Consider the following 72089-nt stretch of genomic DNA (forward strand, 5'->3'; position numbering starts at 1 on the left):
TTCTCAAGGAAAAAAAATATACATTTGCCTGTGAAAGTACAAGGAATCTGACACCTGAAAGGATCAACTTTTTTCCCTTCAAACAGATAGAGAAACAGGGAGATGGAGAGACACCACCACTACACTAGAGCTCCCCCCTATGCCATTGGTGCCCCTCCCAAGTGGCTTAGCTGGATGCAGCTGGGGTGTTTCTACCATCCGCACCTGGAGATACCAGAGAACTGAGATAAAGAGACAACTGAACCATCATGAGAACCAACAAAGACTCATCCCAGCCCATAAGGAGGGGCTGAGGCTGGAGGAGGCCTTCAGGGTTGTTGAGGGGAAACAGGAACACTACTCACCAACACTCATAAGTGCTGAGTGTCAGGCTGTTCTTGGGGTGGGTTGTAACCTTCTTGGGTGGGTATTTTCTTTCAGCTGAGTCTGTCTCAAAGAGAGATGATAGCTTAGGGCCACCCTTTCAGCAGCCCCAGGAGTGGGTCAACTTGCCCAGGCTGAGTGTGGAATATGGAGACACAAAGGCCCAGAATTGAGACCATCAGGAAGGAGCTCCAACACTGAGTGTGGGGGTGAGAAATCATCCCCCTCCTCAATACCTCTCTCTCTCTCTCTCTCTCTCTCTCTCTCCCTCTCAAGATCTAAAATGAAAATTGGGCTTTGAAGCTGGCTCAATAGTATCATACATGTACAAGGTTCTGGGTTTGATCCCTGGCACTGCATTGAAAGCAAACAAATAAATAATGACAGAGTCTGCTTTACCAATCCTCAAGTGACACTGTTTTATATAATACTGATGAAAAAAAGAGAAGAAAAGAAAACTCTGCTTGGCTAATGTTGGATAAAACAGAATTTGAGATTCTGGTTTCATTACATATAATTTGCTTAAACTCAATGTTTCCAAGAAACTCTCAGCAGTGAAGTGAGAACTTGATATCTAAATTGTATTTGCCTTTAGGATGGAATAAAAACTGAACGAGATAATTCTCAAGAATAATTATTCAGACTCTGAATTTCCTAAGCAGTATAAAGAGAAAAAAGTAAGAAAAAAGCTGCTAGAGGTGAGGAGAGAGAATGTTAGAAGCAGCTGGAGAAACAGGCAGACACCTGGGGATGAAAAATAAAGTTAAAAGACTTGGGAAAATATCTTCAATGTACTGAGAAAAACTGTGTGAACTAGAAGTTATATCCTTGTTTTTAAATGTAATGAACTGAATAGGTGCAATTTCAGACAAATAACAACTCAGAGAGCTCACTCTTGTAGCTCTCAGTGTAGAACATGTTAGAGTGTGAAGTCCAGGCAGAAGGACAGTGATCCATAATAGAGAGTTCGACAGAGCCTGACGGTGGAGCACCTGTTTGAACACACATGTTACAGTGCACAAGGACCCAGTTCAAGCTCCTAGACCTCACCTGCAAGGGGGAAAGCTTCACAAGTGGTGAAACAGTGCTGAAGGTATCACTCTTTTTCTATTCTTCTTTGTTTTCCACTTTCCTCTCAACTCCCCTTTGTCTCCTAAAGGATTTCTCAATTGAAAAATTCATCTTGTACCATTTTAGGGTATTTCCATATCTCCTTATCCACAGAGAATGAATACTAGAAGAATTGACACCAAAAGTAGCCTCTCAGTCTGAGGCATCTCATCTCTCAAGGTAAAAGTGATATACAACACAAGAAGGGAAAAATGAAATAGTACTGCCTCTCTTCTAACTATATTGTAGTATGATTAACGTTAAAGATTCAGTTTTGAATGTCTCCTCCCAATTCATTAAAATGACCTAGTAGTGCTTTTATGAAAATAGTAACAATTTGAAGAGAGTAAAGGATTAGCGATTGACTGACATTTTAGTAGTCAAGAGTGCTTTCTTTCTAACACCTAGGCAAGATCAAAAGTTTAAAAAGTGGGGTACCTAGGATTACTTTGGTCTTAGTGGAGATATGGCCTGGAAAAGGAAAAAAGAGGGCCAGAGTAAGCTGGAGAAGGGAAAACACTTGAAAGGTGTGACTGGAAGCTGGAATTGGGTGTTTGTAGGTTTTCATGATTCAGGATAGAAGCTAAGATTACTAGAAACCTTCCCCCGGCATGGATGATGGCTGTGGTCGAAAGGTTAAGTCCTTGGATGTGAAGCTAGAGGCCTGTGATCGAAGGAGGAGGAGGAGAAGGAGAAGGAGAAAGAGGAGGAAGAGGAGTAAAATCAGAAAATAATAATTTCCTAAAATAATGATACAATATCTAACATCCTCTCTCTCTCTTTCTCTCTCTCTCTCTCTCTCTCTCTCTCTCTCTCTCTCTCCTCAATATGACAAACTAGAACCCAAATCCTGGGTGATAATACCAGTTAAGATGTGAATTGGGAAAGTGATAAGAAGTAAAGGCTTCAAAATTCCTATTAGAAAAAATGTACTGGTTAACTTTTGATATTTATTGACAGGTTTTATTCTATATAAGCAAATAGCCATGGTCCATTGAAAGAATAGAAATATTTGAATCTTCCCAGTTATTTTTTTAAGGGAATGAATGGAAGAAAATGTTCTATTCTCTTCCACTTCTTCTTCCTCCTACTTCCTCCTCCCCCTCTCTTCTTCTTTGCCTCTTTCTCTCCCTTCATCTCCATCTCCCTCACCCGTCCCTTCCCCTCCTTTCCCCATGAAGGTTATTGTTGGTGCTCAGTGTCTGCACTATGACTCTACTGCTCCTGACAGCCATTTTTTTTCATACTTTTTTTTTTTACTTTGATAGAAGGTATGAGAGAGAGACAGGTAAAGGAGACATACCTACACCACTTGTGCAACTTCTCCTCTGTAAGTGGAAACAGGGGTTTTGAACCCAGGTCCTTACATGTAGTAGTATGTATGCTCTACTGGGTATACCACCACCCAGATCTGAAAAATTCAGTTTTTATAAAGGCAAAAAGATGAAGTGAGAAGCAGAGGAGGATTTAGTAAATGGACCAAATAGAGAATAACAAGACAGTAGCAATAAATCCAAAGGATGTACTCATGCATAATAGATTGGAATGGAGTAGACAGTAAAATCAAAAAACCTCAACTGTCAGAATTGTTAAAAAACAAAAACAAAAACAGGCATTTACAAGAGAAACATTCACCATTAATGTAAAGCTGCAGACAGATTGAAAGTTAATAGATGAAAAATATAGACTGGTGGGTATCTATTAATAGTAACCAAAGTAAAATGCTTTCACTGTATTAATATCAGACAAAAAATCAGTATGTAGGCAAAATGTTGAAAATAGCTCAAGAGAGTCACCTTAAAAAGCTAAAAACTTTAGTTAATTAGTAGCACATCCAGTTGAGTGCACATGTTACTATGTGCAAGGACCTGTGTTCAAGTTCCCTTCCCCACCTGTAGGAGGAAGCTTCAGGAGATATGAAGGAGACTTGTATCTCTCTCTCTCTCTTTCCTTAATTTCTTAATTTATATCTGTCCTATCAAATAAAACTATTAATTAAAAAAATCTTAGACTTGTGGGTCCCTGGTAATATGGTCTCAAAGTATATTAATTAGACTGTAGGTAGAAATCAGAAAATCCAGGCATGATGGGAGATTTTGAAACAACTCAGCCTAAATAAAATAAGTAATGAACAGAAAATGTGAAGTCCATGTGATCCAATTGACATTTCTTGAACATTGCATCTAAACTTGCAGGCTTTCTTGGTCTGCTTATTGAAAAATAAAGCCCTGGCAGCCTCAGAGATTAACCTCTATGAATCTCCAAGAACTGAGGCCTCTCACACCACTTTTTATAACAAGAATAATTCAATTTACTTGGAAATCAATAACAAAAACATATCTAGGAAACCCTATATGTTTGAAGACAATGCTTTCTGAAAACTAAGCACTTCAGGGGTCAAAAGGGAAATCATGGTGGGAACTAGAGAATAAATAGAAATGAAAGAAGATGGAAATACAATATGCCAAAACCCATGGAATTCCACTGAAATGGGATTAACAGGAAATGTACATTCTTAGGAAAGAACAAAGGCTGAAGATTTGTGAATTAAGCATTCAGTTTTTAAAGTAATGGAAAAGAGCATCAAATTAAGACTAGAGAAAGTTGAGGGAAAGAAGCAAAGAATGAGCAGAAGTTAATGAAATAGAGTACAAATAAGTAATAGACAAGAGCAGCAAAATTAATTATGGATCCTTTGATATGATTGTAACGTATTTGCCAAAAAAAATGAGTACACATGCAGAATTTCAGCAGGAAAAATAAAACACTGAATAATTTCATGTCAGTAAATTTGAAAGCCTAGACAAAAATGGATAAATCCTGGTAAAATACAAATTAGCAGTTCTTTCTGAAGAGGAAATAGCAAACCTGAATATTATTTATCCTTGAAACAATGACTAATTAAAAATTTTTTGACAAAGACAACCAAGATCCAGCTGCCTTTAAAAATGTTTTCCCAGGGGCCGGGCAGTAGCACAGCAGATTAAGCACACATAGCACAAAGCACACAGACTGGCATAAGGATCCCAGTTGGAGCCCCCAGCTTCCCACCTGCAGGGGAGTCACTTCATGGGCAGTGAAGCAAGTCTGCAGGTGTCTTTCTCTCCCCTCTCTGTCTTCCCATCCTCTCTTGATTTCTCTCTGTCCTATCCAACAACAACTACAACAATAACAATCATAATAACAACAAAGATAAACAACAAGGGCAACAAAAGGGGAAAAGTAGCCTCCAGGAGCAGTGGATTCATAGTGCAGACACTGAGTCCCAGCAACCCTGGCAGAAAAAAAAATTACCAGAGCCGAATAAAAATTACCAGTGACGTACCCGATTGAGCACACATGTTATTACCATTTACAAGGACCTGAATTTGAGCCCAGGTTCCCTATTGCCAGGGGGAATGTTTCACAAGTGGAGAAACAGGTCTGTTGAGGTCTATCTTCTCTCAACTTCTTTCTGTTCTATCTAATAAAATAGAGAGAGAAAAATGTTTTACTATACTCTCAAGCAAACAGATTATTCTATCATTACTGGGATAGAACAGGAAAATACAGAGTATATTTTTGCTCTGCTGAAAATCACAAACATACTCCTATGATTTTAAGAAACAAAAGACTTTCATATTCTTACAGTGCCAGGGCCTCATCCATGCACAGTTCCATCATTACCAGGCTGCTTTTTCAGTATTTTCATGTCAAAGAGAGACACACAGAGAAAGGAGAGATATCATAGCACTGCTCCACCATCTGTGGAGCTCCCCAAAATATCTTAGCACCCCCATAGGATTCTGGGACATGAACCCAGGGCCTTGCACATGGTAAGGCCTGAGGTGTACTAAAGAAGCTGACCCTTAAACCCAGGAAAGAATTCCTTAAGGAACTAAATATGCTACATGATAATGGGGAAAAGTCACTGAAAGTTCATCATTTAGATTAGTGTCATTGCTTTCAAAACTATGATGATGGGTGGGGGTAAATAGCATAATGGTTATCCCAACAGACTCTCATGCCTGAGAGGGTAATAACCAAAATATATAAAGATCTCACCAAACTCGGCAACAGAAAAGCAAATGACCCAATTTAGAAGTGGGGAGTGATATGAACAGAATATTCACTATAGAAGAGATACAAGGGGTTCCCAGAAGATGGCGGACTGAGAAGCTGCTAGTGGCTTGAGCTCTGACCACATCTTCTGGAAATGGTAGGACTTTCTGCCTTTAGTAGGCCAGTCAATAAGGGGTTCTAGCGGTAACACCAAGGAGGTGACTATAATTTAATTTGGGTTAAAAATAGAGTAGAAAAAAAGGGGAAAAATTAATTTCTTTTAAAATTATTAAGCACACCTCCTCCCCTTTCCCTCCCCCCATAACCAGTCCCTGGGGACCAGCTCCTAGCAGGCTCCCCTGCTGAGGTTCTTTCTTTACCAAGATTCCTGTCCCACCAGGGAGTATCATTCATTCTAAGTCTATACCCTTCTGAAACCTCTGGCCTTTTTTCTTTCTAAGTAGCCAACCCCCCCCCACCTCACCCCGCATAGATAATTAATTAAAAATAAATAAATAAATAACTCTTTCCTTTCACCACTCTTTTATGACTGTTCTTTTTCTTATCTTTTTCTTTTGCCTCTCTCTCTTTAATTGTTTTTTTCTTTTTCTCATTCTTGTCATGCTTTCTTCCTTAATCCTACAGCTTCCAAAGCCACAGGCCCCATCCCCCATACCACGAAACAGTGTGCTTTTTTGAATTCACTGATACACATTTGGGAATTATTTTGGGAAGAATTCTGACTCAGAGTAGACTCTCACTGCGAGTATCTCTGCTCAACTTCCCTTCCTCCTTTAGCTACCCCTAGAATATACAGTGGATAGTAGATTTGCATAACTGTCTATTTCAGCTATCTTTGTCTAGTCCTGAGGTTTTATTTTTTTTTTCTCTTTCTTAACAATAGGCTGCCTCTGATAAGGATTGAGGTAATCTGGGACAGGGTTTTATTTACCCTGCTCTATTTTATTATTAATATTAAATAAAGGCATATATCATCCCCCCCTTTAGGTTGATCAGAATTAACTCTTAGGGTATCTTTCATTGCTAGGGTAGTGGGCATCTATCTATTGTGGGAGGAACTTGTCTCATTACTCCTACCTCCTCTACAGACTCTCATCTCCCTCCTCCTCCTAGCTAATTAAAAAAATTAACTTAAATTAAATTAAAAATAGAGTAATAAAAAAAATTCCTTTCACTGCTCTATAATTACAACTCTTTTTCTTATCTTTTTTCTTTTTATCTCTCTTGTCTCTTTTTTCCTTTTTTTTAAATCTTGTCATACACTTCTTCCTTCCTTCTTCTTTGCCTTTCTGAATTTGTTAATTATTTTGGGGAAGAAATCTGACTCAGAGTGGACTCTCCATGTGTATATCTCTGCTCTACTTCCCTTTCTCCTCTTGTTACCCCTAGAATATACAGTGGATAGTAGATTTGCATAACTGTCTATTCTTGCTATCCCTTTTTTCTTTTCTTTTTCTTCTTCACTGGGATTTGGTTACTATTTTTTCACGGACTGGAGAAATTGTTTGGCTAAATGGTAGTGATTAAACTGCTTCAATACTTGCTTCAGTTGTTACTGTAATTCCTGAGGTTGGTGAGTGCAATTGTCATAAAGGTATTTAGTACAGTGTTGCTTGTACTCAAGACACAACAGCTGAGGAACAACGGAGCATAAAAAAAGAAACGCATAAATCAAAAAAATGGGTAGATCAAAAACAAATAAAACTGCTACTCCAATGAATGAAGACAAGAGCCCAGAAGAAACTACATATCAGCCAGAAGTAACCATAGATAAGAAAAGTATGCAAGCAATAATAAACTTATTAATCACAGAAATGAAAACAACATTGGAGGAAAGGAATGGCAGTATTAGGGAAACAACAGTTGAGACCCCCAAGGAAAATACTGATTATCTTGAGGCAATTAGAGAACAGAAAGCTGAAATAGCTGTAATGAAAAAAGAAGCTGAGGCAAGGGAAAGCAGACTAACAGAAGCAGAAAACAGAATTAGGCAGACAGAGGATGAGTTAGAGAAAACTAAGAAAGAGGTGAAAGAGCTTAAAAAGAGATTGAAAGACACTGAAAACAACAACAGAGACATATGGGATGATCTCAAAAGAAGAAACATTAGCATAATTAGCCTGCCAGAGGAAGAAAGAGAGGAAGGGGAAGCAAACATTCTAGAGGAAATAATAAAAGAAAACTCCCCAGACCTGAATAACAGAATGGACATCAAGATTCAAGAGGCCCAGAGAGTACCAAACAGAAACAACCCAGACCTGAAGACACCAAGACACATCATAGTCACAATGAGAAGAAGTAAGGATAAAGAAAGGATCCTAAAGGCTGCAAGAGAAAAAAACAAAAAGTCAAATACAAGGGAAAACCCATAAGATTATCTGCAGACTTCTCCACTCAAACTCTAAAAGCCAGAAGAGAATGGCAAGATATCTATCGAGCCCTGAATGAAAAAGGGTTTCAACCAAGGATAATATATCCTGGTAGACTTTCATTCAAACTAGATGGAGGGATCAAAACCTTCTTAGACAAACAACAGTTAAAGGAGGCAACCATAACCAAACCGGCCCAGAAAGAGGTTCTAAAAGACCTCTTATAAACAAGAACATCACTATAATACTTGCAATATATCAGAGAAAACAAAAAAAAATTTTTTTGAACAATGGCACTACAATACATTAAATCAATAATATCAATAAATGTCAATGGCTTAAACTCACCCATCAAAAGGCACAGAGTGGGGGGATGGATCAGAAAACATAACCCAACCATATGCTGCTTACAAGAATCCCACCTGTCACAACAAGATAAACACAGACTTAAAGTGAAAGGATGGAAAACTGTCATACAGGCTAACGGAACACAAAAAAGGGCAGGAACAGCCATTCTCATCTAAGACATGATATATTTTAAATTAAATAAAGTAATAAAAGATAGGCAATGACATTACATAATGATTAGAGGATCAATCAGCCAAGAAGACTTAACAATCATTAACATCTATGCACCCAATGAGGGACCATCTAAATATGCCAAGCACTTACTGAAAGAATTTCAAAAATACATCAGTAGTAATACAATAATACTGGGAGACTTCAATACACCACTCTCACACTTAGACAGATCAACAAAGCAGAGAACCAACAAAGATACAAGAGAAATGAATGAAGAGATTGACAGACTAGACCTCTTGGACATTTTCAGAGTCCTTCACCCCAAAAAACTGGAATACACCTTCCTTTCAAATCCACATAACACATACTTAAGGATACACCACATGTTAGGCCACAAAGACAGCATCAATAAATTCAAGAACATCGAAATTACCCCAAGTATCTTCTCAGACCACAGTGGAATAAAACTAACATATAACAACAAACAGAAAATTATTAAAAGTCACAGAATTTGGAAACTAAACAACATACTCCTTAAGAACCACTGGGTCAGAGATTCACTCAAGCAGGAAATTCAAATGTTCCTGGAAACAAATGAAAATGAAGACACAAGCTATCAAAATATTTGGAACACAGCTAAAGCAGTAATGAGAGGGAAACTTATAGCCATACAATCACATATTAAACACCAAGAAGGAGCTCAAATGAATGACCTTACTGCACACCTCAAGGACTTAGAAGAAGAGGAACAAAGGAACCCTAAAGCATCCAGAAGGACAGAAATCACTAAACTTAGAGCAGAAATAAACAACAACGAAAATAAAAGAACCATACAAAGATCAATGAAGCCAAATGTTGGTTCTTTGAAAGATTAAACAAAATTGACAAACCCCTAGCCACACTCACCAAACAAAAAAGAGAGAAGACTCAAATTAATAGAATTGTAAACGATGGAGGAGATATCACAACTGACACCACAGAAATCCAGAGAATCCTGCGAAACTTCTATAATGAACTATACGCCACCAAGCTAGAGAATCTGGAAGAAATGGAACAATTCCTAGAAGCATATGCCCTTCCAAAACTGAACCAAGAAGAACTACAAAATCTAAATGCACAGACAAAGAAATGGAAGTCGTTATTAAGAATCTCCCCAACAACAAAAGTCCTGGACCAGATGCCGTCACAAATGAATTTTACAAAACTTTCAGGAAACAGTACCCATACTTCTGAAGCTTTTCCGTAAGATTGAAGAAACAGGAATACTCCCATCCACCTTCTATGAAGCCAACATCACCCTGATACCAAAAGCTGATAGGCACAGAACAAAAAAGGAAAACTACAGACCAATATCTCTGATGAACATAGATGCCAAAATATTAAACAAGATCTTGGCCAACTGGATACAACAACATATAAAAAGATTGTTCATCACAACCAAGTGGGATTCATCCCAGGAACGCAAAGCTGGTTCAGCATCCATAAGTCAATCAATGTCATTCACCACATAAATAAAAGCAAAGCCAAAAACCACATGATTATCTCAATAGATGCAGAGAAAGCCTTTGACAAAATCCAATACCCATTAATGCTCAAAAATCTACAAAAAATGGGAATAGATGGGAAATTCCTCAAGATAGTGGATTCTATATATAGCAAACCTACAGCCAACATCATACTCAATGGACAGAAGCTGAAAGCATTCCCCCTCAGATTGGGGACTAGACAGGGCTGTCCACTGTCACCGTTACTCTTCAACATAGTATTGGAAGTTCTTACCATAGCAATCAGGCAAGAGAAAGAAATCAAAGGAATACAGATTGGAAGGGAAGAAGTCAAACTCTCACTATTTGCAGATGATATGATAGTATACATAGAAAAACCTAAAGAATCCAGCAGAAAACGACTGGAAGTTATTAGGCAATATAGCAAGGTATCAGGCTACAAAATCAGTGTACAAAAATCAGTGGCATTTCTTTATGCAAACACTAAATCTGAAGAAAAAGACATCCATAAATCACTCCCATTTACTGTTTCAGCAAAATCAATCAAATACCTAGGAATAAAGTTGACCAAAGAAGTGAAAGACTTGGATGCTGAAAACGATGAGTCGCTACTCAAGGAAATAGAAACTGATACCAAGAAATGGAAAGATATCCCATGCTCATGGATTGGAAGAATAAATATCATCAAAATGAATATTCTCCCCAGAGCCATATACAAATTTAATGCGATACCCATCAAAGTTCCACCAAGCTTCTTTAAGAGAATAGAACAAACACTACTATCATTTATCTGGAACCTGAAAACACCTAGAATTGCCAAAACCATCTTGAGGAAAAGAAACAGAAATGGAGGCATCACACTCCCAGACCTTAAACTATATTATAAAGCCATCATCATCAAAACAGCATGGTACTGGAACAAAAATAGGCACACAGACCAGTGGAACAGAATTGAAAGCCCAGAAATAAAACCCCACACCTATGGACATCTAATCTTTGATAAGGAGGCCCAAAGGATTAAATGGAAGAAGGAGGCTTTCTTCAATAAATGGTGCCGGGAAAACTGGGTTATAACATGCAGAAGAATGAAATTGAACCACTTTATCTCACCAGAAACAAAAGTCAACTCCAAATGGATCAAAGACCTAGATGTCAGACCAGAAACAATCAAATACTCAGAGGAAAACATTGGTAAAACAGTTTCCCACCTACACCTCAAGGACATCTTTGATGAATCAAACCCAATTGCAAGGAAGACTAAAGCAGAAACAAACCAATGGGACTACATCAAATTGAAAAGCTTCTGCACAGCCAATGAAACTATCACACAAACCCCTCACAGAATGGGAGAAGATCTTCACATGCCTTACATCAGACAAGAAACTAATCACCAAAATATATAAAGAGCTCAGCAAACTTAGCAACAAAATAGCAAATGACCTCATCCAAAAATGGGCAGAGGATATGAACAAAACATTCACTACAGAGGAGATCCAAAAGGCTAACAAACATATGAAAAATTGCTCTAGGTCACTGATTGTCAGAGAAATGCAAATTAAGACAACACTAAGATACCACCTCACTCCTGTAAGAATGGCATACATCAAAAAGGACAGCAGCAACAAATGCTGGAGAGGTTGTGGGGACAGAGGAACCCTTTTACATTGCTGGTGGGAATGTAAATTGGTACAGCCTCTGTGGAGAGCAGTCTGGAAAACTCTCAGAAGGTTAGACATAGACCTTCCATATGACCCAGTAATTCCTCTCCTGGGGTTATAGCCCAAGGACTCCATAACACCCAACCAAAAAGAGGTGTGTACTCCTATGTTCATAGCAGCACAATTCATAATAGCTAAAACCTGGAAGCAACCCAGGTGCCCAACAACAAATGAGTGGCTGAGAAAGCTGTGGTATATATACACAATGGAATACTATGCAGCTATCAAGAACAATGAACCCACCTTCTCTGACCCATCTTGGACAGAGCTAGAAGGAATTATGTTAAGTGAGCTAAGTCAGAAAGATAAAGATGAGCATGGGATGATCCCACTCATCAACAGAAGTTGAGTAAGAAGATCTGAAAGGGAAACTAAAAGCAGGACCTGACCAAATTGGAAGTAGGGCACCAAAGTAAAAACTCTGTGGTGAGGGGTAGACATGCAGCTTCCTGGGCCAGTGTGGGGTGGGAGTGGGTGGGAGGGATGGGTCACAGTCTTTTGGTGGTGGGAATAGTGTTTATGTACACTCCTAGTAAAATGTAGTCATATAAATCATTAGTTAACTAATATGAGAGGGGGAAAATCAATTGTACGTCTCAAAGTTTTTCAAAACACAAACTGAATCTTTTTAATATATAGGCTGTGTAATTGGTATGCAGACTCTCTCAAAAGCCTAGACCAAGTAGATCAGAAGCAACCAATAGCACAGCTATATACAAGATACTGGGTACTGTACAGCAAACCTTAACAAAAGGACTTTTCAAAGTTAACCCAATTACCAAATAATGTGATGATAACATTAATTATCAATTGTCTTTTTGAACCCTAAGACAGCAGGAACCTCACATCTCCACTATAGAGCCTCTACTTCCCCTGGTTCCAGTCCTGCACCCTTGGATAGGGCCCACTTTCCCGTATGCCTCTCCCAATCCATACCAAATAATATTGCATCTGCAGATCACAACCTAACCAACGCAACAATTGCCACCTCAACATGCTTCACTTCAGAATGTGTCTAGAGACTTCACGTGTGGAATGACAACCCTTCAGCTTCATTACTCGGGTGAGACCTTTCCTTTCATAGTATACTCTAATTCCATCTCAGGTGGTTCACTTTCTAACAAAGTCCCAAAACCTAGATATACACCAGTTTCTGTGAGAGAGAGCATATGTTCACACGTATCCATAAACTACTGCAAAATATATACCTGAAAGCAGAAGTACACTAGAGTTTGCAGTGAGTACCTCCCTAACACTTCCTCTCCACTATTCCAAGCTTTGGGTCCATGATTGCTCAACAATTTGTTTGCCTCCGTATGTTAACTCTCTTTTCAGTCACCAGGTTCCAGATGTCATCAGGATGCCGGCCAGGCTTTCCTGGACTGAAGTCCCCACCAATGTGTCCTGGAGCTCAGCTTCCCCAGAGACACACCCTACTAGGGAAAGAGAGAGGCAGACTGGGAGTATGGACCGACCAGTCAACGCCCATGTTCAGCGGGGAAGCAATTACAGAAGCCAGATCTTTTACCTTCTGCAACCCACAATGACCCTGGTTCCATGCTCCCAGAAGGATAGCGAATGGGAAAGCTATCAGGGGAGGGGGTGGGATATGGAGATTGGGTGGTGGGAATTGTGTGGAGTTGTACCCCTCCTACCCTATGGTTTTGTTAATTAATCCTTTCTTAAATAAAAAAGAAAAAAAAAAGAAGAAGAGATACAAAAGGCCAACAGACATATGAAAAAGTGCTCTGAGTCACTGATTGTCATAGAAATTCAAAAACAATGGGATACCACCTCACCCTTATGAGAATGTCATACATGGAACAACAGTAACAACAAATGCTGGAGAGGTTGAGGAGACAAAGTATCCCTCTTACACTGCTGGCGGGAATGTAAACTAGTCCAACCCCTGTGGAAGGAAGTCTGGAGAACCCTCACAAGGCTAGAAATGGGCCTTCCTTAAGACTCAGTAATTCTTCTCCTAGAAATATATCCTAAGGAGTCAAGCACACCCATCCAAAAAGATATGTGTACATTTATGTTCATAGCAGCTCAATTCTTAATAGACAAAACCAGGAAACAATCCAGGTGCCCAGAAACAGATGAATGGCTGAGAAAGTTGTGGCATATATATTCAATGGAATACTACTCAATTAATAATAATGAACCCACTTTCTCTGACCCATCTTGGATGGAACTAGAAGGAGTTATGTTAAATGAGATAAGTCAGAAAGAGAAAGATTAGTATAAGATGTTCCTACTTATAAACAGAAATTGATTAAGAACAGAAAGGGAAATGTAAAACAGAAGTTGACTGAGTTTGGAGTTTTGCACCAAAGTAAAAAACTCTGGGCAGTGGGTGAAGGTAGATTTTCAGCTTCACTATAGGGGGGTGGGAGTAGCGACACAAATCTTTGGTGGTGGTAATGGTGTTAATATATATTCTTATTAAATTATAATCATATAAATCACTATTTAATCAATACGAGGGGGGGAAATAAGTGGAATGTCTTGAACTTTTTGATGCATAGACCCTGGTTCTGAGTATATATTTCTTTAATCTAAACACTTAAGGTTTCAAAATGGTTACTTGATTGAATTTTAACAGTGGGCTTAGATCACTAATACATTTCTAATAATGACTTTTCTATGAAATATTAAATCACCTATAATCTTAGACCAGGGAGACTAGAAGCAACTTTTCTTCTAAGTATACAAGATACAGTTATTTGTAAATAGCATTAAATGACATAAATCATGATAAGGTCTTGTATGACACAATAAATCCTAACCATGCGATTTTCAAAGTAGACCAGATTTCAAAGCGACTTGGATATAACAATAACTATCTATTGTCTTCTTAAACTCTAAAACATCAAGAACCTTCCCCATTCTCTATAAAACTCATAATTCTCCCAGTCCTGGAGTCCATGGCTTGTTTTCCCTCATGCTTCTCTTAGTCTGTACCATTTGGTACTGTATCTGTTGATCTCAACCAAATCAACACAACCGATTATCACCTCAACATATTTCACTTCAGACTGTGTCCAGAGTCTTGACTTGACTGTGGCAAGTCAACCCTTCAGTTCCATTAATGTGGTGAGAACTTTCCTAGCAAATAGGACTCCTTAATTCCATTTGGGGTGGTGCACTTCCAAAGTGCCACAGAACCTAAATATAGACCAGGGTCCATAAGATAGAGCACATGTGCATATGTATCCATAAGTTAGGGGAAAATAAATACCTTAAACAATATTTTGCAGTGACTGAGTAAGTGCAGCAAGCAAATAAAAAGACCTAAAAAAAGACACAATAAAGTTGTGAATCAAATAGTTTCTACTTAGACTTAGATACCCTCCTCACGTACTTGTGTACTTGCTATTTCACTTCCCTCAGTTATTCTAAGGCTAATATTGCCAGACAAAATAGCGACTACAAAAGCTGGATAAGGGCAAGAGACTGGCATAATTCAGTGATGGCTCTTTTGGTCACTACCAGGCCACCCCATTATTTGGTGCTGTAGTTAGGGAACCCTGGGATTCCCATATAGATATATGATGGGCCTAGACCTCTCTCTCTCTACCATCACTGGTCATCTCCATCAGAAACTACATCAAAAGCCCTCTTGTGGGCCTCTACAGGACCTTGGCAACTCTCTGAAGGGAGGTTAGTCAACATACTCTGCCACTCCAGGAAGACAGGTCCTGAAATGTGTACAGCCTAGAATGTTCCTACCTGTGACCACAGAATGCAAGCTCAGACCTACAGGGATGCAGAGGTTACACAGGGTCCTGTGCTGAATATGGGCCCCAGATCAGGTTGATGAGGTTTATAGTTAACGGTATTTATATATTTTTCCCATATTTGGCAGCTACTCTCTGCCCTGATTCAGCTTTCTAGTTCTATTTTTCCAACTATGACACCATCTACTCAGACAATACCTTTAGCCCACCTGCATGTTAGCAGGCAGGCTCAGGCAAAAATTAGTAAAGTCATGGGCCCCTTGGAACATACCTAAAATAGATTTTCTAGCTTTTTCCAGAATGGATACCCCCACATCTTATCTGCTCTATTCTTACCTTTAGGTTCCTGGTCATTGAACATTTTGTTCTGATTTACATCTTAATGCTTTCCAGCCAGCAAGTTGCAGATGCTACCATGATGCCAATCTGACTTCCCTGGACACTAATGTGTCCTAGAACTCCACCTCTCCAGAGCCCTGCACCCCTATGGAAAGATAGAAACAGGCTGGGGGTCAGTCATAGAATCTCTAGGGTGGGGCTCACTTTCCTGCATGATATTACATCCGCTGATCCCAACCTAATCAACACAAAGAGTACCACCTAAGCATGCTTCAGACTGTGTCCAGAGACATCAGGCGTGGAATGTCAATGCTTCACCCTCATTACTCGGGTGAGACCTTTCCTTTCATAGGATTCTCTAATTCCATTCCAGGTAGTTCACTTCCTAACAAAGTCCCAAAACCTAGATATAGACCAGGTCCTATGAGATAGAGCATATGTTCACATGTATCCATAAATTAGGGCAAAATATATACCTGAAAGCAGAAGTACACAATAGTCTGCAATGAGTCAGTATAAAGTTCCTAATGAAATAGTGTCTAGTTAGACTTAGATGCCCTCCTCACCTACTTCCTATTACAGTTCTCTCACTCACTCCAAAGCTAATCTTATCAAAGCAAGGACTGCAAAGTCTGAATAAGGGCAAGAGACTGGCATATTTTTTAAATTTCTTTATTGGGGAATTAATGTTTTACATTCAACAGTAAATACAATAGTTTGTACATGCATAACATTTCCCAGTTTTCCATATAACAATACAACCCCCACTAGGTCCTCTGTCATCCTTCTTGGATCTATATTCTCCCTATCCACCCACACCAGAGTCTTTTACTTTGGTGCAATACACAAATTCCAGTACAGGTTCTACTTGTGTTTTCTTTTCTGATCTTGTTTTTCAACTTCTGCCTGAGAGTGAGATCATCCCATATTTATCCTTCTGTTGCTGACTTATTTCACTTAACATGAATTTTTCAAGGTCCATCCAAGATCGGCTGAAAATAGTGAAGTCACTGTTTTTTACAGCTGAGTAGTATTCCATTGTGTATATATACCACAACTTGCTCAGCCACTCATCTGTTGTTGGACACCTGGGTTGCTCCGAGGTTTTGGCTATTACAAATTGTGCTGCCAAGAACATATGTGTACACAGATCTTTTTGGATGGATATGTTGGGTTCCTTAGGATATATCCCCAGGAGAGAAATTGCAGGATCATAGGGTAGGTCCATTTCTAGCCTTCAGAGAGTTCTCCAGACTGTTCTTCACAGAGGTTGGACTAATGTACATTGACACCAGCAGTGAAGGAGGGTTCCTCTGACCCCACACCCTCTCCAGAATTTGCTGCTGTTACCTTTTCTGATGTATGACATTCTCACAGGAGTGAAGTGGTATCTCATTGTTGTCTTTATTTGCATTTCTCTGACAATCAGAGACTTGGAACATTTTTTCATGTGTTTCTCAGCCTTTTGGATCTCTTCTGTGGTGAATATTCTGTCCATGTCCTCTCCCCACTTTTGGATGGGGTTATTTGTTTTCTTGTTGTTGATATTTGCAAGTTCTTTATATATTCTGGTTATTAGCCTCTTGTCTGATGTATGGCGTGTAAAGATCTTCTCACATTCTGTGAGGGGTCTCTTGGTCTGGGTAGTAGTTTTTTTTAGCTGTGCAGAAGCTTTTTAATTTGATGTAGTCCCATAAGTTTATGCTTGCCTTAGTCTTCTTTGTAACTGGATTTGTTTCATTGAAGATATGAGATTGGCATACTTAAAGGTGACTCTTTAGTCACTATCAGGCCATTTCATCAGCTGGAGCCCTATTTGGGGAGTCTTGAGATTCTCAAACAGACATGATGGGCCTAGACCTCTAATAAATCCCTCTCTCCATTATTACCGGTCATCTCTATCAGAAACAACAAAATAGACCCCTTTGTGGACCTCCATAGGACCTTGCCCTCAATTTGGATCAACAATGGTAGAGAATGTTCCATTCTCCGAAGGGAGGCTGGAAAACATCCTCTATGCTACACCTGAGGAAGATGGGTCCTGATATTGGGGCAGCTTGGAATGTTCCTACTCATGACCACAGAATGTGAGCTCAGATCTATAGGGATGCAGAAGTCACATAGGCTCCTAAGCTGAATATGGGCCCCAGACCACATCAAATCAATGGGGTTTATAATCAACAATATTTATACCCCTTTCCCATATTAGGGAGCTACTCTCTTCCCTGATCCAGCTTTCTGTTCCTTTTCCAGCCATGACATCATCTCCCCAGACAATAACTTGGATCCGCCTGCAAATCAGATATCAGGCTGGGGGGGGGGGGAGGGAGAAGAAAAGAAAAAAACTAGTATAGCCACAGGCCCTTTGGAATATAACTAAAATACGCCTACTAGCTAGATAGTCCTCTACAAAATGGAGGATCCCCCCCCACCCCCCAACTATTCCAGCATTTAGGTTCATGATTGGTCAACAATTTGTTTGGCTTTGTATGTTAACTGTCTTGTCAACCACCAGGTTTCAGATGCTAGCATGATTGCCGACCAGACTTCCCTGGACAGATAACCCCCACCAATGTGTCCTAGAGCTTAGCTTCCCCGGAGCCCCACCCTACTAGGGAAAGAGAGAGGCAGGCTGGGAGTATGGATCAACTTGTCAACGCCCATGTTCAGTGGGGAAGCAATTATAGAAGCTGGACCTTCCACCTTCTGCACCACACAGTGACCTTGGGTCCATACTCCCTGAGGTTCAAAGAATAGGAAAGCTATCAGGGGAGGGAATGGGATGCAGAGTCCTGGTGGTGGGAACTGTGTGGAGTTGTACCCTTCTTATGCTATGGTTTTGTCAATGTTTCCTTTTTATAAATTAGAGAGAGAGAGAGAAAGGGAAAGAAACAGTCTGGGAGTATAGATTGACCTGCCAATGTCCATGTACAGCAGAGAAGCAATTACAGAAGCCAGACCTTCCACCTACTGCACCGCATAATGATCCTGGGTCCATCTTCCCAGAGAGATAAAGAATAGGAAAGCTTTCAGTGGAGGGGATGGGATACAGAACTCTGGTAGTGGGAATTGTATGGAGTTGTACCCTTCTTATCCTATGGTCTTGTCGATCATTATTAAATCAATAAAAAGAAAGAAAGGCCCACCTGCAGGGGAGTCGCTTCACAAGTGGTGAAGCAGGTCTGCAGGTGACTGTCTTTCTCTCCCCCTCTCAGTCTTCCCCTCCTCTTTCCATTTATCTCTGTCCTATTCAACAACAACTACAACAAAAACAACAAGGGCAACAAAAGGGAATAAGTAAATAAATAAATATTTAAAATATAATAAAAAAGAAGGAAGGAAGGAAAGAAAGAGAAAGAAATAAAGGAAGAGAGGATGAAAGAAAGAAAGAAAGAAAGAAAGAAAGAAAGAAAGAAAGAAAGAAAGAAAGAAAAAGAATGCCAGGAATGGAGTCAATATAGACACTAAATCCCAGCAATAACTCTGGTGACAAGAAGAAAAGGCTAAATGCTTACTGATTTCTGCTGCTACCTGAAAGCATGATAAAATTTGATTATATTTTTAGTCTGAGAAAGCTGAAGTTTTTAAAATTCAAATTAATGATAACAACATTTCAAAATCCAAAATAATAACACATTAAATCACACTGAATAAGAAAATGCTCTTTTTTTTTTTTTTAAAGATAGAGTGAAAGAGTTTGTAGCACTGAAGCTTTCTTCAGTGGTATGGGGGCTGAGTCAAACTTGGGTAGCTATTATGACAGCCCATAACATTTGAGTTTCAGATACAAGGGAAAAATTTGGATGTTGTACAAAGCATTAAACAGCTAAAAGTTTTGTACATTCATAACATCATGGGTTTCCCTCATCAGAGCCACAAGGTGTGTGTATTCTCTCATGCTGCCTTCATTAGTGTCCCAGAGTTGTTATTAACAAAATAGCAGATGGCACAGACTGAAAAACAGAATTGGTACAGAGATGGCCTTGTTTCTTGGCATACTCCCCAGTATCTCTACATGAATCCTGCTGCATATGGATACACATGAAGGGTCTCCTCTATTTATTTATTTTTACTCCAGTCACCTCTTTAATGACCCCATACAAAATAGTCACACCGAAGGCACTATGGGTTAGGACTTCATCATGTGACTTGAAAGACAATTCAACCCAGAAGTATGCCCACAGAAAAACAGCAGATTTTAGAAGTGTGAAACTAGAGAGATAGTATAATAGTTATGCAAAAACCTTTTATGTCTAAAAGGCTCCAAACTCTCAGGTTTAATCTCCAGCACCACCATAAGCCAGAGCTGGGCAGTGCTCTGGTAAAAAGAAAAAAATGGACTTGTCAAGAGCATGTGATTCCGTGCTGGGATAAAGATGTGAGTACGTCAACTGTAGTGGTAGTGCCCCAGCCACTTCACCTCTACCAGTAGTTCTTTCAGGTGACCTCTGGGAGATTTTAGAAAAAAAAAATTGACCAGAAGGAAGGCAAAAGGGCAAATTCTAGGAAATGAAATGGTTGGACTGACTCCTCCCAGACTCCCTATAAGGATCTGAACCTTACTTAAGCAAAAGTACTATTTCTGAAAAGGTTAACAGAAACTAGGATCCATTGTCCTCAGCTCCTTTCATGTTTGTTTGTCTGTTTGAGAAGGCAGATATAAGTGGCAGGCTGAGGAGAATGGCACTGCTGGACTCTGAGGAGGGCTATGGGTTGCGATCTGGCTGAGTTCATATGTGGTCCCCTACTTCCCTCTTCTGGTCAGTAGTGGAACTACTTAGGGATTTGCAGGTAGCCCTACTCCAAAGCAGAGCTCTGCCTACAGGAAAGGTGGGGAGAATCTACTGGAAGCAGATTGTGGAGAATGTCACTACCACCTGTCTCCACATGCATATACATATGTGTTTCAAATCACTGGAACTACCAACTTATATGTTTGGCATTCTGAGTGCAGAGATGTTTTAAACCTTGTTTAAGCTGCTTCTATTTTTTTTTAATCTGCATTATCTTCAAGGTCATCAAGGGGTGGGGAATGGGTGGAGATGGTGTGGGACTTAGACATATCATGTCTGATGTGGAAATTATTCCTCTGAAATCTGGTGATTTTGTAAAGCACTATTTATTATAGTGCTATATTCTGCTATATCTGCCACCTTCTCCCAAGTAATGTTTCCTAAGGCACAAATATGAAAATTTGAATGAAAAAGTTTTAATGATTGAGCAAACCACAGATCTGCACATCATTTAATATATTCAAAATGTATACACATATGCAGCAGGAAAAAATTTTAATAATTTAAGCCATGATTTTCTATGCAAGAGCCCAAACATACCAAACTCAGTGACAGTCATGTTCTAAAAGTTAATTTCCATTTTCAAGTGACTTTTTAGTGAATAAAATCAGTATTTTGTGCTTTTTATGACCGTGACTGTTCTCATAAACTTCCTTTAAAACATTTCAAACTGGGGCTGTCAAAATAACTAATTCACTTGGATAGTGCACTGCTTTAACATGTGTGCAGTCCAAGTTCAAGGCCAGCCCACCAAGCCTTGGAGGAACATTTGGTGCTATGATCTCTTTCACCATCTCTGTCTGCCTCAGTCTCTCTTTCCAAGAAGGGAAAAAAAAAAAAAGGTTATCCTGGAACAGTGAAGCCCCAGTGATAAGGGGGAAAAAATTAAGCAAAAAGAAATAGTTTCTGGAAATAGTCCAACATCCAAAGTAGTAAAGGATGCCCTGGACTTTAAGTAAATGCCTAAAGAAACCATTGACCTTGACAAGCACTCCTAGAATTCCAGAGAGCTGTGCTACATGGGTCATGTGGCTGTGGGGACCGCCATGGCACTCAAAATGAATGGACTTCCAGGCTTTCCAGGACTCTGACCTTTATGTGGGCCCCAACCCCTCTTAATGCAATTGCTAATTGTGCTGATCATGCATTGAAAAGGCAAGTCTGATTATGTCACTCTTCTTCTTCGGATGTGGTCCAATGACAGAACTTTGATTTAAGAATAACATATGATTTCCTCCCTAGCTCCCCTATAGCAGGTGATCTGACTCCTACCAGTCCCTCTGCATGCACCCCCTACCCCACTTCCTTCCTCTTAGCTGCTGACATGGTCATCTTTCCAGTTCTTTCTGTGGCTCTAGTGTAATACCCTGTTTAGTTCCTTCAAGGGCACTTGCCACTGTCTGGAATGATTGCAATGATCTGTTACTCATTTCCTGTCTTTGTTGTCAGGTGTCATTCATCAAGTCCTTGTCCACCTTGTTCTCTGCTGTCTCTGCAAATAAATGTCTTAGTGACATGAGCAAAGGCAGGCACTAAGAGGTGAGTGACACCAATGTTTCTCCCTAAAAAATCACAGCACCGATTTCATTCCTTAAGTATAAGGAAGTCCCATCCTTGACCCATGACACAAGGGGGAAAGGGAAAGCAGTGGCTGGGCTCAGCAGGGCAGAGAGAGCTGCCCTTCGATGTGTGACTTACACTCCTCCATCAAGAACACTCTCTCTTTACTTGAAAGATACCAGGGAAGCAGACAGAGCCAATGCCATGAGGCACTATTTGGGGCAACTGTAGGACAACAGGGGGAGTGGGGAGGGAGCACTATGCAAGACTGCTAGCCCACCACATGTATCATATGTCATTATTTCCTAAGTGGTGCAGCTAATGACCCGGAAGGCAAACACCAGCCACAAGAGCAATAAGCAACTCATGCAGATCCCCAGAGGTCCCCCTTTAAAGGGCAGCAGCCTGGATGCACAGTCCCGCTTGCCCCACTTTAGACATGGAAGAAGAGCTCAAGGCTCTTGGGCTGCAGAGCCCCCTGATGGGTATCAGGATGCTGTCTAGCCTTCTGGGAGGTCTTGATTACATCCTGACAACCAGATCCTGAGCAAGGGGAAGATAAATCCAGAACTGTCATCACTTCAGACTCTGGAGCTTGGAGGAACTGGTGGAGAACTATACCCAAGAAAGGAAGCTAGAGAGGCAGAAATGCCTGCTTGGCTAGAGGGAGGCCTGGTCCAGGCCTCTCTAGGCACAGGTTCTCCCTCTTCATGCCCTTGGGTAGATGCCACTTCCTCTGCCACACATGGCTTCTTCCCAGAGCAGAGTCTTAGCATCTCACTGGGACATTCCACAGGGAAGGACTGCTCAAGTGTGAAGTGTCTGAGAGTGAGGAGGTAGGAGCAGCCTCAGGGAAGGCTGATATGGGGGTTCTTCAGGAAGCAGGTCAGCCTCTGGGCCACAGCGTCCAGCTCGGATATACTGACATTCTGTAGGAGGTTGCTGGTGCGCACAAAGTAGTGCTTGAGGAAGTGCTGGCTTACACACTTGTGCAGCTTCCTCACCAGGCGCTGGAATGCTCTGTTGAAGTTCTGCCAGTCCTTGGCATCTGGGTACTTCTCACACGTCCAGAGAAGCACGGTCTGTGGAAAACAGAGGCCACGTCAGATGCCAGTTTGAGAACAGCTTCAGAAATGCTGCTGTGCCCGGGAGGCCTTGGAAGGAGGGGAGCAGCAATTAGCCAGAAACGCTGGTTCTACTCATGATGTCCACTTCTGGGGGCACTTGGCCTTGCTCTGCTGGGCTCCTGAACCACTTTTCTAAGTTATTCTTTCTTTCCCCTCTATTTCCAGTGACCATCATGCCTATTAAAGCTGGAATACTTCATTCTACATGTAGGGTGTGGGGAAAGTGGAAACTTTTGTGCCTGCAAACCAGAAATCTTTTAAAGCTTTTATTTCTCAAGAGACAGAGACAGACACACAGAGAGAGAAGATACTGAGAATTGAACTCCAAACCTCATGTTTGTAAGTCCAGGGCTTTACCAGCTGCACAACTTCCCTGGTTCCCAAAACAGACTGTTCTCCCCACAACAGCACCCTCTCACTCCTTGCCAGCCTCAACCTCCTAGCTGGGGCTCTCATCCTCACTGTCTCTTAAAGCAGTTCATGGAATCCTGCTCTTTCTAGTCCACTCTCTCTCCTGCCCTACTGCCCTTTTCTCTGGGAATCCTAGACACTCCTGAAAATCAACTTACTTTCTTGTTATCTCTTCCTTTCTTCCGAGTCCCTGCCCTTCTCCGTGGCAGTGTGGATTCTACTGCCATCTCTCCTCAACAGCTGTTCTCCTTCAGGTCCAGTGGTCTTCATGGTTTTGAAGCCACCAGGCACCTTTCAACCCTCAACCTTATTGCACCTCTCAGCAGGATCTGATGCTCTGGTTTATACAGCCCCTCCTGGATTTCTCTTCCCTTGGCTTCCAGCACAGTCTCTGGAGTTAATCTGAGTATGGCAGTCATACCATTGCAGGTACTGTGTCTGGCTGGTGGGGTGTCTAGAGATCCTACTCCAGGCGCTTTCCTCTTCATTCTCTTCCTTCCACAATGGTGGTCTGTGTTTCCAAGCTATATGCAGAGAGAGTTGGATTTTTTTTTCCCCCTCCATACATCTCCTAACCTGCAAGCTTTTGGAAATCTGAAAGTTATCTCATGTCAGTCAACACAGCCAAACTGAACTAGTGACCTTCCTTCTCTGTAGCCAGTTAGAAAAGAAGCAAACCTGGAAGGCACCACTCCGATAGCACCTCAATCCAGCTACCATTCCTCCTGCCTCAGCACTTCTCAAATTGTCCTCTATGGGGGTTTTGTGTATTTTGCCTTCTCTGAGTTTTCACTACTCTGAAATGACTTTTTCCCAGATAAAAACACAGAAAGAGAGGGCTGAAGAAACAGCATAATGTTTATACAAAAGACTTTCATGCCTGAGGCTCTGAGGTCCCAGGTTCAATGCCAGCACCACAAGCCAGATCTGAGCAGCACTCTAGTTGGTCTCTCTCTTGTCTGTCTCTCATTCTCTCACCAAACACATAAGGTATATTTGGAAAGGAAGGAAGGAAAGTGAGGGCCAGGAAAAGAGGGAAAGACACCACAGCACCAGTGCATTGGGGTCCAGGCTGGAGCCTGAGTCATGCACATGACAAAAAGCAGGCCCACTCCCAAGTGAGCTGTTTTGCTAGTCCTCAAATCTCCCTCTTACCCCAGGTCTCCAGCAGCAGCAGCAGCAGCATCTCTTATCCCACATCAGCCGGGCCCTGTCCCTGCTGCCTGACAGCCTCCATCTATTCTTGTCACCTTCCACACTGTAGCTTGTGCTCAGTCTCAAATCTAAATTTATTTATTTTTATTTATTGCTGGGGCTCAGTGACCCTACTACGAATCCACTGCTCCTGGGACTCAGTGCCTCCATTACGAATCCACTGCTCCCGGAGGCTATTTTGTTGTTGTTGTTGTTGTTACTGGATAGGACAGAAAAAAAAAAACCCTCCAGTAAAGGGGGGGTGGGGGAAGCACATAGTATTAAGTGCAAGGACCTGCACAGGGATACAAGTTCTTTCCCCTGGTCCCCAAGTTCAAATCTAAATTTACGCTGTTGCTTCTTGTTACAATTACTTCACTGTCTTCATATCTGGATTAATTTAAAATTCAGTCCTGGCACTGGCAAGATAGCTCACCTGGGAGGGACCCAAGTTTGAACCTGGCCCCCTGCTGCACTGGGAGAAACTTCAGTGTTGTGATTATCTTTCCCTCTCTCCCTGTCTCTCTATCTGAAAAAATTGACCCAAAGCAGAGAATTCTCAGCAGTGACAAAAAAAGAAAGAAAGAAAGAAAGAAAGAAAGAAAGAAAGAAAGAAAGAGGAAAAAAGAAGGAGGAGGAGGAGAAAAGAGGGAGGGGAAGAAGGAAGAGGAGGGAGGAAGAGAGAGAGAGAAGGCTTATTCTTTAACTTCTCCTCCAGTTCTCCCATTCTCTCCCTGTGTCTCCAAAGCCCTCCCATTCCTGCTCTCATCCTCCCAACCTGCACAAGCAGACCTCCTTCCCTCTTGGGCCAGGACACTCTGCACCAGATCACATGTCCCCATGACACCCATTCATCGGACCAGTAGTCATCTCCACTGTATTTGTTTCCTACATATCTGTGTGACATCCTATTGACTGTAAATTTCACAAAAGTAGAGGACTGAATCTAACTTTATATTTATGTTATAAATTTTCTTTCATTGTTTGCCACCAGGGATATCACTGAAGATCTGAGACTGTAGGGCTCCTTGGCTCCCAATAGATTTATTCATAATTGTTTGTTTACTTTTTTGGTAGAGAGTGAGATACAAGAAGAGACAGAGGAGGGCAGACCTTCACAGCTTGTGAAGCTTCCTCTATTCAGGTGCTTCCATGTGGTAGCCAGGGCCTCCAACCTGGGTACTCACATGTGGTAAAAAGTATACACTCTATCGGATGAGCTATATCTTATAGGGACCAAAAAAAAAAAAAAATTAGGAGGGGAGGGAAAGATCCAGAGTGAGAGAGGAATAGAGACACATGAAGCATCCCCTCTGCAGGTGGGGACTGAGGACTTAAACCTGGGTCCTTGGTTGTGGTGATATGTGTGTTCTACTGCGTACACGACCACTGGGTCCGCTGAACCTATTTCAATACCCAGTAGAGGACCTGACCCAAGAAAGGCATTCATTCAACCTCTACTGACTGAGTGAAATCAATTCATGTGATCATTTCGATAGGAAGGATTTTTAAAACACAGCCTTTACTACAAAGTAAAAGAGAATTTTTAGGTTCATAGTCATATTTTCACTATGTTTTGATTTAGATTATATTGTTTTAAGCAAATGAGTTGGTGACAATTATGTGCTAGTAAAGATAACTTAAAGACAAAAATAAAGGTTTCACTTTCTCTTGCTGTTCAGCTTTTATCTCTCTAGACAAACAAAAGTGGCCAGGCCTATTATAATCCAGTTCCCAAGACTGTGAGTGGCTTTCAGGAACAAGTAAAACCATGAAAGATAAGCTCTGGCTTCACAGGAAGCTGCCTCTCAGGAGGGCGGAGCAGAGAACCTTCTGAGACACTTATCCCTCAGGTTACCATGACACTCGGGTCTCTCCTGATGCTGTTTTGTAACCCAATCTTCCTCTTTCTAAAGGCTTTGGTTTTGTTTATCTGTTCGTTTGTTGTCTGTTTTATTGCCAGAGCTCTGCACCTACATGATTCTAATGCTCTGGTGGACTTTTATTCTTTTCGATAGAAGGTGCAAGACGTTATAAGAGATGCCACAGTGATTGTAAAGCCTCCCTCCTCCCCACCCATATCAGTCTCTTATGTGGTGGCAAGGGATTCAAGCCTGGATGTGTATGGCAACATGAGCCATCTCCTGGACCAGACTCAAGGTTTAACAAGGGTTCTGGACATGCCAGTCATCTTTTGGGATGACATCTACTACCAGATTTGTCAGCTCTGACTGCCTTGAGCAGGGGCTCTGAAAAGTGAGACAATTTAGTTCTTTAGCTGAGGGGGAAAGCCTGAGGAAGGCAAATGGGTGCTGTTTCCACTTACCCCATGTTCCTTGCCAAATATCCCCTTTCAAAATGCACTTTCTTGAGAAAGTGTGATTCTATTCTGCTGTGCAGGTGGGCTAGGCAGAACTATAAAACAGAACCTGTGAGGCTGTGCTGTGAAATGCTCTAGATGATTCAGAAATCACTGGAATAAAAGAAAATCTTTGGATGAAAGCAGTTTTGAGACCAGCAAGGACTAGGAGGGCCTTGGATGCCCTTATTCACTCTGTCCTCAACACTCATCCCACTTAATGTGCCTCCATGGGTTTTTAACCAAGAAATAATGAAGCCACTGGATAACATTATGAGACTTTGACATGAGACAGACTGCAGTCTCTTTCTTAGCTCTGGCTTTACATAGCATGGCCTATGGACAGACACGCAGGAAAGCCGCTCAGTCTATAGTATCAGCCAGCTGATCTTAAGAAAGCAAATGCCTTGATCCAGCAGAACAGGTTGTGTTTGGAGGGGAACGTGCTATGGGCGATGATGAGACTATGGAAACTCCAGAGGAAGACGCCAGTGTGTGCTAATGAGATGTCATAAGATAGCTGGGTCAGTCAGAGAGGATAGGTTATCGGCAAAGATAAAGAAGCAAAGCAGTGCTCTGGTGGGAGTAGGAGAGGTGGGTACAGTGACTAGAAGGCTGGTTTTGTAAGTGTGATGTCCTAAGTTCAGTTCCTGGTGTCACATGTACCAGAGTGGTGTTCTGCTTCTGTCATTAATGAGTTAATTTTTTAAACGAGCAAAATAGGGGGAGGATGATGGTGCACCCAGTAGAATACACATATTATAGTGCACAAGGACCCAGGTCCTCACTTCCTGGGTGGAAGCTTCATGAGCAGTAAAGAAATGCTACAGGTGGTGTTTCTTTTTCTCTCCCTCTCTGTTGCCCCCTTCCCTCTCAATTTCTCTATCTCTATCAAAATAAGGAGGAGAAGGAAGAGGAGGGAAGAGATTAAAAAAAAAAAAAAAAGACAAAACTGTCTACCAAGAACAGTGGGCTTGTTGTGCAGGCATGCAGGCACTGAGTCCCAATGGTGGCAATGAAGGAGAAGAAAAGGAGGAGGAAGAGGAGGAGGAAGGGGAGGAGGACGATGACCAGGGAAAGAGAACTGAAAGCGGGCATGGAGGGAGGCAGAGAACATTCCATGCTGGGCAGGATTGTCCTGTGTCACAAACCTGGGTCATTGAGCTCCTTTTGTGGGATGGCAAAGGAAGTGCCAGTGCCTCAGCTTGATGTTGTCACACATGGACCCCTTTGGGAGGTACCCTCAGGAGGACAGCAAAGGCTAACTGCTGCTCCTCTACTGGGCCTTCACTCTCACCTGCAGGTGCTGAACAGTGAGAACAGGTTGCTTCTTTGGACACCAGACATCCTCTGTCATCTGCCTCAGGGCCCACAGGCACTCCCTACGGCAGCCCCCATCCTCATCCAGCTGTTGCAGCAGCACCTTCTCCGCCCGATGGAAACTCAGCTGCCAGTGGTAACTCGAGCAGGCCAGCAGGGTGAAGCCAAATGACTGGAGAAGGATGAGAGGATCGAGGCAATGAGAATGGCAGTGCCCACAAGAAGTGAAAGCCATCTCTAGTCAGGGGGGCCTACCTCCCAGGCAGGCAGGACACCTTCCAAGGACCTAGTCTCAGGGAGCAAGTCTCATGCAAAACTCCTTGGACATGGGCAGTTAATCAGAGAGACTGCATCCATTTTGCTGGGAGAGGACAGGTCTCCACCTTGAACTTGTGCCGGGATCACCTGGAGATCTTGCTAAAACCCATCCCATCGAATGAAAATCTCATTCAGTAGGTCCAGGGCAGGTCTCAGGAACCTGCATTTCCAACAGGCTGGTTAAGCCCCGCCCATGGGTACCTTGACGCATTGCACTTTCTCTGGCGAAGGCCATCGCTTCAGACATGCAGGCCATCGGGCTCTTTTGGGCCACACACCAGTGATCTCCACAGCGGGGGTGAGCTGGAGTTCCACTTGGCATAGGGATGTTTCCATGGCAACTGAAACTGCGCAGCGGTTGGCTAGCATGCTAACCTTACCTGGTGAGAAATGGCATGTGGAGGGATGAGGAGGAGTGAATGCTGGGCTCAGTCAATACACTCATTCTACAAAGGGATTTGTAAGCAGTGACTATAACTGGTGCGGTGACTTTCATGTGTACACCAGTGACATGCCAGAGAAGGGTGCTGATGTCCAGACAAAAAAAGGACCTGAGCAAACACCCATAGAAGCACTCCTAGACACTAGACCCTGTCATGGGTGGTCACTTTTTTCTCCCCACCCCATCTCTAAGAGCTTAAAAAATGGGGGAAGGGTTTTGGAGGTGGTTCATCCAGTAGAGCACATGTCACCATGTGTGAGGACCCAGGTTCAAGCCCCCAGTCCTTATCTGGGGGTGTCCACAAATAGTAGAGTAGTGCTGCAAGTGTCTCTCTTTTCCTCTCTATCACTCTTTGCCTCTCTCATCTTTATAAAAGAAACATATATATATATATATATGAGAGAGAGAAGAGAAGAGAAGAGAAGAGAAGAGAAGAGAAGAGAAGAGAAGAGAAGAGAAGAGGGGAAAATAAAGAAAGGAGGGAAAATGGCCACTGGGAACAGTGGAGTCATACAGGCACCAGGTCCAGTGGTAACCCTGATAGCAAAAATATAAAATTGCTTCTAGTAATTTAACAATGTTTAGCAAAACTGAAAGATTTTAGGAGTACAATTTCACACCCACATGTTTGTGAGACATCTCACTCTCTACCAAAGTCCCTCGCCCCACCCCTGATAACCACCATATAAATTCACAGGGGTATATAGTATTTGCTACTGCAAAGTGGAATTAAGTACTGTTGTATATTCCCTTCTATTCTGTCCAGATAGCCTACTATTTGGAAGGCCCAGCTTTAGTTCTCTTATTTCTATCACTGGTTGTATTGGGCTTAACCTGTTTCTTATCTGAATCACAATCTCTCAGGGACTATCTGCTTCCATCACTCATTAAACCAGCCTGGTAGCTTTGGGTGGAGCTACCACCCTAAGTCCTGGCAATCACCAACTACTTTTAAGTGTGTCATAGCCACTGGTTTACAAGGTTGAAAGTATGCAAACGAGCCTCCCCCCACTACCTCATTGCCAGCAAAAGAGAGGGGAGAATAAATGCAGCTGGGTTAGCAAAACAGCTCACTTAGATAAGGTGCTGCTTTGCCATTTAAAGCCTGCCCCTCACCACACTGAATGAAGCTTTGGTGCTGAGGTCTCTCACTCTCTGACTTTTTCATCTCTATCTAAACAATAATAAAAAAAAAAATTAAACAGTAAAATCATAACGTCTTAGAGACAGAATAAATGACATCTGGCAGAGTTCTCCATCTCCCAGCATGGAACTCATTTCAGATCCCATCATCCTTTTTTTTTTTTTTTTTTTTGCAAAAGATACAGTTATTTTTATTTGTTGACATTCATTGCAGAGGACTAGCTGTCTTGAAGTGGGAATATCTCCCTTTCTTTTGCTCAGAAAATAAAATGGAAACTCATCCATTCATTGTTTCAGGTTTCTCAAAAAGAGAACATTCTGCTCCCTGGCTGGGTGTGATTAAGAAGCTTATTGTCTGCATCTCATCAGAAGCTGCCCGACAGGAAGACAGGAAGACAACGTCTGGCACTTCAGCATTATTTACTGAAAGCACCTCATTAGCCCAACCACCTCTGCATCCCCAAGCTGCACTTTCACTGGTAACAAATCTTGCTGCAGAGAAGTGAGCATATGCAGGAGCCAGCCTGGCTGGCCCACGCCCTGCACTGCCTCTCTGCTTACTAGGCATGTAATGTAGCCTGCAGCAAAAGGGACTTCATCTTTCTGTTGCTCACTTTGCAAAACAGGTAGACAATTAATTCTTATACTTTGGAGGTGCTGTAAGTATTGAATTCAATAATCCACACAAGCATTGTACACGGGATACAAGACCTTGAAACATGAGCTGCTTCCATTATGGAATCTTCCAGACCTCTCCTGTCTCTACAAGCCAATGTGTATACAAATATTTTCCTTTTGGTGCAAATGGAATGTACATTGTTCAACACTTTAACACTTTGGTTTTTTTCATTTTGTTATCCCAAGCCAGGGATATATATATATATATATATATATATATATATATATATATATATATATATATATATATATATATCCATTCTTTTCAAAGTCCACAGAATAGTCTATTAGGTAGAGGCAGCATCAATAGTCAATTTTCCTTGGTTATTTCTAGCTACTCATTATTTTTAAAAAAATGCCAAACTTTTTTGTATGTAGGAATTAACTCTAAAACTAGAATTGCTGAATTGTCAAGTCCTCTTTAAAAATAAAAGGATATAAATAGCCTTCCAAGGTATCGGCATGGGCGGAGGGTAGATAGCATATGGTTATGCAAAGAGACTTTCATGCCTGAGGCTCCAAAGTCCGAGGTTCAATTCCCCACACCACCATAAACCAGAGCTGAACAGTGTTCTGGTAAAAAAAAAAAAAAAAAAGTATTGTCACCAACTTACTTTTCCAAGGACAATAAATGGAGAAACCTGTCTCACTAAATCTACCACCACACACGGCCACGATTTCTTCACTGTCAGCATGATAGCTGCCTTAAGGTACATTTCTTTAAAAAAAAAAAAAATACAATACAAAAACATGTGTATGTCTTTTCCTATATTTGGGAGCTACTCTCTGCCCTGATACAACTTTCTAGTCCTACTTCCAACTCTGATATCATCTCCCCAGCAACACCTTTTGCCCACCTGCATGTTAGCTGTAAGGATCAGGTGAAAATTAGTAGTTATAGGCTCCTTGGAATATACCTAAAATAGATTTCTGAGTTTTTTCCAAAATGGACACCCCAAATCTCATCTGCTTTATTCTTATCTTTAGGTTCCTGGTGATTGAACAATTTGTTCTGCTTTATATCTTAATGCTTTTCAGTCAGTAAGTTGCAGATGCTACCATGATGTCAATCTGACTTCCCTGAGCACCAATGTGTCCTAGAACCCCACCTCTCCAGAGCTCTACCCCACTAGGGGAAGAGAGAAACAGATTGGGGGTATGGATCGACCTGCCAACTCCCATGTCCAGCAGAGAAGCAGTTAGATTCCACTTTCTGCACCCCATAATGATCCTGGGTCTATATTCCCAGAAGGATAAAGAATAGAAAAGCTTCCAATGGAGGGGATGGGATGCGGAACTCTGGTGGTGGGAAATGGGTGAAATTGTACCCCTCTTATCCTACAGTCTTGTCAATCATTATTAAATTTAAAAAACCAAAAAAAAAAACATATGTATGTATGTATTATGAGAGGAGTCGAAGAGGAGAGAGTGAGAGAATAAGGGAGAAGGGAGAGAGAACCAGAGCTCTACTCAGCTCTGGTATAAGGTAGTGCCAGTGATTAAAAGCTCTGACCTGAATCATGGGGCATGCAGGTTGGTGCTCTAGCAGGCTGAGCTGTCTCTCTGGCCCTGTACATATCTTAAAGTAAATATTAAATGAAATATCTTTACTTGCCATTTATATTTCAAAAATTAATTTTAGGAGTCAGGTGGTGGTGGCACATCTGGTTGAGCACATACATTACAATGTGCAATGACCTTGGTTCAAGTTCCCGGTCCCCACCCACAGGGGAGAGGTTTCACGAGAATCAAACTGTGTTGTAGGTGCATCTCTCCCTCTCTATTTCCCCCTTCTGTCTCAGTTTCTCTGTATCTATCCTAAACAAATAAATATCTTGTAATATTTTCATTTTAATCCTGTGTGAGAGGGGGAGGGAGAGAAAGATCATAGTTTTGTTTTACCAGTTTTATTGCTTTTGGCTTTCTTGTTATTTGGGATCAAACACAGGCCTCATACATGCAAGTCATTTACTCTATCAGTGAGTCAAGTCCTTGACCTCTACCTTCTTTTTTTGTAATTCATATTTTTTGCATTATTTCTATTGGTCTGCTCATATTTCTTTCTTTTTAAAAAATATTTTATTTATTCATGACAAAGACAGGAAGAGAGAAAGAAACCAGACATTACTCTGGTACATGTGGTGCCAGGGATTGAACTCAGGACCTCATGCTTGAAAGTCAGTGCTTTATCCACTGCGCCACCTCCTGGACCAGTCTGCTCATATTTTTTATTGATTTCTCTAAAATACTCTTTCAGGAGTTGGGTGGTAGTGCAGCGGGTTAAGTGCAGGTGCCATTTCTCTCTGTTCTATCCAACAATGACGATAACAATAATAACTACAACAATAAAACAACAAGGGCACAAAAAGGAACAAATAAAAAATGTTTTAAAAATTATTCTTTCGTACTTTAGAAATATAGCCTTATATTCTCAGTTTAAATTCATGTGAAAGAAGTGTGTGAACGTGTATGTGCACATGCTCACGCACGCACATCTATGAGTATATACACAGCATACTGTTCATTAAGATTTGGGGTTGTCGGGGGTTGGGCTATAGTGCAGCAGGTTAAGTGCACATAGCACAAAGGTGCAAGGACCCAAAAGGATCCTGGTTAGAGCCACCAGCTCCCCAGCTGCAGGGGGGTCACGTCACAATCAGTGAAACAGGTCTGCAGGTGTCTATCTTTCTCTCCCCCTCTCTGTCTTCCCCTCCTTTCTCCATTTCTCTCTGTCCTATCTGGCAACAACAACATCAATAACAACAGTAATAATAACCACAACAATGATAAAAACAACAAGGGCAACAAAAAGGAAATAAATAAATAAAATATTTTTAAAAAGATTTGGGATTGTCAAACTTAGTTCTTTATAAGTTCTGGCATTTGTTTTGAAACAAGTCAGTGGTTTTCAAATAAGATATCTCATGAACTAGGTTATGTAGGCAGATGGAGGGTATTGGAGTACACATTTACGATTAACAAAGATCTAAGGCGTATAAAAATAATTGCCCATTGCAGAGGGTAGATAGCATAATGGTTATGCAAACAGACTCTCATGCCTGAGGCTCCAAAGTCCCAGGTTCAGTCCCCTGCACCACCATAAGCCAAAGCTGAACAGTGCTCTGGTTAAAAAAAAAAAAAAATTAAAAAATAAAATAATTGCCCATGTCTTTAAGCAAACATCACAGAAAGGATGTGGATCCCGAAGCTCTCCTGTCTATGCCAGGGCAGCAACCTCCTGAAACCCACTGGAACATGCAGTATGTGAGAGAGTTCTATTCTTCTGTATGTCACAGCAGAAAAGAAATGGTGGGGCTGGCAGTGGGCACTTGCTTGAGTTCACATATTAGCATGAACAAGAACCCAGGCTCCTGCTGGGGGTGAGGGGGTGGAAAGCTTCACAAACAGTGCAGCAATGCTACACTCCCTTCCTCCTTATCTTCCTCTTCCTCTCTCTCCCTTCCTCCTTATCTTCCCCTTCCTCTCAATTCTCTCTGTGCTATCAAATTATACATATATGTGTATATATACATATATATGTATATGTATATATTAGTTCATAGTTGGGGGGTGGCTTAAAGAGCACATGGAGACTGTCTCAATTCAGGGGCACATGTGTGAGTTCACATGCAGACAGAAACTTCTCTTACCTACAACCACCCCCCACCCAATCCCCAGGCAGCTCACCTGAGAGGTGACAGGTTATGATTGCATTTTCAACCAGTTTCTGGAACACCTGGAGGAGCTTGGCAGGCACAATGTCTCCTTCAATGTTCACATCTGCCTCATGCCATTGCCACAGGCTCTTTACAAACTGCTCCACTTCTAGCCACTGCTGCAGGCCCTCCGGGTCCCGCAGGGGGCAGGAGAACCTGACGCCCTGCAGGTTGTAGTAGCGCCAGCGCTGCTCCCTGACCTCCCGGTACCCAGCCAGGCCTTTCATGGGGACTGTGACAAGGAACTGGGTAGGGGCCAAAACCTGGGTTCAGGAAAGGAGAAAGGATGCGTATGAGCTCATGGACTTGTCAGGTAATAGCAATCCTCAGGGAGTCAGTCAGCCTGTTAAGCCACACAGCTGGGTTAACTACTAGGTCTCAGCAACTGATGAGGTGGGCAGAGGGCTGCAACTGCCTGTGGTAAGAGACTTCCATCTTTGTTCTGCAATTAACTCACTGTAATGCTTCAGGCACTACAATGCTTCAGGCAGGTAAATTAACTTACTGAGTCCTGGGGTTTCATGAGTCTGCAAGGAAAAAAAAAAAGAACTTGACCTTGAATTCTACAGGGTTATCAAAGATCAGATGAAGAAGAAAATGCAAAAGGCACCAGTATTGGTTGAACTCAATGTACTGTGTTATGACTTCTGGTCATTAGCTTCTTTCATTTTCATGGTCACACAGTGAATTGGGTTTTGTTACCATTCCCCAAATGAAGAAACTAAGGGTCAAATGGCCTTCAAGATCCCCCCAGGGACATAGCCAGTAAGTTATAAAGCCAGAACTTGTGCTTAAGTCTTCTAACTGCTTATTCAATGGGGTGTTTTTCCATCCCTGGCTGGCTCTTATCAGTCAAGCATGAATGACCTGGAGTGGGTAAAAGGTCTGATAAAATAAAGGGTGAGAAGGGAGAGGAAGAGGTAAAAGAATTATGCAAAATGCCTCTCTTTCCTTTTACCTGTGTTTATGACCCATGTCCAGTCTTAATGACTGTTTTTTACAAAAGAACAAAGGGGAAGCAAAGGTCTATTTCTGGAGACAACATGACTATTGAGATGATTCTGAGTTTAGTGGAAAAAGTGAGCAACTAGTTCTACGTTTTACAGGAACTGGTTAAGTCATCGTCAGAGTGAAAATGATCAGGGCCAATAGTCCATGGAACAGAACAGATTGGACAACAGTACAGTACCACCAAGGAGTACCTGATCTCTGGTCACTTCACCCAGCAGCCTTCCCACAAAACAATGCACCTTTCCCACAAACCAGCTATTCACTGGAGGAGCCACCTGCTCAGCATGAAAGTCTGACAGTAGAATTTGGTTAACCTTTTCCCAAAAAGGAAAATTGGCCTATTCAGGAGTGAGCAGAAAGCCAGCAATGAGTAATTCTGCCTCTTTGTCAAAGAACAATGGTTTGATGCTTCACATGACTCTGGTGTTCAGAGAAAGGTGGTCAGAGGGCCAGGGAGATAGTACAATGGTTATGCAAAAGACTTTCATGCCTAAGACTCTGAGGTCCCTGGTTCAATCCCAAGCACCATCATATGCCAGAGCTGTGCAGTGAATGTTCTTGCCTGCCTCCTCCTTCTTTCTATCCATATATGTTTAAACTAAAGGAAGAAAAAGGAGGAGGAGGAGAAAGAGAAGGAAAAGAAGAAGAAATGTGGCAAGGTTTAAAAGGAGTAAGAGGGAGCTGGGTGGTAGCACAGCAGGTTAAGTGCACATGGTGGAAAGCACAAGGACTGGCATAAGGATCCTGGTTCAAGCCCCCAGCTCCCCACCTGCAGGGGGGGGGGGTCGCATCACAAGTAGCAAAGCAGATCTTCAGGTGTCTATCTTTCTCCCCCCCCCCCCCGTCTTCCCCTTCTCACTCGATTTCTCTCTGTCCTATCCAACAATGTCATCAACAACAACGATAAACAAAAAGGGCAACAAAATGGGGAAAATGGTTATGGAGCAGGCACCATAACCCTGGAAGCAAAAAAATAAAAATAAACAAAAAGAGTAAGAGCCTAAAGCATCACATTCAAAATCTATAAATTGTCAACACACTTGTATATAAATTCAGAACACAACTATCATGTTGATATATGTTGACAGTTACATTAATCTTGTTGAAAAAATACTTGTTGAGGGGCCAGGTAGTAGTTCATCCAATAGAACACAGAAGCTATCATTTATGAGGACCACAGCTCAAGCCCCTAGTCCTCACCTGTCAGGTGGGGGACTTCATAAGCAGTAAAGCAATACTTCAGGTGTCTCTCTTTCAATTCCTCTCTTGCCCTCTCTTTCTCCCTCTCTGCTTCTCTCTGTCTCTATCAAAATTAAGAGATAAAAAGAATGCCAGGGTCAACTTCAACAATGTGTCCAATGTTTCCACCTTTACAGAGCCCTACCCCAGTAGGGGAAGATAGAAACAGACTGGGAATCGACCTACCAACCTTCATGTCCAGCAGAGAAGCAATTACAGAAGCCAGACCTTCCAGCTTCTGTACCTCATAAAGGTCCTTACTCCTAGAGAGGGATAAAGAATAAGGAAGCTTCCAATGGAGGGGATGGGACATGAAACTCCGTCTGGTAGTGGGAATTGTATGGAATTATACCCCTACTATCTAACAATTATGTTAATCACTAATAAAAATAAAAAAGAGTGCCGGGAATGGTAGAGTCCTGCAGTTACTGAGCCCCATTCTTAACCCAGTTAGTAATAACCCAGTGTAGCAAAATAAACAAATAAATATCTATTGAATCAGGTCCAACTAGAACGCAGAACGTGATATATAAATAGATGGCATATTTTCAGCTATGAACTGTGAGAGTGCAGAAGGAAATGTCCTTCCATACAGGGCAAGGAAAGTTTGTGCTTGATTTGTTCCTCATCATCATCTATGTTTGTCTAACTTCACTTGTTCTGGGTTGGCAGATGACATTACAGGATTCAGTCTTGTTTTGCAATTTTTTATTGGGCCAATTTCCCAAGATCTTATAATTCCCAAATCCACAAGTTCCTTAATATTGGGGTTTGTCTTAATGTACCTTAACCTTGAATTTACTAGGCTGGCAATGGTCATTCATTCATTCACTCATTTATCATTCATTCAGAAGAGGCTGAGTGTCATATAGCACAAGGAGTGCCAGAAATGAGGCAGTCAAAAGCATGATCCTCATAACCAAGAAACCTGTCTTCTGATATGAGAAACAGGACATAAGTAGGCTGAAGTTACTACAGAAAGAGTCTCTTATGCTATGTGACCTCAAACTGGAAGTAAAGGAGTATGGCAGTTCAGCATGATTTCATTTCATTCACTTTTCTTGACTCTAAAAGGGAGAGAACCATGTCTAATCCTCTAACTGTTACAGATTTGAATGAGATCATGACTGTGACTTTGCCTTTACTCACACTGCTGGGTGACATAGGCACTGGTGGTGATAGCCTGGCTCTGGTGGCTCAAAGCTCTGTGGGATTTCTCAACAAGAACAGGGATTCTAGGACATCACCTACAATGTATTTCCCTTCTCTTGTTTTATAAGAGAAAAGGAGAAAGAGACATCAAAATAATACTCCATCCTGTATGTTGCCAGTGATTAAACCATGGACATGACACATTCAAGGTATGTGCCCTAGCTACTGAGCTACCTCCCTACTTCTGCACTTGCAATTCTTTTTAAATACTTTTTTAAAAAGTCCCACTAAGGGGGAGTCAGGCGGTAGTGCAGTGGGTTAAAGCACAGTTGGCGCGAAGCACAAGGACCGGCTTAAGGATCCCGGTTCGAGCCCCTGGCTCCCCACCTGCAGGGGAGTCACTTCACAAGCGATGAAGCAGGTCTGCAGGTGTCTGTCTTTCTCTCCTCCTCTCTGTCTTCCCCTCCTCTCTCCATTTCTCTCTGTCCTATCCAACAATGACGACATCAATAACAATAATAATAACTACAACAATAAAACAAGGGCAACAAAAGAGAGTAAATAAATAAATATAAAAAAAATTCCCACTAAGGTTATTGCTGGGACTCAGTGCAGGTACTCTGAATCCACAGCTCCCAGTGGCCATTCCCCCTCCCCCATTTTATTTGATAGGATAGAGAGAAATTGAGATGGGGGGGGCAAGAAAAAGATAAGACACCTGCAGATCTGCTTCAACACTTGTGAAGTGCTTCCCCTGGGGACTGGGAGCTCAAACCCAAATTCATTTATATGGTAATGTGTGCCCTCAACCAAGTGTGCCACCACCTTATCCCTGCTCCTGCTATTTCTAAGGGCCACCTCTCCCACTACCTTCCTCCCTCCACCTGTGACCCAGACTTTTGCTTTCAACTATTTTCTTACCAAACACCGAAGTTCCCTAATCTATCTACTCAAGTGGCACCTAATCAACAAATGTTTGCTTAAGCAAACTGTCCTCATTACAACAGACTGTTTGGGCATCAGAAGTCTCAGTTTGAGTCCTGGATTTTAAGCCAATATCACTTGATCAAATCATTTGACTTGAATTCTCAATTTTTCCAGCTGTAAAGTAGGATTGGGGGGGAGGGCTTACATAAGTGACCAATTAGCAAATAGGTTAAGAGACAGTAAACATTGGGAGTACCTGAGGGAACGTGAAGTGTGAGTGCTCTGAGTGGTATAAATGCTAGTCACACTGCATACTGCCCACCTGCGTGTCCTGGCTAAGAGACCAGGGAGATCTGCTTACCTTAATGTGCTCATTGTAGAAGTCACCATAAGGGATGGCTTGGAACCTAATATCCTGGTTGCTGATCTCCGTGGTCAGATGGTGGACAATTTTCTGCACCTCTTCCACAACCTTGGAAACCCACTGGCATCTTGAGTGCACCTGGGTGTGAAGAGACCAGCAGTGGTGATCACATTCCCTCCACAGAACCCATGCATGGGCACCAGGCCTGGCAAGACACAGACCTTTGGTGCTTAAGTGGAGGGGTGCATCTTGAAAAGATCTACCCCCCCAAGGGCAGCAGAAGAGATGCATTTAGATCTAATAATATCTGTCAGTGCCCAATGTTCTCTTAGGAAACAAAGCTTTTGTTCAATATTTACTTAATAATTTTGTATTTCTTGCCGCCAGGGTTATTGCTGGGGGGTTTCATGTTAGCATGATTCCACTGCTCCCAGACTATTTTTTTTCTCTCCCTTTCTTTCTTTCTCTTTATACATTATGAAAGAGAGAAAGAAAAATGAAGGGAGATGGAATTGAGGGGGCTGGGCAGTAGTGCATCTGCTTAAGCACACACTTTACCAAAGCACTAGCTCCACATCTATAGGGAGGAAGGTACACATGTGATGAAGCAGGGCTGCAGGTATCACTGTCTCTCTCCCACTCTATATACCTCAATTTTTCTCTATCCTATGAAATAAAGAAAAAAAATGTCCCTTGGAGCAGTGGAATCATCATACAGACACCGAACCACAGCAATAATCCTGGTGGCAATAAAAAATAAAAATAGCCACGAGGTTCCAGATGCTACCATGATGCCAACTGAACTTCCCTGGGCAGATGACCCCACCAATGTGTCCTGGAGCCAAGTCATAGGTGAGTGCAAACACATGTGGCTCATAGACAGAGGGGCCTAAGGAGAGATTCCTGAAGTTGAAAGCCCATATCTACTCAGGAGTGACTGGTAACAGTCCTGTACTTTTCCAGGTGAGGTACCCCCTCCAGTCTGAGTTTTATCAAGAAATAAATTACTGATGGGAGGAGAGGATCCCCTAAGGTTCACCAAATGTAACTGTGAGTTTCCATTGCTACTGTACCTTGGAGGCTGAAGCAGCACTGGGGATGCTAGCCTAGTGCTAGCATCAGGGGCAGAGACCTGACCAGGCAACTCAGGAGAAGACATACATTCCCAATGGTCTGAAAGTGGGGCTGTATTGTGGCAATCTTTCCATGTTGTCCTCCTAACGAATTCAAAGACAGGTTGATTAACTGCCTCAAACCCACAGAGTACAAAGAGGATTTGTTTAGAAACTCACAGGGTCAAGGACTATTGCCCATCTTGGTTCTAACTGCTGTCAGAGAAGCTAAATTGGGCCTGGGGCTTTGAATCCTTGGGGCGTTGGCATCTCTGTGCTTAACCACTGTGCTATTTCTCCCCCACCTTGATTTATCTCTTGGTCAGGAGTGAGTGACTAAGCTAAAAAATCTACTTATAGTTTAAAATCCTGCAGGTTCCCATAGCCTACAGGGAAGATAAAGAACAAACCAGGGTTTAGCAGCCACTGTGCTTCACCTCAAGGATTGAAACAACATTGCAACAACAGTTAATTTCCATAACTCTGAACTATTTAAGTACCTTAGTTAGACACAAGTCAATCCAGGCAAGTGTGATTAGTGGATTGAATAGTACTGAGAAAGGGACCTCATAAAAATACCATATACAATGGTTAAACGAAGAAGAAACAGTGGAGAAATAAGCCAAGATAAAAGTCCAGATAACCCCCCCCAAGGCAGAAGCACATAAGAATGAAGATAAAATCCAAACACTAATTGAGGCATTCATGACAGGAGTGATGAAAACGTTTAAAAATATTATCAGAAATGGGGAAACAGCAAATGAGACTCTGAAAGAAAACACTATCTCAAAGTAATTAAAGAACTGAAATACCTGAACTAAGAGCACAACAAGCTGGAAGAGCTAATACGGTATCAGAACAGGGTAACAAAATAGCTTAATTACAGAAAACAACAGAGGGGAGAGCGAACAGAATAAGTGAGACAGAAAATTAGCAAGACTGAGGATGAATTAGAGAAAACTAAGAAGAGATCTCAAAGAGATTAAGAGATACTAAAAACAACAACAGAGACATATGGCATGACTTCAAAAGAAGTAATATATGCATTTTTGGCTTGCCAGAGAAGAAAGAGAGGGAGGGGAAGAAAGCATTTTACAGGACATGATAGCTGAGATCTTCCCTAGTCTAGACAACATAAAAAACATAAAGGTTCAAGGGGCTTAGAGGGTCCCAAGCAGAATTAACCCAGACTTAAAGACACCAAGACATATCATATTTAGAATGAAAAGGAATAAGGATAGGGAAAGGATCTTGAAAACTGCAAGAGAAAAACAAAGAGTCACTTACAGAGGAAAACCCATAAGATCAGCACCAGATTTCTCCAAACACTAAAGGCCAGAAGAGAATGACAAGATATATGTATCAAGCTCTCAATGAGAAAGGCTTTCAGCCAAGACTGCTGTATCTTGTTAGACTGTCACTCAAACTAGATGGAGGCATAAAAACCTTCTCAGATGAGCAACAGTTGAAGGAATCATCTATCACCAAATCTGCCCTGAAAGAAGTTCTGAAAGGTCTCTTATGAAACATCACATCATCATAAACATGCCATATATATCAGAACACTGCAAAATTTTAGAATAATGGCATTAAAGTATCTTCATTCTATCATAACAATAAATGTCAATGGCCTGAATTCAACTATTAAAAGGCACAGAGTAGGAAGATGGATCAGAAAACACAATCCAATCATATGTTATCTACAGGAATCCCACCTAGATCAACAAGACAAATGGATTTAAAGTGAAAAGATGGAAAATTACCTTACAAGCCAGTGGACCACAAAAAAGAGCAGGAACAGCTATTCTCAATCTGACATGATAGACCTTGAAATAAATAAAATTTTAAAAGATAGGGGTGGACATTACTTAATGCTCAGAGGATCTGTCAATCAAGAGGTCTTAACGGTTATTAACATCTATGCACCCAACTAAATACATCAAACATCTACTGAAAGGGCTACAGCAATATACTAACAGCAATACAGTAGTAGCAGGGGATTTCAGCACTCCTTGGATGTTAGACCAGAAACTATCAAATACAGGAAAATATTGGCAGAACTCTTTGCCATCTAAATTTTAAAGATATCTTCCATGAAACAAATTCAGTTACAAAAAAAAAAAAAAATTAAAGTAGAACAATAAACACAAAGCAGAGCTTGGACCGGGTCTGGTGTACTGCATCAAAGTAAAAGACTCTGGGGTGGGGGGGAGGTTTCAGATCCAGGAACATGATAGCAGAGAAGGACCTAGAGGGGGTTTGAATTGTTATGTGGAAATCTGAAAAATGTGAACAGGGGTAGATGACATAATGGTTATGCAAAGAGATTCTTATTCCTGAGGCTCCAAATCTCAGGTTCATGGTGAATTCACTTTCTTTACCCCATCTTGGATGAAGCTTGAAGATATCATGTTAAGTGAGATAAGTCAGAAACAAAAGGATGAATATGGGATGATCTCACTCATAGACAGAAGTTGAAAAACAAGATCAGAAGGGAAACTCTAAACAGAACTTGGACTGGACATGGTATATTGCACCAAAGAAAAAGACTCTAGGGTGGGAGGGGGGAGGGTTCAGGTCCTGAAATATGATGACAGAGAACATAGTGAGGGTTGTATTGTTATCCGGAAATGTTACGCATGTACAAACTATTGTATTTTACTGTTGACTGTAAGCCATTTACCTCCCAATAACGAAATTAAAAATATATGAAAGAAAGAGCAGTAACACCGCAACATTGTTCTATTGCTTGTGAAGCTTCCCCTATGCAGATGCCTCCATATGGTGACCAGGGGCTCCAACCCAGATTTTTGCTCAGGGTAATGTGTGTGTTCTACTGAACAAGTTATCTCCCGGCCCGTGTTCAATATTAAAATAGTACTTGCTAGAGTCAGGCAGTGGCTCAGTGGGTTAAGAGCATGTGGCACAAAGCACAAGGACTGGTGTAAGGATCCTGGTTCGAGCCCCCAGCTCCCCACCTACAGGGGAGTCACTTCACAGGCGGTGAAGCAGGTCTGCAAGTGTCTATCTTTCTCTCCCCCTCTGTCTTCCCCTCCCTTCTCCATTTCTCTCTGTCCTATCCAACAACAACAAAATCAATAACCACAACAAGGGCAGCAAAAGGGAAAATAAATATTTTTTAAAAAATAGTACTTGCTATGTGGTAGGTTCCCACCTAGGTACTGGGTACATCAGTGAACAAAAAGACTGCAGAGCAACAGCACAGCCAAGAAAGTGCACATATTACCATATCCATGAACTCAGGTTTAAGACCCTAGGCCCCACCTCTGGGGGGTTGAAGTTGGGGGAAACTTCACAAGCAGTGAGGTAGTATTTCAGGTATTTCTCTCTCTCTTTCCCTCTGTATCTCCTACATTCCTCTCAATTTCTCAATGTCTCTACCCAGAAAAGAAAAAAAAAAAGGCCACTGGGATCAGTGGATACATTATACAGGCACCAAGCCCAGTGATAATCTTGATGATGATAATTGATGATGATGATGATGACACAGGATTCAGGTGCTTATGAAGCTTCTCCTTTTCATGGTGTTCCTATGTAGTGGCTGACTCCTCAAAACCAAGTCCTCATGCATGGTAAAGTGTGCACTCCACTGGGTTAACGGTCTCCCTGAGCTTTCCCCACACCTAAATCTGAATTTTTTGTCTGTCTTGTCCACTACTGTAAGTGCTTGCTCTATCTGTGCAAAGCATTTCTTTGTCTCACCCTGTAGTAGAGTGCTCAGCAGATGGCAGGTGGCGAATGCTTTTTTTTTAAGTCAGAGCATCACTTTATTTTTTAAATTTTGTTTATTTATTGGATAGAGACAGCCAGAAAACTAGAGGGAAGGGGTAAGATAGAGAGAGAGAGACAGAGAAACACTTGCAGCACTGCTTCACCACTTGAAGGCTTCCCCCTGCAGGTGGGGACTAGGGGCTCGAACCAGGGTCCTTGTATATTGTTAAAACGTATGCTCAACCAGGTGCACCACCACCTGGCCCCAGCAAATGCTTTTGATGAACTGACTCTATATGTGGCACAAATACACATGCAAATAAATGCAGACACACATTTAGAGTCTGTATCACAATGTATCCAGTTAGGTTGATGACTGAGGGGACACAGAGGGTATTCAATGATGAGACCAGTTAATCCCTTAGCTTAAGAAATCACATAGAATTTTCTTTGACTTCTTTTTCTCGACCAGCTTGTGGGTGTCTCAAACAATTCTAGAAAATATAAAAGGAGTCTCTGTACATACACAGTAGTGTCAGATTCAGGGTTGAGCACTGCCCAGAGATGTAGCAACCCTCTGACAGGGGCCGGCAGAGATATTTTCTTAGAGAGCAGCCTGCAGATGGCTCCTAGCTGGGATGAGGGGTCCCTCCACTTCAGGAAAGACTTGCTGACTCTCCATTTCCTCCTTATGTGTGGTTTTCTTGTTTGTTTGTTTTTGTTTTGGTCTTTTCTGGAGTTTACTAAAAAAGGTAGCCAGGCAGTAGTATACCGGCTTAAAGGCACATGGTATGAAACTCAAGGACCGGCACAAGGATCCTGATTTGAGCTCCCAAGTGGTGAAGCAGGTCTGCAGGTGCCTGTTTTCCTCTCCCCCTCTTTATCTTCCCCTCCCCTCTCAATTTCTCTCTGTCTTAGCCAATAAAAAAAATAGAAAAAATGGCCACTAGGAGCAGTGGATTCATACTGCCAGCATCAGACCCCAGTGACAACCCTGGAGACAAAAAAAGAAAAAGTTTCATTGTGTTCCCTAAATTTTAAGTATCTTTCAAGGTATGTGTACGTATTTTAACTAATTAATTAATTTTTTTGTTGTCACTGGAGCTTCAGTGCTCCAGCCTGCCTTTTACAGGTAGAGTGAGATATATCTTGGACACAGAGAGGTTGAAAGAATCATGTTAAGTGAGCTAAGCCAGAAAGAGAAGGATGGATATGGGATGATCTCACTCACGGACAGAAGTTGAGAAATAAGAACAGAAGGGAAAATACAAAGCAGCAGTTGGACTGGGTTTGGTGTACTGCACCAAATGAAGGACTCTGGGAGGAGGGAGGATGAGTTCAGGTCCTGTTGAATGATGGTGGAGGAAAACTTAGGTGGGAGTGGGGGGAGGAGTGAGGGTGAAAGTGTTTTGCTGAAAACTGAGAAATTTTATGCATGTACCAAACAACTGTGTTTACAGTAAATAATTAACTCTCCCAGTAAAAAATTTAAATAGAAATCTTCAACTCAAACTAAAAAGAGAGAGACAGAGACAGAGACAGACAGACAGATGAAAGGAGCAAGGCGATGTCATAGCATCGAAGCTTCTCTATGGTGGCAGCAGCTCAAACCTGGGTTGTGTGCATGGTGAAGCAGACACACTGTCCAGGTGAGTTATTCTGCCCACCCTCAAGGTATATTTATTTTTAAAAGTGTGTGTGTGTGTGTGTGTGTGTGTGTGTGTGTGTGTGTGTGTGTAATTGTAAGTGTAAGTATAAGTATAAGTATAAGTATAAGTGTAAGAGAGAGAAAGAGACACACAGAGAATGAACACTTTGTCGTCTTTGATGTAGTGCTAACCAGGACCACACACATAAAACTGCTATGCAGTTAAGCACATGTGGCGCCAAGTGCAAGGACCAGCATATGGATACCAGTTCAAGCTCCTGGCTCCCCACCTGCAGGGGAGTCGCTTCATAAGCGGTGAAGCAGGTCTGCAGGTGTCTATCTTTCTCTCCCCCTCTGTCTTTCCCTCCTCTCTCCATTTCTCTCTGTCCTATCCAACAATTACAACATCAACAACAACAATAATAACTACAACAATAAAACAACAAGGGCAACAAAAGGGAATAAATAAATAAATAAATAAATAAATATTTTTAAAAAAACTGCTATGTACTGTCATGGTGGATAGATTTATGTATATGGGCATGCAATTTTTCACGAGCATTTTCCAGTTCTTAGAGACTGACTATCTAGAGTCAGATGAAGTGTAGATGCGTTTGTATAGGTCTGTTAACCTTTTCTTATGTACCTGTTAGACAAAGAATGGAGTGAGTGGAGAAGGGCATCATCATTTACCGACAGTGGAAGTGGGAAATGTTCAGCTGCGTGTCTATATGTTAGACTGTTTCATAGTCACCGGCCTAACAGGCATTACTATTCTCTCACTATAGTGATTTGTATTATTATTTTTATTATTATTATTACTTTAACCAGAGTACTTACTCAACTCTGGCTTATGGTGGTGCTGGGGATTGAACCTGGGACTTCACAGCCTCAGGCATGAAAGTCTTGCATAAACCATTATGCTATGCCCCTGTCTTATTTATTACAGTCTTAACTGTAGTTCACACAACCTTTTCCAAATTCATCTCTTACCACCTGTCACTCTTGCCAGGCTCAGTGATGTTGTGTTGCAAGCCATATTCTGCTTTGGGGGCTTTGGAGTTTGCTAGGGTGCATTCCAAATGTCATCAGCTTAGGAAAACCCTTCTTGTCCACCTAAATCTAAAATAGCAACCCCTTTCCTTTCTAGTTCTGAATTCATTTAAATCTGTCATGTGACTTGTCATATTTGACATTATATTATGTACATACATATGCATGTATATGTAATATATATAGCTACATAGATATATGCAAATAAGATGTAGAATGTGCTATCTCTCATCTGTCTGTCACTCTCTCTCTCACCCTCCATCTGGAAAAAAAAATAGAAACTCTGTCAGGAATTGGGCAGGCACAAAAATCCCATCAAAGTCCTAGCAGAGTGTAAAAAAACAAAAATAAACAAACAAAAAACAAGACAAGCAACAAAATAGGCATAGGGACCATGATGGGCAACCATAAGATGCCACCAAGTACAATGGTGAAGTTGGTCCAGTCTGCAACCAGAGTCCTATTTCATATGCAAACAACCCCCTATCTTTGAAACACCAGCAGAAGAGACTCTAGATGTCCAGGAGTAGCAAGAAAACAAAGTCAAGGTTTCTGATTTTAAGTAACTTTCAGTCTCACTAGGCATTTGCTATACAGGGCTGTGGAGACAGCTTTATGGTTATGCAAAAAGCCTTCTGTGCCTGAAGCTGAGGTCCCAGGTTCAATCCCCAGAACAACCATAAACCAGGATGAGTCGTGCATTGGTAGAAAAGAGGAAGAAAGAAAGGGGGGGGGGGGAGAGAGAAAGAGAGAGAGGAAGGAATGAAGGAAGGAATGAAGGGAAAGGGAGAAAGAAAAAAAGAAAGAGTAAGAAAGAAAGAGAGAAAGAAAAAAAGAAAGAGAAAGAGAAATGGAGAAAGAATGAAAGGAATGAAGGAAGGAAAGAAGGAAGGAAGGAACAAAAGGAAAGATGGTATGCACAAAATAGTGTTTTCAAACTTGAACTTAAATAGAGTAATTTTATCTACACTACCTGTTCTTATCTTACCCATACTCTTCTTTGCATGATCATCAAATTGTATAAATCTAGTGACGGTAGGAAGAGGGACCAAGGGTGCCTTTTGTAAGTATTTGTTAACTGTCAATATTCTACGTCTTCCCAAGTGAAAGAAAGAAGAAAACAGTTCATTTGCCATGCCTGCAATAAAAACACTTTAGAAGTGTAAGATGAAGAGTCCTCTTAACTATAGAATCTTTTTAAAAAGTATTTATTCCTAGAGGGCTGGGTGGTGGCGCACCTGGTTGAGTGTACACATTACAGTGAACAAGGACCCAGTTCAAGCCCCCAGTCCCCACCTGCAAGGGGAAAGCAGTGTGGTGAAGCAGTGTTGCAGGTCTCTCTCTGTCTCTCTCCCTCTCTATCACCCCTTTCCTTCTCAATTTCTGGCTGTCTCTATCCAATAAATAAAGATAATAAAAAATGTTTTAAAAAAGTATTTATTCCTATAAAAAATAAGCATAAGAGAGAGAAAAAGGGAGACAAAGATCAGATGACTGCTCATACCAGGGATTGAACCCAAGGTCTCTGGAACCTCAGGCATGGAAACTCAGTGCTCTAATACTGAGCTATCTCCCTAGTCCTGAGATAAGATTTTTATGGATTGAAATTCAACCCTATTTCACCACTAGGTTCTGAACATACATGTTGCCAAGAGGTTTATAGATGAGATAATAAAGGAAGACAAATAAACTTACAATTAAAATCCTAGCTGCCTAGTGTGAGGGCAAGGTTTGCCAAGAGTACACAGAAAGGGGACAAGCCATCTAGTTTGGAGATTGGAAGCACAAGGAAACAGACTCATATCTTGAAAGATTAGAAAGAGGAACCTAACGGCAATTTTTAAGAAGAGAAAAATGGTAACTCTGTCACATGGGCTCAGGGAAAAACTGCAATTGCTCTATATTTCTGGGGCAGGAAATTATCTTGAACAATACTGACATGGGAGAATAAACAGTGGGAAACCTCGAATATAAAAGAAGAAGCATTTTAAGAACAAAGTCAACAGTAAGCGGCTGATTGAGATAAAGCCTAACAAATGTCAACAGAGTTTAGCAATTTAAGACAGGGTTGATGTATTCAGGGAAAGAGTGGGCATTATGCCAGCCCATGGTGGGTTAAGAGTAAAAAGAGAAATGAAGAGTTAAGTAGCTTTTCCAAGAAGTTAGGTAGGAAAAGAGGAAAAATAAATTTAAAAAAAAAAAAAAAAGGGCACCGACAGGTTTTTTCCAAAATAGCACACAGGTTTGAACATGTTTAAATAGTGAGAGATTAATTGGCAGAAAAGGAAGGGGTAGCAGAGAGTAAAACTATTGAGTAAGGACTTCCCAGCAGAAAGAGTCATGCAAATCTAGAAACTTGGCAAGGTGATACCTTGGTATATGAGCAAGAAAGCATAATGTAAATGTATGGTGGCAGGGCTCAAAGCAATTTTCTCTTCAATGTCTATTTTCCTTCCTTTTAATTGTCTAATGTTTTTCTTTTAACAAAGTGAAAGAGAGAGAGAGACAGAGGAGGAGCGAACCCCTCCACTAAGCACAAAGGTCCCCTTGCAGGTAGACACCAGGGACTTCAACACAGGTCCTTGAACTGGGAACATGTGTGCTCTTCCAGGTGCATAATCACCTAGTCTCGATGGCCATCTCATTGACTGAGTAGGAGACAGGGCAGTGCTGAGTGAGGTGGAATGGTGGAAGGCAGGGGACTCTGAGGTGACAGACTTCTGAAATAGTGTCTCTGAGGAATGAGAAGGTATAAACACACCTGTGTAAAAATTGCCAGGTACTCAGTTGGGGCTTGGGACTGTAAAATTTTAGGATTCCAGTGGGTGGTTCTGTTGTAAGATTTTTTTTTCCTCCAGTACCTCTGGCCTCCAGAGGTTACAGTTGAGGTGCTAAGATCAATTTGCTGGAAATGAATGAAAAAACTAGGGAGGGTTGTGATCCAGGAGGTTGGCACAATGGATAAAGCACTGAACTCTCAAGCATGAGGTCCTGAGTTCAACCCTTGGCAGCACATGTACCAGTGTGATGTCTGGTTCTTTCTCTCTCTCCTTCCATCATTCTCATTAATAAATAAAATATTTTTTTAAAAATACTAGGGAGGGTCAGTGCTTCCTGTCTAGCCAGAGAATGGGCAAAGCCAGTTTGGTGGATTAGGGGAAACTGAACCAGTTTAGAGACAAGAAGCCTGTCGGATATAGTACAGAAAAGGAATATGAGGATAACTAGGTATAACACTGCAGTCAGAGTGGTAGGAAATAGCTCATAGAGTGTGGTGAGGGCTAAGACTACCCCCCTGTCTTCCAGTTCCATTGATGTACATCCTCCTACAACATAGTGGTGACTGTGTCAGTATCCTGAACTAATAAGATGACAGTAAATTCATCATCATAGTGATACCATCATATTATTAACTGATCAAGTTGATTAGAAAAAAAGGCATCTGTGTGTATGTTTGCCTACATCGCCTACTGGAGAATTTCTCTGTTGCGAAATTTCTTTGACAACTATACCTGAACTCAGTGGCAGAATTTCTTTATTGGGCAGGACAGTATAATACACTTCTTAGAAGACACTTAAAATCTCCCACTCATCCTACAGGGTTGTTAGATCACCAGTAGCTTTTGTTTTGACTTTAAAGGTGAAAGTCAGAAGAAAGGCACACTTTTCTGGACCTAGAACCATAGATTCTGGTTTTGACTTTCTTCATCTGTCACTTCTGCTTAAGATATTAAAAGTTGGGAGATATCTCAGAAATCACCCTAGAAAGCACCCTAGTGATTTAGTATAGCCACTAGTATAGAAATCACCCTCAGATATCGCTAGTACAGAAATCAACCTCAGAAATCACCCTAGTGATTTACTATAGCCACTAATATAGACACAGGCTTTTTGGAATATAACTAAAATATGTCTACTAGCTATCTACAAAATGGGAGGACTCATCTCCCCCCTCCCCGCCAACTCTTCATCTGCACTATTCCAGCCTTTAGGTTCATGATTGGTCAACAATTTGTTTGGCTTTGTATATGAACTCTCTTTCCAGCCACCAGCTTCCAGATGCTAGCATGATGCAGACCAGACTTCCCTGGACAGACAGCTCCAATATGACCAATGTGTCCTGGAGCCCCACTTCCCCAGAGCCCCACCCCACTAGGGAAAGAGAGAGGCAGGCTGGGAGTATGAATTGACCTGTCAACGCCCATGTTCAGTGGGGAGGCAATTACAGAAGCCAGACCTTCCACCTTCTGCATCCCACAATGACCTTGGGTCCATACTCCCAGAGGGATAAAGAATAGGAAAAATAGCAGGGGAGGGAATGGGATATGGAGTTCTGGTGGATGGGAACTGTGTGAAGTTGTACCCCTCTTATCCTGTGGTTTTGTCAATGTTTCCTTTTTATAAATAAAAAAAATAAAAAGTTAAAAAAAAAGAAAAGAAAAGAAATCACCCTCTCTGGTGTCACTTTACTGAAAGCCAGAGTGATAAAGTGGCTTTCCTATCACACGGGTCTCTAAGGATCACTAAGATCACACTGGTCGTTACCAGCAGGCTAAGACTTAACACACCTCTTCTTGCCACAATATTGCTTCATACTCTCCAGCAAAAGCATCAGTGCTAACTCCTATCTTTGTCCTCTTCCTGACCCTAAACATGCCTTCAGCTAGGAGTCAAAGTTCATGAAATAACAGGTCCAGTGTCTGTTTATTTGCCTTCCTGTCTTCCTACATGCAGCAGCGGCAAACGCTAGAAGAAGAACATGCATCAGCCTGGAAGGGAGGGCCCTGCCCTAGATAATCCTGTCCCATGGTGCTGAGCCACAGCAGTCCTCTGATGGGAAGTTCACTCTTTCCCCATCTCTGATCACACCCCCTACAATAGATTCTTCCTTGTATAAGATGGTGATGCTGTTCACCTGCCCAGGAAGGGTTTGTGCTGGGAAATCCCCTGGCTCAACCCCATGTACCTCTTGTCATTCCCGTGGTTAAACCATAACCCAGAAATTGTAGGCTAGTTTCCGTTGCTCAATCTCCCCCTGCCCTCTCAATTTATCTGTCTCTATCCAATAATATATATATATATATGTATATATATATACATATATATACATATATATATATGTATATATATATATAACATTTTTAAAAATTAAGGGTTAACTTCTTAAAGAAAAATGCAGTTGGTGGCAAGCTTCCTCCTCCTCTCAACATAAAAAGGGTTTTCTGTTGCTATAATCCAAGTGGTCTTGGTTGGTGACCTTAGAATCTGCTACTTCTGCCTAAGAGTCTTTGTATATCCAAAAGGAAAAATAACGTGTTAAGCTTGTTGCTATGAGTTACTACGGAAAAGTTGATATAAAAAGGCAAGCACCATTTTGCTCAAGGCCCAGTCTTCTGAGTCCAGCTGGGTCTGCCAACAAAATAAACACTGCTTCATACATTAAAACCCACTATGTCCCACCTCTCATCCTGAAAATCCAATAACATCCTCACGATCCTAACCACTGACTCTCTTTATGGCCTCACAAGTTTCTGGACACAAACAAGATGCTGGTTTCAGTCTTGTCACCTAATTTATTTCATGAGGACAAATATAAGGGACTGTAAAATGGCTTAAGATGTAATCAGCACAATCTTGACTTCAGCGGTCTGCTCAAGTTACACTCGCTTCCTCAGCTACCAGGTCAATGAACAAAGATAATGGTTGTCTTTTTTAGAGATGGTATTTGTAGATGTAACAGGGTAAAGTGAATTGTATTGAAATATTCAGATATGGTTAGATCCTCCAGTTTTACTGCACTGACCACAGAAAAACTTAGGCTGCACTTACTAGTACATCTATTTATCTTAATTATGCAGAGATTGTGTTTAAAAAAAAAAAGTCATCATGTTAGAAGAACTATCCAGGAAACAGCTCATCTGGTAGAGTGCAGAGCTTGCCACATGAGAGGACCCAGATGTAAGCCCCAGAATTACATGGATGAAGCAAGCACAGCACCAGAGAAAGTTTCATGATTATTGGAGAGGTTCTGTGATATCTTGGCATCTCTTTTGTCTCTCTCCCTCTCTAAAATTAAAAGGAAAAAAAAAAGAGTATACTTGGAGTGGTGGAATCACATGGGCAAGAAGAACCTGTGACAATAAATAAATAAATAAATAAATAAATAAGAACTTCTCCATTTGGATGAGCCCTCTTCCCTCTCCCCTTACACAGTACACATACAGTACACCAACCTCCCCTGGCCTCTCCTCCCCAACTGCAGCGTCAGGCTCATTGTTGTTCCACATGTCCCTTGCCACTATTAATAGCTCAAGTTTGTAGACCATTTACTGTTTCAAATACAAATTACTTAGAACTCAAGGTTATTCCCTAGAATAACACCACTCCGACTCACTCACATTCGATATGCTTTCTGGAGAGAAGGTTAGAGGGGTAGCATGCAACTTCATGCTGGGAATATCAGCCAGACCTGGGCCACCCAAGATGGGTGTCTCTGGAGAGAAAAGGCTGAGCACTTCCTTCTGTACAACAGCAAGTCAGATGCTTCATTCTGAAATGACACTGAATGCAAGAGTCTTCCTTTCTCTCTTTCTTCCTCCCTCCCTCCCTTCCTTCCTAAGTCTAGACACAATCTTTTGTCTTCAGGGGTTAATATCCTAAAAGAATAGGACCTTTAACTCAGTGATACAGATGAAACTTTCACCTACTGTCTCCGTTTAATCTTTTTTTTAATTTACATACTTATTTGTGAGAGAACCAAAGCATCATTCTGGCATATGTGATGGTGCAGATTTTTTTTCTTTTTTTTTTTTTTAATACTTTATTTTATTTATTTATCCCCTTTTGTTGCCCTTGTTGTTTTATTGTTGTAGTTATTATTGTTGTTGTCATCGTTGTTGGATAGGACAGAGAGAAATGGAGAGAGGAGGGGAAGACAGAGAGGAGGAAAGAAAGATAGACACCTGCAGACCTGCTTCACCGCATGTGAAGCGACTCCCCTGCAGGTGGGGAGCCGGGGTTTGAACCGGGATCCTTATGCCGGTCCTTGTGCTTTGCGCCACCTGCGCTTAACCCGCTGCGCTACAGCCCGACTCCCCAGATTTTTTTTCTTATCCCTTTTTCCTTCTCTACATTATCTTTAAGCTATAGCATCACCCTTACTGAAAATTGCCTGCCATTTTCACATCTATGTCTTTGAGCAAGTAAGTAACAAGAACATGTTGAAAGCAATACTGGGGGGTTGAAATTGGGACCTTGCAATTGCAGTGTCCTAGTCACTATGCCACCTCCCTGGTTGTTCTCTGTCTTTTTTAGATGAATTCACCTAAAAGCCAAGTGTCTGGCAGTACAGCAAAGCTGCAGTGTCCATATGTAGCAAATCAGCACAGCTAAAGCAGGGAAGTCCTTCCCCTAGGCAGGATACTTTAGAACGGGTGGCTCTTTGAAGGTTCCCAGTCCTCCTTTAACATGGTTGCTATTATTGAACCCATTTTACAGATGAGGAAACTAAGTTCAGTGGTGGAAGTAATTTCCCCAGGATCCCAGAGTCAGCAGGCAGCAGAACAGGACATCACATGAAGGCAGGTTATAAAGTTCATATTCATAACCACTACTCTGTACCACCTCTCCAAAGGCAAGGCTACTAGAATAGGAACCTACGGAGTGGCCTGGATGGGCTTGCCTTAACCTAGGGGACTGTCCTGTTTCTCTGCTCAGTAAATTCCCTGTATGCCCTCAAGCTGGTCTCCTCTCCTCTTTCTCACGTAAACTCTCCTCTGACCTCATCCAGCACCTGTTTAAATCTACACCAAACACCGCAGAAGTTCGCAGTTAACAGGTCACACCCCACATCTATGTTTTGGGCTCAAGTGTTTTGTACAAAGCATGTGATCTGTACATATTTATGGACACACAGAAGTGTTTAACAAAGGAAACACGGCTCTGCAGTGAAAAAGACATGGTTGAGATCTTGGTACCTCCACTAGGCAGCAGTGCAACTTTGCAAGCTATTTAATCTGCATGGCCCCATAAAAACGGGAATAATCTGCTCTCTTCAGTTTGTTGCTGAGATAAACACAATCCTATCTGGATCTCCTCCTCTGGGCACCTTCACTCTACTCTTGCCTTATCTTCACCTTCCCCTGGGCACAATTCTGATCATAAACATGCATGGATTCCATACTAGTTCCAAATGGAACAGGGACATCTAAGCCACTGTTCTTCCCTACAGAGAACAAGAGAAGGCAGAAATTCATGTTTCTGTGCAAAATCTCGCTCTTTTGAAATGTTAGTGACAAATGTGAAAAATAGAAGAAAAAAAAAAAAGTCCACCTGCCAGAGGAAACACATTCAGGGGCTGGGCAGCACTGTTTAGAATTCCTGCTATTGAGGGCTCACCCAGTAGAGGACAAATTACCATGCGTGAGGACCTGGATTTAAACCCCCAGGGCCCACCTATGGAGGGGTGGGTGTAGGAGCTTTGTGGTGGAATACTGCGGGCACCAAGCCTTAGCAATAATCCTAGGGCAGGGGGGAGGAAAGAATGAAAGAATTCCTGTTTCTGTTAATGGTGATCAAAGAAGCAGAGAGTAAAAAGATAAAGTAGTACTGAATGGCTGCCTGAAGCAGTTGGACTTTTTTTCTCCCAGAAAGCACAGGAAAAAGCATCAGACTATGCAAAAATGCCACCAAATATATCTTCCAAGGAATAACAGGTAGTCAAGGTGTTATCATTTTATCATCATAAGTTCTCCCTAATTTTTCACTCAGAGGTTTTGCCCAAGAGACCAACTTTACTGATAGCTATCCTGATCTCTGCTTTGTTTACTGTAAAAGCATGAGAGCCCCAGACTAGTTTCACACTCTTGCTTTAAATGTTTTTCACATTGTAAGGCTCTGTGCCTCACTAGCTTTGGGTGTATGCTTTGGTTTTTCTTTTCACCAGAGCTTTGTTCAGCTTTGGCTTATGCTGGGAAGCTCTGTGTGTAAATGGAAGGACTTAAGCTAGAAGATCTAACATTTTAGAATACTATGATTTCATATAAAACTATGTAAATTCTTAACTGAAACATATTAAAAATATTTATATTTTTAAAACCCAGCAACTTTATAGCTTCCAAAAACAACCTGTCTTAATTTCATTCTCTCATTTTAATAACCCCCCTCCCCTCCCCCACCCACACACATATACACACTTATCATCACACCTATTTTACAGAGAAGAAAAGTGAGGCCCAGGCAGTGTGAGCACTGTGCTCCTTCCCAAACTGAGTATCAGCAGCAAAATCAATCAGCACCCCAAGCCAAGTTCCAAAGCTCCACCCAACACTGGACACCCAAGTGCCTCTGGCACTATGACCTTAAAGAGAGGGCTAAGTGCAGTTTGTTCCCAAGTACTCTTAAGGGTACTAAGAAACATTATTTGGAAGCAGCCTAAAATCCTTTCTGCATCAAAGTTGGGGGGGGGGTGGCTAGAGGGGGTGAGAAGTGGAGTGGGGAGGGGTAAGGATGGGCAGCACTCTGAAGAGAAGAAAGTAAAGGAGGGCAGGGAGCTACAGGGATATGGAAGAGTGGTGAGGAGGGGAGTCAGGGTGAAGAACCCATCTGTCCTTACCTTGCTCAGGAGGTGGTCTTCTAAGCTTTCTGAAGTCAAAGATTTCATGGTTTCCTGTTTCCTGGGGTGGGAACAGCAACTTTTTGGGTTAGTTTCTTGCTGGAGGGCCACACTTAGGGGCAGCATTCCTGTAAAGTCAGTCTCTGGATGGTCAATTATTCTGGGAATGTTTGCCTGAAGCCAAATCTAGTCTTGTCAGTTCTTCACTCAAATTCTCATCTGTGAGCATTTATCATCTTTAGAGGCAGGAGAGAAAATTGAAAAAGGATATTTAATGTGCTAAATGCATGGTTTGACCAGAGTGTAGTTTTTCAAGTTGTAAGTTCCATTCAAGGCAGTGAAGTCCCGCGCTTGGCTTCTACCCACCCATCCAGTTTTTGCTTTTTTTTTTTTTTTCCTGGATCCGGTCCTGACACAAGATGAACAACCATGAGCCCAGTATCTTATACTGCTTTGTTCTGACCCTGTTGACAGTAAATACCCCCTTGCCCTCTAATCCAGAAACCTCTGAAGATTGATTCACTTTCTTTACAATAAACACACAGGAAACTGTCAATCCACCAGCCAGTTACCCATCATCATGCGTACAAACAAGCGTCCACTTGCCAGCCAGATCAGCGCACCATTTGCATATGGAAAAGTAGGTCTGTGCACGTGCTTGAGCTCACACACCCGCAAGGTACACGCAAACACAGACACGGACACACACATACACAGAGGGACAAACGCAGAGGCCAACGTGAGCAAACACAGGCGCGCCGGCGCCTGGAATGGCAGGACCTCTCTCCTGTGCTTCTGCTCACCTCTCACCCCTCCGCCTCCACTCACCTGCTGACCTTTCCACATGGCCTCCCTCTTCCCTCTTGATAGCCGGCAGTAGAAAATAAACGCAGTGTAAACAGGCCCCGTGAGAGGGCGAGGACACACTCACGTCTGCTTTGGCCAGAAAAAAAAAAAAAAAAATCTCTGGAAAACAACACAGGCAATCAATTCCCTGGCTGGCTGGCTGGCTGGCCGAGGCTAATTTTATTACAGAAAGAAAGAAATCAAAATGGTCTGGTAAAAGCCGAGCCGTCTGTTTCAGATGCTCTGGAGAAAATACAACTTTCCCAGGAGCCCCACTCACTTCACTCACGGCTCAGGGTACGAGACGCTTTGCAAACCCGCTAGTGAGGTTTGAATAGATGAGCGTTCAGCCTGCACCGTGGGTGCGGGAGCCACGCCCAGGAGCTGCGACATTTACATATCGACCCATTCTCAGTCCTTTTCCCCCCAAGCACTGCTCTGGGCGACTCAGCGCCCCGCCCACCGACTCAGTCCTAGTTTTCAGTGCAGTTTCCACAGCTGGTTTCTGTGACGCAATCCTGCTGGGTTTGTCTTCCCCCCACCCCCAGTTTTTCCTCCATTTTTCTATTTGTATTTTAAAATCTTCTGAATCCAAAGCCTTCCAATATCTAGCAACCCCCATTCTCTATCTCCTTTTCTCCTAATATGTACTTATTATTTTAATGAGAGCTACAGAGAGGCATGGGGTAGACAGCATAATGGTTATGCAAATAGAATCTCATGGCTGAGGCCCCTAAGTCCCAGGTTCAACTCCCCAGCCCACCATAATAAACCAGACCTGAGCAATACTCTGGTACAGAGGGGAGGGGGGAGGGGAGAGGGGAGAGGGCTACGAAAGAAAGAGCACAGAGCTCTGCTTTGGTTTCTGGTGGTGCTGGGGATTGAATATGTGATCTCAGAGCCTCAGTCACGAAAGTCTATTGCATAGCGGTTATCATTTCCTTGGATTCTCTTAACGACAGGCAAAGTCGTTGCCAAGAATTGGTTTTTCCCAACTGGAACAAGAGTTTGCCTGAACTCATAACTGAGAATTCTCGCTCCACTACCTTCGCTCTAGTCATGACCTGGGAGTTTCTTCTGCTAGACCCTTCCGGACCATTCTGAGGTAGCCCAGACACCTGCCATCGGATGTATGTCTTTCATTACTTCTTGGCCTATGGCTCTACACAGGTAACTCCCGTCTGCAGATGACCAGAGTGTTATAATTGGATTTCTTCTCTCACATTTTGGTCCAGAAACACTGCCGAGTGTAACCAGAGAAAACAAGTAACTAGGCCAGGTGAGAAGGCTGGAAGAAGGAGGAGGAAGAACTAAGCCATGAGGCTGACTACTGTCAAACTAACCTGGATGTAGTACGGGAAGATTGGGTGGTTGTGTCCACACAAGTCATTCTTTGCTCTGTGATAGAGTTCCCAATGGACACAGATCCCAAAATATAGGGCAGTTCACAAATAAGAGCTAAAAGATAGATTGGCAAAGATTAACTTTCTTTGTAGATAGAGATCTCTGGACAATTGGATAATGGAGCAGTAAATGTCTATGGAGCAAATGTCAGCCTGAAAGACTCACTGTCGAGCCTCTGAGGGGGGATTCAACAGAGGTCAATTTCTTCTCCTTTCTCAGGAAACACATTTCATTGATTCCTGTTTCTCAGTGACTCACACACCAAGGGCAAGTATGGACATGTCCACCAGCTTCAGCTCAAAAGGTCTCCCAATATTTGCAAGAGGGTCTCCAAGCATGTTTACTTAGTACTAGTTGCTCTACTACTTCTATAGCCCATTGATAAAAAAAAAAAAAATTAAAAAAAAAGAGGTAGGGGATAACTCCCTAGAGCCCTACCCGACTAGGGAAAAATAGAAACAGACTGGGAGTATGGATTAACGATCCTGGATCTATGTTCCCAGAGGGATAAAGAATAGGAAAGCTTCCAATGGAGGGGTTGGGATGCAGAACTCTGGTGGTGGGAATTGTATGGAATTGTACCCCTCTTGTCCTATGGTCTTGTTGATCATTATTACATAGATAAAAAAGAAGTGGGGGAGATAGCACAGTGGTTATGCAAAGAGATTTTCATACCTGTGACTTCAAATTCCCAGATTCAGTCTCCCACACCGCAGTAAGCTGGAGCTGAACGGTGTTCTTGTTAAAAATCAATAAAAATAAATAAAATTTATTTAAAAGCATAGGCAATATGAATGAGAAATGATTAGTGTTTGCAACTCTAGTTTTCCATGAAACATTTATTATTTCAAATAATCCCAGTTTGAACTAGGGGAGAAGAGCTTTATTTCCCTCTGTCCGTATGCCATTGATCTACATTTTTTTTTTCTATAGAAAAGTCATTCTGAGTCATTATTTAAACAGCCCATACTAGAAGGCAATCCAGAAATATATGTGTATATTTTTACCAGAGTACTGCTTAGCTGTGGTTTATGGTGGTGCCAGGGATTAAACTTGGGAACTCAGAAATTTAGGCATGAACTTCTGCTGCATAAACCATTTTACTATTTCCCTAACATGTGAAACTTATTTTTAAGAAGTCAGTTGATGATATAGTCAAACTCCCAGTATGACTTCAATGGCACTTTCGTTTCAAATTAAATTATAGGAAGTTACTAATTTTTGTATTTCCCTACTTGGTTTAAAAGAGTAAAAACTAGAGTGGGAGTAGATAGCATAATGGTTATGCAAAGAGACTGTCATGCCTGAGGCTACCAAGTCCCAGGTTCAATTCCCCATACCACCATAAGCCAGAGCTGAGCAGTGCTTTGGTTTAAAAAAAAAAAAAAGTAAAAAGTACAGACATCTAAAAAATAATAATAATAATAAATAAAAAGTAAGGTTGGGAAACTGTATTTTCATTAGGAACTCTCCCCTAATTCAGAGTCCAGTTCCCTGCTTTCTACCCTGAGTTATATGAAGCGGGACTACATTCATTTAACACCAGTGAGGAAAACAGAATATGAGGGAAGTATTTAAGAAAAATAGACATTTGGTTTTGCTAATTTGTTATAACAGGAAGCTAACTGGTAATGTTATTGATTTGTTTACCTTAGTTTCTATGCTGAGTTATGAGGTGACAGAAAATTAATTGTTGCTAGTTCCAGGGCACACAGCCGACTGAGTCCACCCAGTCTACCTAACCCCATTGTTCATGATACATGACAAATGTGTCTTTCACTCCTCTTCAGTTAAAAGAGAACTGGAGAGATGATATCAAGACTCAGAGATCAGTGGAGCAAAGGAGAAAATCCAAAAATAGACTCACACAAATACAACCAGCCCTCTGATCTTTGACAAAGTGTAAACACAATTCACTGGAGGAAAGATATCTGTTCAAAGTAATAGGTGCTGAAACAATTGGACATTCATAGGATAAGAAATACATCTAGTTATAAAGCTCACACCTTACCTAAATACTTATAACTGATCACAGATCTGATGAAAAACTTAGAACAATAATGATTTTGGAAGACATTATATAAATTGTTGTGACCTGGTATTAGGTCAGAGGGTTCTCAGAAATGGATCAAATGGGGGAGGTCAGATGTCTCACCTGGCAGAGCAGACATTACCACATGCAAAGACCTGGTTTCAATCCTCAGCTGCCACATGGGAGAACCTGCAGAGGGGAGAATAGCAAGCAGAGGGGCAGTGCTGTGGTGTCTTCCTTTTTCTCACTGTTGGTCTGTTTCTTTCTGTGTATCTCAATTTCTATTTAATAAATAAATTTTAAAAACATAAATGGAAAAATATCAAATGGATAAAATGGATGATTCAAAGAGAAAAAGACTGTTAAGTCTACCTTATATCAATTTTTGAAACTTGATTTTCTGAAGACATTATCATGATGATGAAGAGAGTGGTAGTGGGAGGATGCTTTTGAAAACTATATATACATCAAAGAGCTTGTATTCAAATATACAAAGATTCCTAAGCTCAGCAATAAGAAAACAGTAAAACAATTAAAAAATGGGGGCAGGACTTGGACACAATACCAAAGAGGCATATAGAGGACAGATAAACCCATGAAAAGATAGTCAATACGACCAATCATTAGTGAAAAGAACATTAAAAAATGATACTATAGTCTTATTCACATGGTTACTTAATGACATTTAAAGATTTATTTATGGGTGCTGGGTGATGATGCACTCAGTTGGTTGCACATATTATCATGTACAAAGACCTGGGTTTGAGTCCCCCACTCCCCACCTACAGGAGGGATGTGTCAGGAGCAATGAAACAGGCCTGCAGGTGTTTATCTTTCTCTTTCCCTCGCTATATCTCAGTTTCCTTCTTTCCTATCTAATAAAAAAAGAAAGAATTAAAGAAAATGCCCACCAGAAGCAGATGATTTACAGTGCAGGCTCCAAAATCCAGAAAAAGAGAGAGGAAGAGAGAGAGAGAGAGAGATCAAACTAGAGCATCACTCTGGCACAAGCAATGCCAACAGTCAGGTCAAACTCAGGCCCTTAGGCTTTCAGCTGACTTCTTCCAGATATCTATCACATTGATTTTATTTTTATTGTTTATTCTTTCTTTCTTTTTTTTTTTTTTGATAGGACAAAGAGAAATTGAGGAGGTAGGAGGGAGACAGTGAGGAGAGAAAAAGAGAGCCACATGCAGAACTGTTTCAAGACTTGTGAAACTTCTCCCCTATAGGTGAGAACCAAGACCTTAAACCCAGGTTCTTGCACATGGTAACATGTGTGCTCAACCAAGGGTACCACTACCAAATTATCACATACCTATTTAAATGAGAAAGAGAAAGAGATAAAGAAAAAGAAAGAAAGGAAGGAAGGAAGGAAGGAAGGAAAGAATAAAGGAAAGAGAGAGAAAGACAAAGACAGAGAGAAAATCCTGACAATACCAAGTGCTGACAAATATATGGAACACGAAGAAAGCTCATGTTTCTCATGAGCCAGCAAAATGTTACAATCACCCTAGAAAATGGTTTGACATTCTTTTATAAAATTAAATATGTATTTGGCTACCAATAATCCCACATATATGGATATAGTCCAGAGAAATAAAATACATGATTTACACAAAAGCTGTACAGGGAGATTTACAGCAGTTACATTTGTGATAGACAGAACCTGGACACCACCCTGATACTTGGCAACAGATGAGCAGACAGGCAAGTAAGGAAGTACTGTTTACTTTCACTTAACATAACCAGACACAAACTATTGATCATCCAGTTTGGCTGAATCTATAGGTTTCAACAGGTGACATACTATGTGACTTCACCCATTTGGCATATAACGCACACACGCACACGCACACACACATACATGTGTGCGCGTGTGAGCACTATAATGATGGAGAGATGAGGGTATAACTACAAAGAGATATTATGAAGGTGTTGTTTGGAATAGTAGACTTGTTCTGTATCCTAATTTTGCTGGTGTTTTCATGAATCTATAAATGTGGTAAAAATCATAGAACTTTTCACCAAAATGAAAAAGTGCTACTATAAATATATATATATATATATATATATTTTTTAGTTTTTAAATTAATGGATCCACTTTGTTTTATTATTTATTTATTTATTTATTTACCGGAGCATTGCTTAGTTTTGACATGGTGGTACTAGGGATTGAACCTGGGACCTTTGGTTCCTCAGGCATGAAAGTCTTTTTGCATAACTTTTATGCTATCTTCCCAACCTCTCTGCTTTTTGTCTTTCAACTTTGATTTTTGACTTGAGCACTTTCAGCTCTGGATTATGGTGGCATTGGGAACAAAGCCTGGGACTTCTGTGACCTCAGGCATGAAAATGCTGTGCTATTTCCCTCACCCACCACAGGTCACTAAAAAAAATAATAATAAAGAAATCCAAAGTTACAGGTTATAATGAAAATACAATCATGTTATCAGAGTCCTCATAGATAACATTTTTTGTATCCTATTAGAAAATGTGAGTAGACCCTTTTACAACACAGATTTGAATTGTATCAATCCATATATGTGTTGATTTTCTTATAAAAAGATAATCTAAAAATGCAGTATTGTAAATATAATAGAATGTTAATGTATTCTATCTTCCTTATTATTTTCTCTTAAAATATTTATGCAATTTTTAATTTATTGGACAGAGATAGAGAGAAATCGAGAGGGAAGGGGGAGGTAAGGAAAGAAAGATACCTGCAGCACTGCCTCACTGTTGGTGAAGTCTCCCCCTGCAGGCGGGGACTGGACAGCTTGAACATGGATCTTTGAGCACTGTAACATGTAAGCTCAAGAGATGTGCCACCGGGCCCCTCTTATCATTTTCTTAATCCCATGATTACTGCATTTTAAGTATAGAGTTATAATACATATAATATAACAAATATATGCTAGCCAGCTATTTATGTTGTTGGAAAGGCTTTCAGTCAACATCAGAAGTCTAGTAAAGTTTTGGGTGAACGATATACTAATTTCTGGCTGCATGAGGCGTGGCACCCCAACTTCCCATATAATCCAATGTAATAATTAACTAGCATTTTTATTTCTCAAAAGACATTTATGTGTGTATATATGTATGTATTTATTTATTCATCATCACATCACTGGTGTTTCATTAGTCCCATCCAACTATCTTTTTTTTTTTTTAACACAGAAAGAGACAGAAAAGAAAAAAAGACCCCCCCCCCAGCACCAAAACTTTCTTTTATTTATTTCTTTGGTTTTATTCATGAGTGTTTTATCATTGTTTTTTTTTCATAGAAATTTTAAAAATTTATTTTTGTTGCTGTTTTTTATTGTGACATTTGTTCTTTGTTTTGGTATGTGTGTGTGTGTGTGTGTGTGTGTATTCTACTCTTTTTCTACCTTTTGTGGCTTTGAGCATTATGATTCCACTTTCTTTTATTTCTTAGCATAACTAATTAAACTTTTCTATTTTTTTAGTGGTTGGTCAAAAGTTTGCACTCTCCCTCCATTTTAATTTGTGATTAATAGTGGGTGCAAGACTATAGGATTGCAAGGTATAGTTCCACACCTCATCTATCACCCAGGTTCTGTGTTCTCATACTCCTGAGTTTGCACTTTCTGTTTATAATTAGTCCATACCTACTTTCCTTTTAAATTTTCTTATTTATTATGAGAGAGTAGCAGAACACTGCTTAGCTTAGGCATGCAGTAGTGCTAGAGATTGAGCCAGCAGGCTTCAAGGCCAAAGATACACAATTTGGTATTTCAACAGATTGAATTACTCTCAGCTCTCACAGGTAAGTTTCCAAAATACATTATTCCATTTCCTAGGTAGTTGTGAGTACTTTCTAATTACAAATCTTAATTCCTCCATCTAATCTTGTCTGTCCTGTGTGTCATAGCTATCATTCACTTCACACAAGCACACGCACAGTATACATAACCATACATAGTTGAAAACTGCCATTATGATTTTGGAGAAACTTTTCTATTAATCTGTTAAGAACAAAACAAAGAAAAGTTTTATTTTACTTTCACTTCTTCCTTCTTCGATGCTCTTTTTTCCCACTTATGTACATCTGTGTCTCTTACCTACATTGTTGTCCTTCTCTTTTTTAAAAATTTTCAGAATATTAAAACAAGGCAAGTCAACTGGAAGTGTATTGTCTTTATTTCTGTTTGGCTGAGAAAACCTTTCTCATTCCCTTTTGAAGGATAATTTTACAGGGACAGAAACTTTTTTACTTTTCTCTTAATATTCTAAATATTTCTGTAGGTATTATTTCTCTTCTTTAGGGCTTATGTCTCTAATTTCTGGATCAAATTGAATCTGATAGGACCAGGCTTTTGTAGTTGTTTTTGTTACATATTTATCCTTGGCTTCCTTGAGCTTCCTGGATCTATGATTGCCATAGCTGTTTCAATTACTTCTTATTTCTCTTTCTGTCACTACTCCTTCCAGTATCTTTATTATTTGCATAATTATTTTAGTTTAGTTTAGTTTAGTTTTTATCAGAGCACTGCTGAGCTCTGACTTATGGTGGCATGGAGGGAGCAGGCTTGAACCTGGGACATTGGAACGTTAGGCATGAACAGGTAGACCATGGGCAGTCTACCTGGTGAGCTGTCTCCTAACCTCAACAGTTGCTGGTTTTAGACAGTGGAATAATTGTGGGTTTGTTTTTTTTTCTTCTTTGAAAATTTGTTCTACAAAATATTTTCTACAATGAACACATGCTATTCATAATCAAGAAAAGGTGCATATGCTGCAATGTTTAAAATAAAATGAACTCATTTCTTGATGCTTCTTCCATGCTTACTTTCCAGTCTTGCCAGCATTATTTTTCAAAATTAGAAAGCAGATTACATCTCAAAATATAAATGACTGAACATCAGAAAACATTAGCACAAGTGTACAATGTCTATTTCTCTATTGATTTCCTTTATCAAGATGTATCATGCTGAGGCAGGAAAAATATCAACATAGAAAGGAAACAAAAATATATGTAGGTCAGAGAGAGGAAAGAACATTCATAAATCATTTCAAGGTCCTGTCTACCTTTCCAAGGTAGCTACATATTTTCAAGGGCAAATGTTTATCAGGAATATTTGAAAGCATATTGGGAACATTTAAGCTTATAATCTAATCAAAGCATATAATCAAACTCATTGCTCTCCTGTTAGGTATGAGTCCTTTGTTAGGTGCCTCCAAAATGTCTCATGGACTCTATGGGTTACTCCTCTAGGTAACATTAGAGCGTCAAAGATAAAGAGTACAGAGTCAACCTGTATATCAGATGTCAGGCTCAGGCAAAAACAAATAAAGTCATGGGCCCTTTGGAATATATCTAAAATAGACCTACTAGATATTTCCAAAATGGAGACTCCAAATCTTCATCTGCAATATTTCAGCCTTTAGGTTCATGATTAGTCAACAATTTGTTTGGCTTTGTATGTTAACTCTTTTTTTCAGCCACTAGATTCCAGATGCTAACATGATGCCAACCAGACTTCCCTGGGCAGATGACTCCACCAATGTGTTCTGGAGCCCCATTTCCTCAGAGCCCCACCCCACTAGGGAAAGAGAGAGACAGGCTGGGAGTATGGATCAAATTGCCAACACCCATGTTCAGTGGGAAAGCAATTACAGAAGCCAGACCTTCCACCTTCTACACCCCATAATGATCCTGGGTCCATACTTTCAGAGGGTTAAAGAATAGGAAAGCTATCAGGGGAGGGGAGGGGAGGGGATACAGAGTTCTGGTGGTAGGAATTGTGTGGAGTTGTACCCTTATAATCCTATGGTTATGTCAGTGTTTCCATTTTTTTTTCCCCCAGGGTTATTGCTGGGCTCGGTGCCTGCACCATGAATCCACTGCTCCTGGAGGCCATTTTCCCCCCCTTTTGTTGCCCTTGTTGTTGTAGCCTTGATGTGACTATTATTCTTGCCATTGTTGATGTTGTTCGTTGTTGGATAGGACAGAGAGAAATGGAGAGAGGAGGGGAAGACAGAGGGGGGAGAGAAAGACAGACACCCGCAGACACGCTTCACCGCCTGTGAAGCGATTCCCCTGCAGGTGGGAAGCTGGGGCTCGAACCTGGATCCTTCCTCCGGTCCTTGCGCCTTGCACCACATGCACTTAACCCACTGCGCCACCGCTCAACCCCCAGTGTTTCCATTTTATAAATAAATTTTTTTTAAAAAAGAGTACATCTTCATATAGATGGTCAGACTCATTTGACCAACAACAGTGGCTGCAGGGAAGCATGGGAGGAAGGTAGAGTATACACTGCATTCTAAGTGTCTTTGCACCTAGGGGAGAGAGGGAGTGCTAGGCCCAGATAATGATGGGGTACAGGTACAGGGACACAACCAGGGACTGCAATCCAAGCAAAGCACCTGCAGTATGTCAGAATGGTTTGGAGAGACAATACAAGACCATGAATTCAAGGCATTTTAATTTCTTCCTTGTAGGCAATGCATATCCTTTCAAATATGACAGAACCAGCTCTTTAAAGAAATTTACATGGATCAGAGAGATAGTTTAATGGCTATGTAAAGAGGTTCCAAGTTCAGTGACTTGCACCAACATGAACCAGAGCTGAATTCTTCTTCTAACGTTTGCCCTTCTTCCGTAGCCAGTTAACAGCGTCAGGTTGAGCCTGATGTAAAGTTTCGAGACCTCCTTTGAATCTGGAGAGGTGGCAGTCATTGACTATGTGGGTCATAGTCTGTCTGTAGCCACAGGGGCAGTTCGGGTCGTCTCTGGCTCCTCAGCGATGGAACATAGCAGCACACCGGCCATGGCCTGTTCGATAGTGACTGAGGAGGGCCCAATCATAACGTGCTAGGTCAAAGCCGGGTTGACACTTGCAGGGGTCTGTGATGAGGTGTTTGTTCTTTACCTCAGCTGACTGCCAACTCTGTTTCCAAGAGTCTGGAACAGAGAAGTTCAGTGTAGGCGTAGGAGACCAGATTGGATGCCGAGACGTCAAGCGTTGGACAGGGTGGGCGAAGATATCCGCATATATTGGCAGGTCCGGTCGAGCGTAGATGTGGGAAATGAACTTAGATGATGCCGCATCCCGACGAATATCTGAATAATGCTCTGGTATTAAAAATAATAAGAAGAAAGAAAGAAAGAAAAGAAAAGGAAAGAAAAGGGGGGGAAGTAATTTACTTGTGACTAGCTGCATATGGACTTGTCACATCCACTAGCTTGCCAACAAGAATTGCAGACAAGAATTATGTCTAGTGCATTGTTGTCAAGAGACTTTGGACTGGTGCTAGCTGCTTCAACACCACTCTGCAAATTGGAGTCTCTCATGGGTAGATCCAGTTCTATGATGCCAGAGCTGGGTGAAGAGACCACATCTGTAAGGAAAACCACCCTCACAGTGGCTCACAACTTGGGGAACAGAGACCAGCCTCCTAGATTCCAGCTTACCTGCTCCTTTATTGGGGCATCTCTGTGAGTCAATCTCCCTGCACCATTATCAGCCAGAGCCAAGCAGTACTCTGGTTAAAAAAAGAATACGAAGAAAGAAAGAAAGAAAATAGAAAAGAAAGAAAAAAAGGAGTACTGTTATTCTCAAATCAAGGTCATCTTGTACTCTTTCCTGTCCTCCATCTCGTGTGTTCACTCTTCCTTCCAGCCCTACCTTTCCTTAATGTAGCTTGCAGGACCAGCCAGCCTTTGCTCTTGCCCCACCACTGCCACTGCAAGTCTGTATCAACTTCAGAGTTTTTTTTTTTTTTGAGCTGCTATAATGCACTTAAACTTGTCTTCTCCTTCATTATGTTCACCACCTGGTACCATTCCTACACTGGATAAACACATTATTATTATTAACCTAAGGAGAAAACTATTTTACTTGTGCACATATATGTGAGACTTCTACAATAATATGTGCTCCTGGGATAAGTAATCTCAAAACTCTCAGTGAGACATGTTACTTTCCTGCTTAAAACTCTTTCCAGGAATTACATTGTTAGGATAAGTTTAAGAGTTCTTTCTCTCTCTTTTGTTCTTTCTTTTTTTTTCTTTCTTTCTTCCTTTCTTTCTTTCTTTCCCAATATTTTGTTTATTTAGTATTAACTAGATAGAGATAGTGATAAATTGATATAGAAGAGGGAGACAGAAAGCAGGAGAGACAGACCTGCAGCATTCTCTGAAACTTTCTCCTTGCAGATGGGCTTGAACCTGGGTCCTTGTATAAAACTTGTGCACTCAACTGGGTGTACCACCACCTGGCCCCAAGAATTCTTCATGCTCATGTCCCTGAATGACCTGGGTTGTACATATGGCAAAGCATATACTATTCTAGTGATCTCTTTCTCTGGTTTTCAGGTAATTTCTAATGCTTCCCTACATTAAAAAAAAAGGACTATAAATATGATTTTTATAATCAGGGAAAATGGTAATATATATATGGAAGGCCTTCTTGATTCTTGCCTTGGCTAAATCTTCCTTACCCGTGAGGTTTCAACTTTCATTTCAACACCTTAAAATTCCTTTGAAAGATGGATTTGTTCCCTGTCACTCTCAGTCCTGTTCCATAACCCTTTGCTTTCAGAGTCTTTGTCAGAATTTGAATGATCCACTTGGCTCTAAGGCCAAGGTCTGTCTCCCCCTGTAAAATGGGAGCCATAAGAAGTCAGGCTGGCAGGTCCATCTGGCTCTCCTACGAGATCTCAGTTGCTTTGCCCAGTGCTGGACACAGAGATCTCAAAGCAAAATATAAATCAAACCAAACAAACAATAACAAAAACGCTGGGAACTTCTTGCATCCTTTCTTTGTCTACTAACATTCCATATGTCCCTACGTAAGAGTTTCATTGTCTCCAAAGGCTGGGACTATGTCCTAACATCTCTCAGTCACATCTAGAGTGCTCCATGGATTCCCAGCTGATTCACCTGTTGATAATCCTTGGTTTCCTTCTAGGAGCATAAAATCCCCTTTCTCACAAGTCCACTGCTGCCTTACCCTTCACCTGACATTCTGGAAGATAAACTGGGGTAAAGGTCCCAACCATTCTAGATGTTTCAGTCTTTTTACCTCTGCTTTAGTTCTTTTGGAAATAGGAAGAGGGTCACTAGCTGCCAAATAAGTGACAGCTTCACTTTCTTGGACTTCCCCTTCCTGTACCCTCAACATCAGAGGTCTGTACCCTTGTATTATGAACTGAACTAGAGTGGCCTCCTCAATTCATATACTGAATTTCTAACCCTCAACATCTCAGAATGTGACTCTGCTTGGAGTCAGGGCTGTTAATATGGTGGTGGGATTAAAAGGAAGCCCGTTTCTGTAGCGCAGCGGGTTAAGCGCAGGTGGCGCAAAGCACAAGGACCGGCATAAGGATCCCGGTTCGAGCCCCGGCTCCCCACCTGCAGGGGAGTCACTTCACAGGCGGTGAAGCAGGTCTGCAGGTGTCTGTCTTTCTCTCCTCCTCTCTGTCTTCCCCTCCTCTCTCCATTTCTCTCTGTCCTATCCAACAATGACGACAACAACAACAATAATAACTACAACAATAAAACAACAAGGGCAACAAAAGGGAATACATAAAATAAAATAAAAATTAAAAAAAAAAAAAAAAAGGAAGCCCGTTTGAACAAGGGCTTCACTGGATCAAGGATGGGCACACACAGAGCAAAGGCAGCATGAAGACACAGCAGAAGATGGTCCCTTGCAAGAGAAATCAAACCAAACCTTGATATTGGGTGGCTAACCTCCAGAAATGGGAGGAAGTCAGTTCCGCAGTTTGTGGTATTTTGTTACAGGAATCACAGGAGACTCTGCCCAGCTCTAGTTGTGTTAAAGAGCTGGTTTAAGTTTGCCAGGGCTGGGCAGAAAGACAGTGCCATCTCCCTTTGCTGTACTGCCTGTCACCTGTCCATCTACCACCTCAGAAAGGGACAGCCTTTCAGCTGGTGTCTTCTTTGAAGAGCAAGCTGTTATTGTTCTTTTTGGGGATCTGTTTCTGTTACCCTTCCTATCTTACTGTTTATTATCCCATTACCCCATTTTTCCCTTTAATATGTTTTCTTCAAGAGATTTACCAGGCACTCTTAAAATGTGTTTCCCAAAACTGAAAATAAATAAATAAGTAACTCACCTGGATATTGCACCTGTGTGGTCATGCAAATTACCCAGGTTCAAGCTTGGAGTCATCATGCTGGCGGAAGCTTTGGTGCATAGAGACTATCTCTCCCTCCCCCTATCTTTCTCTTCCTGAAAAAGTCATCCCAGAGCAGTAAATCCCTGGTGATAACAAAAAAAAAAAAAAAAAAAAAAGAAAAAGAAAAGAAAAAAAAGTATCTCCTAATGATAAGTCTTAATAACATAGAGTTCTTTTTTTAATAAATTTTTAATTTTTTTATTATCTTTACTGGATAGAGACAGCCAGAAATCGAGAGGGAAGGGGGGAATAGAGAGGAAGAAAGACACCTGCAGCACTGCTTCACCACTAGTGAAGCTTTCCCTCTGCAGGTGGGGACCAGGGACTTGAACCTGGGCCCTTGCACATTGTAACATGTGTGCTCAACCATGTGCACCATCACCCAGCCCCAACATAGAGTTCTTGATTTAGATTTAGGCATCCACAGTGGGAATCCACTAAAGCAAGTCTTTTTTCCTTGTTTTCTTTTGGGACTTTAAGAAATAGTGAAAGCCCACAAAGGCAGCACTGAGGCTTACACTATGTCTTCGATCCCTTTAAGAAAGATAAAACCGGGGCCTGGCGATAGCAAGTTAAGTGCACATGGCATGAAGCGTAAGGATCCCAGTTCGAGCTCCTGTCTCCCCACCTGCGGGGGTTGTTTCACAGCAGGTCTGCAGGTGTCTATCTTTCTCTCCCCTTCTCTGTCTTCCCCTCCTCTCTCCATTTCCCTCAGTCCTATCCAGCAACAACAGGAATAACAACAATAATAGTAACAACAATGATAAACAACAATGGCAACAAAAGGGAAAAATAGCCTCCAGGAGCAGTGGACTCCTAGTGTAGGCACTGAGTCTCAGCAATAACCCTGGAGACAAAAAAAAAAAAAAAAAAAAAGAAAGAAAGATAAAACCTCTAATGGTGCATTCTGGAAGCATTGTCACCCAAAGGAACACATAAACCACACCCTGATAATAAAATACGGCCAAGGGAATCAAAATGACAAGAAAAT

The 72089-nt window shown here is 41.4% G+C and overlaps 1 protein-coding gene across 3 annotated transcripts; it reads right to left on the reverse strand.

The window, feature by feature from the left end:
- Window positions 1–19372: 19372 nt before the first annotated feature.
- On the reverse strand, window positions 19373–57967 carry MAB21L3 (mab-21 like 3). 3 transcript variants are annotated; one of them, XM_060201828.1, is made up of 7 exons: window positions 57770–57967; window positions 56644–56879; window positions 39483–39623; window positions 34764–35055; window positions 29015–29193; window positions 28473–28667; window positions 19373–23166 (listed from the first exon to the last, which is right to left on the reverse strand). In XM_060201828.1, exons 2-7 carry the CDS (start codon window positions 56767–56769, stop codon window positions 22933–22935), a joined length of 1167 nt encoding a protein of 388 aa, XP_060057811.1. In that variant the 5' UTR covers window positions 56770–56879; window positions 57770–57967; the 3' UTR covers window positions 19373–22932. The 3 variants fall into 3 exon arrangements, with proteins under 3 accessions (XP_060057811.1, XP_016044792.1, XP_016044791.1); XM_016189306.2 differs by having other exon boundaries at window positions 57472–57967; XM_016189305.2 differs by lacking the exon at window positions 57770–57967 and adding an exon at window positions 57267–57436.
- Window positions 57968–72089: the final 14122 nt, after the last annotated feature.

The sequence above is a fragment of the Erinaceus europaeus genome, chromosome 11 (genome assembly GCF_950295315.1).
Source record: "Erinaceus europaeus chromosome 11, mEriEur2.1, whole genome shotgun sequence".
Lineage (NCBI taxonomy): Eukaryota > Metazoa > Chordata > Mammalia > Eulipotyphla > Erinaceidae > Erinaceus > Erinaceus europaeus.

What these genes read in the sequence shown, in the direction of transcription:
- MAB21L3 (XM_060201828.1), bottom strand. Translation starts at nt 56,769, where the DNA reads ATGCTGCCCCTAAGTGTGGCCCTCCAGCAAGAAACTAACCCAAAAAGT. An exon ending in AAGACCACCTCCTGAGCAAG is followed by an intron (nt 39,624 to 56,643) that starts GTAAGGACAGAT and finishes CTTCACACCCAG; the next exon opens with GTGCACTCAAGATGCCAGTG. An exon ending in TCACTGTTCAGCACCTGCAG is followed by an intron (nt 23,167 to 28,472) that starts GTGAGAGTGAAG and finishes TGTTTTCCACAG; the next exon opens with ACCGTGCTTCTCTGGACGTG.